The 72,089-nt window shown below is 34.7% G+C and overlaps 3 protein-coding genes, 1 long non-coding RNA gene and 1 pseudogene across 4 annotated transcripts; 2 read left to right on the plus strand and 3 right to left on the minus strand.

Annotated features, from left to right (window-relative positions):
• Positions 1-15,481: 15,481 nt before the first annotated feature.
• On the plus strand, positions 15,482-18,193 carry LOC145803093 (putative late blight resistance protein homolog R1C-3). The gene has a single exon (XM_082896461.1). The coding sequence runs from the start codon at positions 15,829-15,831 to the stop codon at positions 18,181-18,183; it is 2,355 nt and encodes a 784-aa protein (XP_082752587.1). The 5' UTR covers positions 15,482-15,828; the 3' UTR covers positions 18,184-18,193.
• Positions 18,194-28,962: 10,769 nt separating this feature from the next.
• Positions 28,963-42,301, minus strand: LOC145801894 (uncharacterized). The gene is made up of 3 exons (XR_014343697.1): positions 41,380-42,301; positions 29,373-29,628; positions 28,963-29,244 (listed from the first exon to the last, which is right to left on the minus strand). It is a non-coding gene; the product is annotated as an uncharacterized LOC145801894 (long non-coding RNA).
• A 9,698-nt stretch (positions 42,302-51,999) lies between these two features.
• LOC145802233 (secreted RxLR effector protein 161 pseudogene) lies at positions 52,000-52,503 on the minus strand (annotated as a pseudogene).
• Positions 52,504-54,830: 2,327 nt separating this feature from the next.
• On the plus strand, positions 54,831-59,551 carry LOC114272550 (pleiotropic drug resistance protein 3-like). Its single transcript, XM_082894915.1, has 8 exons — positions 54,831-54,917; positions 55,981-56,001; positions 56,832-56,983; positions 57,830-57,914; positions 58,280-58,439; positions 58,539-58,615; positions 58,691-58,744; positions 59,498-59,551. Exons 1-8 carry the CDS (start codon positions 54,831-54,833, stop codon positions 59,549-59,551), a joined length of 690 nt encoding a protein of 229 aa, XP_082751041.1.
• Positions 59,552-60,617: 1,066 nt separating this feature from the next.
• Positions 60,618-61,421, minus strand: LOC145802234 (uncharacterized). The gene has a single exon (XM_082894916.1). The coding sequence runs from the start codon at positions 61,419-61,421 to the stop codon at positions 60,618-60,620; it is 804 nt and encodes a 267-aa protein (XP_082751042.1).
• Positions 61,422-72,089: the final 10,668 nt, after the last annotated feature.

A 72,089-nucleotide genomic window follows, 5' to 3' on the forward strand; every position in this document is an offset into this window, starting at 1 on the left:
AGTTTCAATTCGCCTAATCCTCATGCAATTTCTACAACAATCATAGTTATCCTCCGCTAATAGCCCAAAATAGGTATTTCTAAACAGATATACAATCTTTACAACAGATAAATTATTCAAATTTCCATAGGTGAGGGGTAATATGTATCCAACTACACCATCTATATAAATAACCTTTCAATTTCACATTTTCAATTCCAATTTCATTATTTATATAAAATAATCGTTTAAGTCATTTTAGGGCAAAGCTCCTATTTTTCCCAATTTCATTCCTAACACCAAAATCAACTATTTTAACACAACACAAGGCCATATTCACTCCCATAACCATTTCTACCACATTCATTCGAAAGCCCGTCTTTTTATTCTAAACCAAAACCCTAGTTTTGTCTAAAATCACCTCAAATCCCAAGAGACCATTCAACACCAAATAACTAAGTTAAGAACCATATAAGAGTATAGAAAGTCCCTACTTCAAAGTTTGAGGATAAGCAAAGCAAGGAAGAAACTTGGAGTGCGCCGAAACCGACTTTTATTCGGATCAAAATGAAGCTATAGAGATGCTCTATCTTTTTTCTCAAGGAGGGTAAGGTAGGAAACCAATGGATCTAGGTGGAAATGTAGAGAGAATGTGAGTTTTAGAGAGAAAGGGGGTCGACTTAGGGTTTTTGAGAGAAAAGATGTAAAAAAGTGAAGTAAAAAGGTATTGCTACAAACTGATATACACGCAGTTCACCAGAGTGCAAAAGTTGTCGCTCGAGCGACCAGACACAATAAGTTACCTCGCTCGAGCAAGAGAATATTCACTTAAGCGCAAAATTCACATTCCTAGAAAATTTTACAGACAGAAGACAGTCGCTTGAACGCAGGAAACCTCGCTCGAGCGAAGAACACTACCCTCCTAGTATCTTTTCAGGCCTACAAAAGTACTGGGAGTTCGCAAAGCTCGCTCGAGCACAAGAAGCCTGGCTCGAGCGAAGAAGCCAAAATCTGGACAACAACAATTTGAACCAACTAACAACAAACCTGTTTCAAAAACAACCAAAGCACTCTAATACTCAATTTCAAAGAGAAATAAAGGGAAAAAGGTCAGAATAACATTGCAGAATCATGAAACCCGAGTCCACAATGCAAGGAGGGTCAGGTCTAACCCAGAATCGTTATATTGAGAGACAATGGCAAAGGAGAGTGGAGCTGTGAAAAGGTCGAGAAAAGATGAAGAAAACGGAGTCTCTATTTCTGTAGATATGGAGGACATCAATAACAATAATAACAGCAATAGAGAGACCAATTATATATCTTCTGTTATACGTGGGTGGTTATCTGAGATTAGCCCAATGTGGCCTGGTTTGTTTCTTTTGTATACATGGATTATATCTACTATATATTTTCTGTAGATTGAGATTGTTATTCAAGGTCTTTGCTTTTTGTGCTTGATTTGAGATTATAGTTTAGTTTCCTATATGGGTCTGTATGTACGTATGTATGTATGATTTTAGCTATGATTATTTGATTGTTTGTTAAAAATAAATAAATAAAAATAAAAAGAAGTTTATATATGTTACCATTTGTATTCAAATGACTGTTTTTTGGATTTGTTTTAGGGTTTTTAGGTTCCTTCTGTTTTCTAGTAATTACATCAACACTTTCGAAGATTCACAAGGTGAAAAAAATGAAAGGAAAGAAAATTATATGTTTTGTTGAAGCTAAATTCAGTTTGACTACAAGTGAATGATTGGGTTTGAGAGATTTGTTGGAAGTGAAAATTGAATATATTGTGAATAATATTTATTTTGGAAGGTGGGTTTTGTTTTGTGGGAATTTAAATTTTATTAGATACAAAATATACAAATATATAATGAAAAATATAATAGAATAGAGGGACTGATCCCTAATACCAAAACAAACTTACCAGCCAAAGAAAATGTTCAACAATGGGCTTTTGAAAGACTGCCATTGATGGCTTTGGAGACAGAATGGTTTGATTGAGAGAAAGAGAGAGAGAGAGAGAGAGAGAGAGAGAGAGAGAGAAGACCTTCCCCTGGTGGTTTTTGAAAAATCTAGAAATCTCCTAGATATTGATTTGTGATTATGTATCAATTTTAAGCAATAAATAACAATCCCAATCAAACAATCAAGACAAATCGACACAACGATTTCAACATAGAAAAACCGCAATTGGAGTGCCTCCAATTGTGATAAAAAAACCACACGCAAAAGCCATAAAACAATCCACTAAGAAGACATAAAGGAATTACACAAGTGTACTCTCAATTACCTAGTGAATCCACGCCTGAATCAAACCGACCCCTATGTGCCTTTTCCAGCCCCGTCTTCACCTCTGAATTGTCTTGCCCAAAGTTGAATCCACAACGCCGATGTCGAATCATGACGATGAGCCACTCCGAAATCCACCAAACTTTAGGCCCGAATTCCACGGAATTCACCGAAGAACAACTCTCTCTTTTGTATTAAACAAACAAACAATCCTTTGATGTATACTTCTTAAACCATGACTTAAATACTCAATTAAACATTAAAAAAAACTAGCAAAATAGCCTTAGATGTAAACCCTAATATCCAAGAAAAGATCTGGAAGCCGTACCCTAAAATCTGACCAAAACACATATTTATAGAAAATTGAATCACGATCTCCACTTGAGAGCAGGAAAGTTCGCTCGAGCGTAAAATCCCAATTTTCAGTACTTTTGCATTCAAGTCAAACTTCTGGAACCAAACATTCTCTACTCGAGCACACAAACGACCGCTTGACCGAACAAGCAACTTCGAATGCATTTTTGCATTTTGCTTCGGGGGCGCTGCCCCTCAACCCCGCCTAGGCGCTACCCCCTGGACCCCCGCGAGCTGACCGGACAGCTCGATTCCCGACATAGTCAGTGAAGTGGCAAACATGTAAGAATTATCTTTTGAAACTTCTCTGCAAGGTACAATTCGGGTTGAATTTGCATCTAAATACTTATAGCCTTACTAAAATAAAAAAAGCGAATAAAAGTACAACTGAAAGGAGTTTTGTCAAACAGGATTTCCAAGAATAAATACTTAACAGTTTCATTTACAGATTGACTGGTTTCATCCCGTACGTAAAAGGCATGCGAGGGTTTTCGTCCAAAAAGTTAATGACTGTTAATTATTGGACCACATAGAGTCAAAAACCAATTTGTAGGGGCAAAATTGATGCAATTAGAGTACAGGGACCAAAATGAAACCACGGGTAAACTATAGGGACCATTACTGTAATTTGCCCGAAAAGAAATGATTGTGATTTCTCTCCTTCTTGTTTGGTTAGATTTCATAAGAGAAAATAAAAGAAACTGTTTTATGTTATATTATCAAAATAAACTTTTTATATTTTGTCAATCATTTTATTTCTTTTGTTTTTATATGGACAAAATTAGTATTATGAAAATAGAAGAATCTATTGTTTTTTTTCTCTCTCAATCTCTCCACTTTTAGGAAGATTGAAAATGAGGATTATAAGATAAATGAGTTTCTCTCAATTTCTCTCAATTTTTCTCCACTTAAGTTATCCAAACAAGTAAGAGAAATACATATCTCTCCATTTCTTTTCTTTTCTCTCCAAATCACTCAATCCAAACATAGGGTAAGAATAATGGACCATGTGCATTGGGTTTTCAAAGGTGAGTGTTCAATTTGGTTTTGTTAGGGTTGGGTTTTCAGCTGGTTTTGTCAGGGTGGGTATTTCATTTTAGTTTGTATTTACTATGGTAATTAAGGGTTATTTTTTGATAAATACCCTTTCTAAGTGTTTTATTCTGTCTAACTTATATATATATATATATATTTGGAGTATTCCATTAAGTCTTATTTAATGTAATATGACCAAATCATCCTTTCTAATTTTTTGCACATGTTTCTATTTCAAAACTAATACATAACAATAGTCCCTCATTTTATAGAGAAAATCTCTCTCATTCTAAATAGAAAATCTTTCCCTTATTCCATGGAGAAAATCTCTCTCTTATTCTAAGCAAAAAGTTTCTCCCACATTCTATGGAGAAAATCTCAAATTATGAATTTTGAACTTCTTTATAATTTGAAAATTTTAAAAATAAAGCAACAAAAAATCTGAATGAAAATCGAAATACAACGTGAATGTTCACAGTAAACAACAAACATACAACTAACTTTTGAAAAAATAAAACGCATACCAAAGTACAATGTGAATGTTCACAATAAATAACAAACATACAACTAACTTTTGAAAAAATAAAACACATACCAAAGTACAATGTGAATGTTCACAATAAATAATAAACATACAACTAACTTTCGAAAAAATAAAATTCATACCAAAATACAATGTGAATGTTCATAATTTCTAATTAACATATAACTAGCCTTAAAAAAAATAACTCATACCAATGTAAACATTTACACTACAACGTGAAAACATAAAATAAAATTAAAAAAAGTGAAAATATACTACAATTGTTCAATGGTAACAAAAATGATTGTTCAACTAACAAGTATAGTAACAAAAACAATAAACATACAATTAACTTTTGAAAAAATAAAACTTATACCAAAGTACAATGTGAATGTTCACAATTTACAATTAATATACAACTAGATTTTTTTTAAAAAAATAAATAAACTCAGACCAATGTGAACATTCACACTGTAACGTGAAAACATAAAATAAAATTGAAAAAGTGAAAATCAACAATTTTGATTGTTCAATGGTAACAAAAATGATTGTTCAACCAACAAGCATAGTAAAAAAAAATAACAAAATACAACTAACTTTCGAAAAAAAAAATTTTAAAAAAAACTCATACCAAAATTCAATATGAATGTTCACAATTTACAATTAACATACAACTAATCTGAGAAAACCAACTTCATACCAATGTGAACATTTACACTGTAACATGAAACAAAATTGAAAGAAAAAAAAATGACTATTTCAATTGTTTAATGGTAACAAAAAATAATTGTTCGAACAACAATTATAGTAATAAATAACCAATGATATGTAAATATTCACATCTTGCAAAATGTATAATTATGTCCATATCTATATTCCAACACTTATTTATCAGACTTTCAAACAATGTGAAATGTAAACATTCACACTGATTGACAAAAAAATAAAAATAATGGCAACAATAGAATTAGAAATCTAAAAAAAAACTCAATCACTCTAATAAAACAAAAAAAAATCACCCACATCCTCATTTTCATCATCATTTTTATTATTATTACTATCATTAACAATCTATGTAATTTCACCATTTCAACAATCCAATTCAAATCAAACCCACATTTGAAGAATATGTTTGTAACAAAATTAACTAGATATAAATAGAGTTTCGACTTACAACAATGGAGAAACATAGAGTTCCGAACACAGAGCAACAATGGATGAACACAGAACTTCAAACACAAAGTAACAATGGAGAAACACAAAGCTTCACCGCAACAATAGAGGATTATAATATTATTTCACCACCATGTGTACACTAGAGTTTCTAAACACTACCAAATAGAGAGTTTCAAAACCCTAACACAATGAAACAATACCATAAATGTGAATGAAACTGATCAAAAAGAAAAACGTGAATAATGGTAACTATCAAAATAGAGGTAGCAACAAAAAGGAAATGTGTATATTATTTTTCTATATAATATATAACAACAATAAATATAAGGGTATAATAGTCCAACAAACAATATGAATTCCAAAAAAAAGATCTCATGGAATAAAAGTATAAACACATGGGACTAACTAGGTTATAATTTTCCTTGGTGGACTTATTGGGTTAGAACACTTCTAAATGAAAATTATCAATAAAAAATCAAAATTTTTTTAATTGAGATTACAATTATCATTAAAAAAAAAAAAAGTCAAACGGCGAGAGCCTTGAGAATTTATTTTTTTTGAAAATTATCAGCGTCACTTGTCAAAAATACATGTTGTGAATGATTACCTCTGACATGAAAATAAAATTTTAAAAATAACGTATTTTTACATTAGAATTTTAATTTTTTTCATAAATTAAAAATAATTAAAAAGATTTTTTAATTGGTAAAAAAATCAAAAATAAAAATAAATTTTTATTTTTATTTTTAATTTAAAATAATTATAAATAATTCCATTATACTATCTAATGATAACTGTAATAATTTTTTTTAATTTAAAATAATTATAAATTTTTATTTTTATTTCATAGTCACTAAATTTATATTGAAAATTTTCCTTTCATGGCGAGGGTCAAAATACTTAATCTAGTATGTTGATGTGATGTAAACAAAAATTATATCAAATAAAAAAACTTCACAAGACATTGACAGTGCTTCTTAAAAAAATAAAGGACTTTGCTACAGACCCTCGCTGGGAGTCGACCCCCAGTGAGGTGGCAGCGTGCCATTCGTCCAAATCACAAAAAAAAAAAAAAACAATTTTTTTTTGACCAATGGAAAGCCTCCGTACATGACCCCCAGTGACCCCCACTGGGGGTCTTAGGCATTTTTGAAAAATAAAATAAAAATAAAAAATAAAAAATAATAATAATTGTATGAACACTCACTCCCAGTGGATTGCGACAAAAAAAAGTCATTCATATGGCACACAGTCGACTCCAGAGTTATGCGTATGATAGAGGTTGGTGCCATAAACAAATTCATATGAATAGTTTAAAGGGTTTTTTTTTTTTTTTTTTTTAAAGTTTTTGATATTAAGATTTTATAATATAAAAGATATTTAATATTTTTATAATGTCTAAAGTTTCTCAATATTAATTCAGAAAAATTTCAATTTAGAGAAATTCTTCTCAGAGAAATTCTTTCTAGAAAAATTCTGGACTTCCAAAAGAATTTCTCTAGGTTCAAATCAGAGAAAATTTAAATTTCTCTGAGTTCAAATCAGAGAAAATTAAACACGACAGAGAAAATTATCTAAAGAAAATTTAAATTTCTCTAGGTTCAAACCAAAGAAAATTCAAATTTCTCTAAATTCAAATCAGTGAAAATTGAACAACCTAGAGAAAATTGAACAACACAGAGCAAATTAAACAGAGCAAAGAAAATTATCCAGAGAAAATTGAAATTTCTCTGAGCTCAAACCATAGAAATTCAGAGAAAATTGAATAACACAGAGAAAACTAAACAGGGCAAAGAAAATTACCTAGAGAAAATTGATCAAAACAAAATACTAATAAGTTCTATAGCGATTCCAGTTTTGACCCGACCCTTGTTGTATTCTGGACTCGGGTTCCGTAGTTTGATATTGTTATTTATGTCTTTTTCCCTCATTTTCCCTTTGAGTTAGAGTATTGAAATGTCTTGGGCATGTTTGGAACATGTTGATTGCTCGTTGGTCAAATTGTTGTTGTCCAGAAATTTGCTTCTTCGCTCGAGTGAGGATTCTTGTGCTCGAGCGAGTATTGTGAACTCCCAGTATTTTTGCAGGCCTGCAAAGATTCTGGGAGGGTAGTGTTTTTTGCTCGAGCGAGGCTTCTTTGTGCTCGAGCAACGGTGTATGTCTGTAAAACTTCTGGGATTATGTATTCTACACTCGAGCGACTCTTCTTGCACTCGAGTGAGGCCACTTATTGTGTCTGGTTACTTGAGTGACAACTCTTGTGCTTGAGCGAGCCTCGAGTATATCAATTTGTAGCAGCTCATTTTTACATCACCTTTTGATATTGTTTCACTCAAAAACCCTAGACCAGCTCATTCTCTCTCTAAAATTCAACTTCTCTCTACAAATCTACTAGGAACGAAGGATCTCTCTACCCTACTCTCTTTGATAAAAATGTACATCATCTCAAGGGCTACCATTACATCCGAATAGAGTTTGGTTTCGACATCTTTGAAGTTTCTCTACTCCTCATTTGGGCTTCTACACTTGAGGTAGGGACTTTCTATGCTTTTCATATGGTTTTTAACTTAGTTATTTGGTCATTGTATAAGATTGGTGGGCTTTGAGTGTATTATGGACAAACCTAGTGTTTGGGTGTGAAATAAAAAGATGGGGTTTTCATGTTTATGTTGTGAAAATGGTTGTGGGATTGAATATGAGGTTGTATGGTGGCAAAGTGGTTGATTTTGGCACTTTGAGTTGATAGTTGAGAAAGAGGGAAGTTTGCCCTAATTTTTTATTCAAATAGTTATTTTGTTTAAATAAATGGAATTGACATTGTAAGTGTGAAATTGAATAGATGATGATATAAATAGTGGAGCTAGATATGTATTATGAACTCACACCAATGGAAACTTAGATGATTTATCTGTTTTGAGATTGAATATCTGTTTAGAAATATCTGTATTGGGCTATCGGTAGAGGATAGCCATGATTGTTGTAGAAATTGCATGAGGATTAGGTAAATTGAAACTAAACTTTTGTTGGTTGTCATTGAATATGACTAAGTTTAAATACATTGTATATGTATGATTGTTTGGGAGGAGAAAGTAGATGTACTCCATTGTTTAGAAGGAGATAGGGGATGGACTCCATTAAAATTAAGTTGGCCTATGTGTCTAGGGTGAAAGTCCCGAAACCGCGCATACACATGGGTATCGATCCCGCGGACGAAATTTCCGTAAAATGGCAGATTGAAGTGTTCGTGTTGTAATTGTGTTGACTTGATAGCCACTGAGTTGTAACCTCAGTTGGGTTGTTGAAAGATAATTAAATTGGTTCATGAATTGAAATGAATTGAAGGAAAATTGGAATAAGATAAGAACTTGGTATTTTATGGTTGTATACAAATGTGAATGTTTTGTCACAGGCATTGTATATATACATTGTACTTATACCTTTGTTAAATACCATATACTGTATTAGATTATTTCTACTGGGTTGTGGCTTACCCTATTTGGGGAAAACCATTTTCTGGTGTTAGTGACATGCCTCCACCAAGGCAATAGCGGGGAGGGACTTTTGGGAGCAATAGCTTCTTTCTTTTGGTGTATTCTTTGTATAGCCAATGGGCTTTAATTGTATTGAGCTAGGCTCACTTTTGTTGTAACCAAACAACGACTTGGAAAGATGTAAACCAATATGGCATATTATTACCTATTTAGTTCTTAATTCTCCTATCATTGTAACACATGTTGTAGATTCAGGATGAACATTTATGAATATATATCGCATGTGTTATCTTTTGTATACGAATTTTGATGTATGAAAGCACATTATTTCTATTATATTTCCATCCTTGGGATGTATTTATTGTATATTTTTTGGGCGTTACAAGTTCTTGCAATTTCCTCACCAAAATACTAAATTTTGTAAATTTATAGCCTAACTTCCCAACAATTTTTGTTTTATAATTTTTGATCAACCTTCAAAATCCAAACCCAAATCCCCATTTCACCAACTTAGCAAAATTATACACCAAAACTGTAATACAAAACCAGAACTCCAACCCATTTCTTAACCAAAATAGTACTAAAATTCGTGAATTCATCCACATTAAACCAATGTCCATTGACAAATGCTCCAATTCCAAAAGTTTCAACACCGAGAAAAAGAAGAAAGACATCATAAAGAGTTTTATAGGTATAATATATTTATCTACATATATACGTATAATGAGATAAATACATCATAAAATGCATAACAATCAGAGAAAAATCGATCTAAGAATTTTCCTGCAGAGAAATTGTGGGAAGGCTAGAGAAATTCTCTGGAATTCCAGAGAAAATTTACACAATTTCCACATCTAGAGAAAATTCTGATTTGCTCACAATTTTCTCTGTATTTTGACTAAGGAGCGTAGAATACACCTTAGCAAACAAGCTTCATCATCCTCTTCACAATCTCCTCCTCTACATCCACAATGTTAAGATCTCTATCATCATCATCATCATCATCTCTATGTATATGTATAAATCTTTCTTCTTCATTTTTGTTTAGATCATTCCAAAGACGAATCGCAGAGAGATCTCCAAACACCTCTTTCAAGGTCTTCACTTTTTTACTCTCCTCTTACTTTAATCTCTCTGCGTGTGTGTGTGTGTGTGTGTGTTTTTTTATGATTGTTGTTTGTGTATGTAAAGGGTGTGTTCTATGAAAAGAAAGATTACAACCTCGTGAAAAACCCAGATATAGATGTGCCCATCCTAAAGGTCATCATGTTCATGGAGAGCTTCAAATCGAACGAGTACATGCGAGAAACCTTCGCTTGGATGCACTATTACTGGTATTTGACCAACGATGGCATTGAATTTCTCAGAACTTATCTCAATTTGCCATCTGAGATGGTTCCTAATACCTTGAAGAGAGCGGCCAGTCCTATTCCAACCGGTGGTTGTTTTGGTGGCGATCCACCTGGTGATCGTTCGACATCCCAAATGAGAGTCTGATCATGAAAGTCGGTGAAGAGAAGGATAGTCCGATTAGGAAGGTCAGTCACGGCGGTGGAGGCGGAGGTGGCGACCATTAAAGGGAGTGAAAATGAGGTTTGGATTTAGAGAGAGAGAGAGAGAGATGAGGTTTGATTTAAGAGAGTCAAATTTCTCTGTGATATATGGATGTGGAGTTGAGGGACCTTAAATATCATAAAATAATATTGTAAATCTCTTTCATTACTAAAAATGAGAAAGAGACCTTAGACTAATTTTCCTTAGTTTAAATTCTCTTTTGCCCAGCTAAAAAAAAAATAATTTAATTCTCTTTTGAAAAAATTAGAAAAATAAATAAATTAATGTTTGAACTTTATAATAAAATAAATTTAATTTTTTTTAATTTTTATTTATTTTTAATCTAAATCGTAGTAAAACTATCAAAAAAATATATTTTAGTCATTAAATTTAATAACAATAGGTATTTTAGATATTTTCTGTATACCTATATTGAATTTAATGAGTAATATATATTTTTTTTCATCCATTTTACTTAATAAAAATAAGAATATATATATATATATATATGTATATATATATTTTTGTAATTTCCTAATTCTCTATCTCTACATGATATAGGCCCTATTTGGTAGAGCTGTGGGAAAGTGCTTATACCTTATGCCTAAACAGGTTATAGCTTATAACTATGAATATAAGCTGATTTCTGACTTATAAATTAAGCATCTCCTGCCCCACTCAAAGAATAAGCTGATTTCTGACTTCCAAAAAGCTATAAGCTATAAGTTATAAGCTAAACCAAACATATCAAAATAATTTAAATTAAGCTGAAAGCTGAAATAAGCAGCTTTTAAGCTGCACCAAACAGGCACATAGTTTAAAAATTTACGAAAATAATAAAAATTGATACCAACACTTAATAAATAGTCGGTGAATTATTATTGATCTTTATAATTACATTTATTTATGAACATTACTATTCGAGATTAAAAATTAGATTCAATTTTAACTCTTAAGGAATCATTAAAAATATTTAATTTATAATTAAGTTTCCTACTTTAACATCATTATTTCAATAAAGTTTTACGGTAAGAACCACATTTGATCATCATAGTGACAATCGATTAAAATATTAAATGGGGATAAATTACATGTAGATAGGAGAAGAGGAAAAAAAATTACAAACACATGGTGTGCAAGTGTATCTGTAGTGGGATGCAATTGAAAGGTTGTGGGGATGCAAGTGTCACTTGTGCCACTCTATTTGTTGGTAATTATTTTCTCCTTCTCCCACTTGCATATAGTTCCCCTGATATTAAAAGCAACACTCTTGTCCATATATTCTCTAATTATCAATCAATTATATCACTAATACATCATTAAATTTAAATATTGGCCTCGTTTGGGAAGTAGGTACTTTTAGGCTTTTTGATTATTTAGTTATTTTAGTTTTTTATGGCTTCGTTTGGGAAGCCAAAGGTTGGGCTTTTTTGGTTAAAATAACTATAAAAAAAAAAAAAACAAAATAGGCTTTTTAGCCCAATAAGACAAAATATCACATTCAACTTATAATCATTACATTATTTCTCTCACAAAAAAATCAAAAAAGCCTTCCCAAATGAGACCTTTTAGTCTCAGGCTAAAATATTTAAAAATTTAAAAAGTCAAAAAGTCAACTCACTTTCCAAACGAATCCTATATTTGGAAAGATATGTTAGATTATTATATTAAAAAATGTGTTTAAAATGATGTTGAAATAGTAAGTGCTTGTTTGGCTAAGATTTTGGAATTAAAAAAGTACAAAAAGACAAAATAAGCTACATAAGTCAATAAGATAAAATATTATTTTTTATTCATAATTATTACATTTTTTTCTTTCACAAAAATCAAGAAAATCCCAAAATAAAAACCAAACAAGATTAAAAAAATCCCAGACTAAAAAAATTGACTATATTAACTAATCCTTGTACTCTCTCCTTGCCTCCCTACTTGCAATGGTGGAGATCATTTTGAGTTCATCTAATGATCTAGATTTGAGCGAGAAAAGTAAATTTGAATTTATTTTATTATTTTATTATTTTTAAATAGTCAAATATGATCCATTAGATCAACTCAAAATGCATTTTCACCGTTGCAAGTAAGAATGCGAGAAAGGAGCTCAAGGAGAGGATCTCAACTCTCCTAAATAACCCCTAACATGTGCGGTTCCTTTCCAATAATAAAAAAAATTCCCTGCTCACGTGGCATTGGACAACTTTGACGTAGACTATTACCAATGGCTAAGTTTTAAATTTTTGTCCAAATTAAAACTAAAAAATATAAAAATATTGTTTCCAATTTTTATTTTTTTTAAACTTATCACACAGAACTATTAACAATTTTTTTTGGTAAGAATTTGACTGTTAATTATTAAAAATACGAATCAAAAAAATTAAAAATTTGTAAGAAATTTGACTTTTAATTTTGAAAATATTAAATTAAAAAATTTATAAATTTATAACAAATTTGACTTTTAATTCTAAATATTAAAAATTAAAATAAAAGCATAAAATAATATTCAAAGGGTTTGGACTCCTCGGATTTGTCAAATATCCAAAGAACAAAATCGTCATTTTGGCCTCTATCAAATACAGCTGTGAATCAGGTGCCAAAGTTGAGCAACAGTAGGCTATAGAAGGTGGTGTTTCAGTTTTATAAAAGTAAAGCTCTTTGCTTATCTTTACGGGGCTTTTTCTAAATTAAGTCAAATTAATAACTTAATTTTCAAACTATGTCTAGTTTAGACGGAATTTTTAAATTAGGGTAAAGTATTATTACAAATCACGTTTTCACTGTTTCTAGGACCCTTTCGCGGAAAATTTGTAAAATAGTAAAAGCGTGGTTACAAACCACGCTTTTAACATATATTTTTTTTTCTTCAGAAAACGTGGTTAGAAAGCACGCTTTTAAGCAAAATTTATTTTTTTCTTCAGAAAACGTGGTTTCAAACCACGCTTTTACTGTACTTATAATTAAATTTTGTTTTCTGAAGAAAACGTGGTTCCAAACCACGCTTTCACTGTGCATAATTGTTTTCTTAAGAAAACTTTTAAAATATATTAAAATGTGATCAAAATAAACTTGAGTTCTCTGTAGCTCAAATGGTAGTGCATTTGTTTTGCACTGCAGAGAACCCACGGCAACTCCAAACAGTTACTACCTTTCAAATTAAATTCAACTCTTTTTTTTTTTTTTTTTTTCCACTTCCACTCACTCTATACTTTAATATATTTATTATGTAATTTTTTTATCAAAAAAAAGTAAAACATTTGTTTGGTTAACTAAATTTTTTTTCTAAAAAATATAATTTTTTTTAAAATATCAACATAATTGTTTAAAAAGTATTCAGTGTATTTGGTTTGAGTTTTTTGGATTTAGTTATTTGAAAACTGAGTTTTTTTATTTTCATATTTTTTTGTTTTTAGTGAATATTTTTAAGATTTTAAGCATTTTTTTTTTTTACTTTTTTAGATGCACCTTAGTTAGATGTATCCAAAAAGTAAAAAATTTGTGAAAAAATATTTTAAAAAATTAATAAATACATAAAAATACAAAAAATGTATTGAAAAAAATATTTTTGTATTTTTAGTATTTTTTCAGCAAATTATCATTTTTTTTTTCAACAAAATGTACTCAAAAAATATGCACAGTGAAAGCGTACTCAAAAAATGTACTCAAAAAATATTTTTTCAGCAAAATGTACGCTTTTAAAATATACTAAAATATTTTAAAAGCATACATTTTTTGAGTATATTTTGCTGAAAAAATTAATATTTTGTATTAATTTTTTCAGTACATTTTTTTGTATTTTTGTATTTTTTGTATTTTTTCACTTACTTTATACTTTATATATTTATGAAAAAATTAAAAAATGTACGCTTTTAAAATGTTTTTAGTACATTTTAAAAGCGTACATTTTGCTGAAAAAATATTTTTTGAGTACGCTTTCACTGTGCATATTTTTTTGAGTACATTTTGCTGAAAAAATTAATATTTTGCTGAAAAATACTAAAAGTACAAAAATATTTTTTCAGTACATTTTTGTATTTTTATGTATTTATTAATTTTTTAAAATATTTTTTCACATATTTTTTATATTTTAGATACATCTAACTCAGGTGCATCTAAAAAAGTAAAAAAAAAATGTTTAAAATTTTAAAAATATTCACTAAAAACAAAAAAATACGAAAATAAAAAAACTCAGTTTTCAAATAACTAAATCCAAAATACTCAAACCAAATACACTGAATACTTCTTAAACAATTATGTTAACATTTTGAAAAAAAATTGTATTTTATAGAAAAAATTTTTAGTTAACCAAACAAACATTTTACTTTTTTTTGATAAAAAAATTACATAATAAATATATAAAGTATAGAGTGAGTAGAAGGGAAAAAAAAAAAAAAAGAATTAAATTTAATTTGAAAGGTAGCAACCGTTTGAAGTTGTCGTGGATTGAACCCGCACCTTAGCTAAGCAAAACAAATGAACTACCATTTGAGCTACAAAAAACTCAAGTTTTATTTTGATCACATTTTAATATATTTTAAAAGTTTTCTTAAGAAAACAGATATCCACAGTGAAAGCGTGGTTTGGAACAATGTTTTCTTCAGAAAACAAAATTTAATCATAAGTACAGTAAAAATGTGGTTTGAAATCACGTTTTGTGTAGAAAATAAATTTTGCTTAAAAGCGTGCTTTCTAACCACGTTTTTTGGCAAAAAAAAAAAAATTTGTTAAAAGCGTGGTTAAATCACGCTTTTACTATTTCACAAATTTTCCGCAGAAAGATCCTAAAAACAATAAAAGTGTGGTTTGTAATAACGCCCTATTCTAATTTAGAAATTCCATCCAAATTAAACCTAATTTGAAAATTAAGTTGCTAATCTGGCATAATTTGAGAAAAGCCCCTATCTTTACCTTTACTTTTGGCATTGCAAATGTTTCCTTTTGGATCCAAACTCAAGAAGCCACTTGCTCCTTCTGCTACTGCAAAACACCCACGAAGTCTTTTCTGATTGAACTCCGTCTTCAGTACGTATAATGGGTAGGTATGTTTTGAGAGGGAGTTGGAAGATGAGAGAGAGAGAGAGAGAGATGGAAACAGAGAGAGGGATTCGAGAGGGAGATGGGTGAAAATTATTATGCCTTGGAGAAACTGAAGCATCTAATGATCAGTAAGGCGTGCAATTTGACCGCAGATCAGATTGATCATTCCAAATCTTTTTACCATCGGCTAAGATTCCTAGCAATCATTCTCAAGGATATGGACGAGAAGCAGCAGCAGCATGATGAAGCTAAAATCCTGGCGATTCAAATTTTTAATGTGATCGACAAGACAAGACAAGACAACTCATCCGTTATTTTGATGTTGAAGTGCCAGGGCAGAGGGACAGCAACAACAACGGTGACAATTTTTTTGATATTTTAATTGGTATAATGGAAGAGATTAAGCCGATCGAGGCAAAAGTGGTGCAGTTTTATGACCAGATAAATCAGATCCAACTCCTACAAGATGATGAGTCTTTCAATGATGGAGTCCATTCGTCAGTGTCAATGTCAATGGAGAACAGAACCATGGTAGATGAAGAAATTACAGTGGGCTTTGATGATGAGGCGTTGACTATAAAAGAGCTACTTGCTGGAGGGAAGAAGCAGCTACAAATGATATCAATTTTTGGGATGCCTGGACTCGGTAAGACTACTTTAGCCAGAAAACTGTACAATGATCCTTACATCACACACTACCTTCATATTCGTGCATGGACCTATCAATTACCCAGCAAAACAGAAATGTTGTTGGACATTTTACGTTCTGTTAATGTTGTTTTTACCGATGAAATTGAAAACACGACCAATGAGAACCTAGGTGAAAAGTTGCGCAAGCAATTAAAAGGCAAGAGATATCTCATTGTCATTGACGATATATGGGATATTGGTGCCTGGAACGATCTTAAAATGTCTTTCCCCAATGACAACAATGGAAGTAGAGTTATGTTCACTAGTCGGCTCAAAGAGGCCTCACCTGATTGCCATCCTCATTATCTGCGTTTTCTCACTGAAGCAGAGAGTTGGGAGTTATTACAACAGAAGGTGTTTCAAAATGAAAGATGCCCTCTAGAACTGATTGGAATTGGGAAGCAAATAATGAAAAAATGTGATGGGCCTCCACTTGCAATTGTTGTAATAGCAGGACTTCTTGCAACGAAAATCAAGACACAAGAGTTGTGGAAACAAGTTGCCCAAAGTGTAAGCTCATACATTGTTAGTGATCCAAACCAGTTCTTGGACACACTAGCACTGAATTACAATCACTTGCCTCGCCACTTGAAACAATGCTTTCTCTATTTAGGAGCATTTCCAGAAGACCAAGAAATCCCGGTGCAGAAGTTAATTTGCTTATGGATAGCTGAGGGGTTTATACAAAAAATTGGGCAGAAAAGCTTGGAGGAAGTAGCAGAGGATTACTTAATGGATCTAATTCACAGAAGTCTGGTAATTGTTGCTCAAAAAAAGTTTGATGGTCGAATTAAAGAATGTCGTGTGCATGATTTGTTGCGGGATTTATGCTTGAAGAAAGCCAAGGAAATTAATTTCCTACAGTGGACTCACAATTATGAAGACAATTCTCATTCTCCTTCAAGTAATTACGAAACAAACAACCAATGCCGCCTGTGCATCCATTCTTACTTCGTACTAAGATTTGATCATGTGCTCTTAAAGTTTTGTTCCCCAACAGTTGTTCAATCATTATTTTGCTTCAGAAATGATTTTGAGAAAATAATTAGTTCCGATGACGATCTGTTTGGTGATGTGTGCTCGTCTATTTGTTGGACCTTCAAACTTCTTAGAGTGTTGGACATATGCTACATCAATGCCTTCTTTTCAAGAGAATTAACACAACTTGTTAATTTGAGGTATTTGGCAATTAATTTGAAAGATTCCTGTGAAGTACCGCCATCAATATCCAATCTCTCAAACCTAGAAACAATTATTATTATTTCTACACAATGGATAAAGGTTATTCTGCCATGTAATGTTTGGAAGATTCCAAAGTTGAGGCATCTTTTTGCTAAAGGAGGAGCAAAATATGATGCGCCTTTATGTTCTGAAGAAGCAGTAACAGATCACAACCAGCCCTCTATATTAGAAAACCTACTAACCATCGCAAAGTTAAACCTTGATGGACATGTTCAGGATTTATTGGCAAGAACTCCTTTTCTTACAAAGCTGGGAATTTGTAGACATCTGTTGGCAGATTCAGGGAATTTGATGTTTCCAAATCTAGAATTTTTAAGAGACCTTGAGACTTTGAAGCTACAGAATGTGTTCTTGCACCCAACCAATTTCCAAGGGGTCAAGTTTCCTACAAATGTTAAAAGGCTAACCTTGAAAGAAATGATGAAGTGGGAAGATATATCAATCCTTGGGATGTTGTTACCCAACCTTGAGGTTCTCAAATTAGAAAAATGTACTAGTCAGGGATGGCAATGGGCAACAACTGATGGTGTGTTTCCTCAACTCAAATTCTTGAAACTGAAGGAGCTACAAGTCCAGCGGTGGATCACCTGCTCTAGTCACTTTCCAAGGCTTCAACACTTATCGTTGGAAGGGTGTCGATGTCTCAAGGAAATACCATCTAGTTTGGGGGATATACCCACTCTGCAGATGATTGAGGTAAACAATTGTTGTTCCACTCTTGTGGAATCTGTCAGGAAAATTAAGGTAGAGCAAGAGAGCACTGGAAATAATTTGCTGAAAGTGCGGATTGGGAAATCCATGTGGGACCTTTGAGTTATAGTGTTATGATACAACTTCTAAAGGTATGTTCTATTTAATATTTGTGTTTTATCTTTTCTTTTCTCTATCATATTCTTTTCTCATTTTGGATTCAACCCTATATCAAATAAAAGAAATCTATCTTGTGTATATATATACTAACATAAAACTCGTACTATACACGCTCTTAAATAAATAATTAAAATTTTATCTTAAAAATTAAAGTAATATTTTTAAAATTTAAGAAGAAAAAATAGTAAAAATTATGTGAATGAGTTGTTTTCATTTAAATTTCGCTAAAGTCGTGTTTTAATTGTGTTGTTATCAATATTTTATTTTAAGTATTAACTAATAGATTTATATATATATATATATATATATGCTATGAAGCACGGACACGGACACGCGACACGACACGGACACGACACGAACACGTAAAAATGCAAATTTTCAAAAAATAGGGGACACAACACGCTAGGGACACGTTCAATATATCTAATTTTTTTATATGTTATATGTAAAATTAAAAAATATATACTATTTTTATATGTAAAATTAGGCATCAATTATATATTATATGTAATAATAGTAACAATATATACTATTCAAGTCTTTTTTATATATTATATGTAAAATTAAAATTTCATTTATTATATGTAAAATTAAAAAATATATACTAATTTTATTTTGTGAATTTTAAGTTTAACAAAAATAAAGATAAAAAAGAAAAAAGAAAAAAGAAAAAAAAAGAATGAAGGAAATAAAAAAAAATAAAAGAGGAGAGAGAGAAAAACGGGTGAAATAAAAAACAGAAGGGAAAGTGAAAGGGGGAAGTGAAATCAGAGAGGGAGAACAGGAGAAGTCGAAGTCGAAGAAGAGGAAGGAGAAGAAGATGGCGACGAAGAGGACGAGGCGAAGAAGAAGAAGAGAGCAGACAAATACCTCAGCTTCTTCGTTGATCTGAACAGGTTAGGCTCCTCTCTTCTCCTCCCTCTATCTCTTTCTCTATCTCTGTCTGTCTCCTCTCATCTCCTCCCTCGATCTCTGTCTTCTCTCCTCCCTTGATCTCTTTCTCTGTCTCCTCTTCTCCCTCGATCTCTTTCTCTCTCTCTTTCAGTTACGGTTCTCTCTTTCAGTTAGGGCTTCGATCCACCTCAGGCGTGTCCGGAAAGTGTCACAACGTGTCCATGGCATCTCCGACTGCAAAAATTCAAAAAAAAAAAGAAGACACGTTAGAGAGAGTGTCGGACACGTGTCCACCGCGTGTCCGACGCGTGTCCGTGTCCGACACGTGTCCGACACTCATACGCCAGCCCTGAGGACGTGTTGGTGCTTCATAGTATATATGTATGTCATTACGTGGATCAGTAATATTTTAGAGCAAAAAAATTGAATGAATCATAAAATTACATTTAGCATACAAGATAAATAATTTATAGTTTTATATTAGATTTTCTCAAATGAAATAACAACTAAAATTTTTAATTTACAATTACATAATAAAATTCATTTAAAATTTGTTAAAATCGAAAATACATTGGAGAATGAAATATATATATATTTTTTAATAGAAAGAGTAGCATTATCCCTTTCCCGAAGCCATCCAAAATGAAGTCATCTCTAACCCGCATCAAGCTCCACCTCTAAATCATTTCACTCCTCTTGTTAACCATTTTCAACTCTTGTTTTTTAGTGCCCTTCCTAGACACACTTTTTTATTTCCCTTCCCCCAATTATCCTTACAATTTTCAATCCTACCATCAACCTTTAACTGAACTTTGTTAGAATTTATACCGACCATATTCTATGGTATTTATCCTCGTTAACTAAACTAACCCCTCGTAAATAATCTCATCTAATGGATTTTTTTTCATGTGATTATAAAAGTATGGAATGGTTCGACAAGTAGTGCAAGGTTAAAATTATACTATTAAAAATATGAGGAAAAATATCAAATCAATTAGAAAATGGCTAAAAAAAATGTCATTTTCCTAGGGGTCAAGTCTGTCTCATGTTTGGTGCAAATCATTTCTTGTGTTTGATGCAAGTCTTTTATGTGTGACAGACTTTCATCCAAATGATTTGAATATATAGTGCAAATGTTTTTAGTTTGCCCCATTGTTATGCGGTTCTCTTAAATATAAGCCTAAGATCAGACGTAATTTTAGTTATTCACAAACTGAATATTACAACATTTGTACCAACTTGTCTTAACCCAATTCCATTTAATACCTTTTCTTTGTCCAATCCAACACTATAAACCAACATTTTTTACTTCTTAGTTTGAAAATTAATTAATTTAAATATTCTAGCTATAATTATATATATATATATAAGAGAAATCAATCTATACATAATTAAAAATATAAATCTATAAATATTGTCTAAATGTAAAGAGAATTTGTTTTGACATAAATCATTTTGTTAACCAGTGTCTATATCATGGATAAAAGTTCTAATTTGACCTTAATATCTTTGAATTGAATTGCTTAGACCAGTCTTAGACTGTTTTTTTTTTTTTTTTTGAAACAAAGTCTTAGACTTGTTGAACCATTCAATTTATAGTCAGTATTAAAAAATTACGTGTATTTAGAATTTACCTAAATGGTAATTTTGTAATCTACTTATGAATTTTGTATTTTCAATTAACTGTTCATAAATAAAAATTTTATTTGAAAAATAAGTGAAAACAGTAACTATTATAAGTTGGGTAAATTACACTCACCGCCCTTGAGGTTTTTGACAATTACATTGGCCTCTCCTCTTTTTTCCAAAAATTACACTAACCTTGCGTGAGGTTTATTTTTGATTTGCAGATTCTCCCTTTCTGTTAGTTGACAGTTAGTTTGACTATATATATATATATATATATTTTGGGGGGCGAAAGTCAATTATTGGTTGTTAGATTATCACAGTATTGTGAAAGGCGTGCCTAGGCGCAAGGCGCAGGTGCAGCGCTTGAAGCAACCCAAGGCGAGGCGAGTTGAAGAAGGCGTGCGCCTTTTGCATGAAGCGAACAAAGGCGCAAATCGTGCGACTGTTTGCGACTTGTTCTTTTTTGGTTTCTGATTGAATCTAACGGTTGATATTGTGTTTTTAAAGGCCTTAATCACAGAGGATTAGAACTCTGAGCTATACTACTCAATAGCCAGCCCCAAATCGATTCGAAATGCCCTAATCAATTCAAAAGAAAGAAGAAATCTTGCGGTGTCTCTTCTCTTCCCTTCGGCTCGTCTGGTCCCATCTCTGGCCCAGGTGAGTTCTTCTTTTGCTTCTTCTTCTTCTTCTCCTTCTCTTTTCTTCTTCGCTGCTTGGGTTCTTCTTCTTCGACTGTTTTTCCGAAGAAACCTTACGATGTCTGAGTGTCTCTTCCCTTCGGCTTGTCTCGTCTTGTCTGGACCAGGTAGTTCTTCTTCTTTGATGCCTTCTTTTTCTCCTTCTCTTCTTCTTTGTCTACTTCTTCTTCTTCTTTGCTGCCTCTATTTTTTTTCCATCTTTCTCATTTTTTTTTTTTTTTGCTTCTTCGCTGCTCTCTGTGGTTTTTTTTTTTTTCTTTTGCTTATTCGTTATGCTGGGCTGGGTTATTCTTCTTCTTATAATCAAATAGAGACAGTTGATTTTCTTTTTTACTTGAGAATGTCATCAGGTGTGACATTATCTTGCACTTGGAATTTTTAATTTGATGATATGACACCACTTTGTTTAATTTGGAAACACTAATTAGCTACATAAATTTAGTTATAGTTTCACTTACAAAAAGCTTCAAATGAACATCAACTTACCCAAAAAAAATTCCTTTAAGCATTATTTTTTTTAGCATTACTTCATTTCCAATTTTTTTTATTTTTTTATTTTTTATTTTTAAATAATAGTTTTAGTGTTTCACTTGCAAAAAGCTTCATATATATATATATATATTTTTTTGGTTGAATGTGGATTATTTTATCTTTGAAAATTGGAATGATATGTAATATGCACTTTTATGGTTAAATACGGAAAACAAAAAGCCGAATTTTCTGAAAAGTGAATGTTGAAAATCAAAACCAAACAGAGTGATTAGTATTTGTTGTATGTTTATGTTTTGGATGTTTGGTGTTTGTTTGTTTGTTTGTGTTTTTTTTGTTTTGTTTTGTTTTGTTTTGTGTGTGTGTGTGTGTGTGGGGTTAAATGTGAGTTATTTTACCTTTGGAAATTGAAGTGCTAGGTAATATGCATTTTTGTAACTTTGAGAATTATTTTATAATTTGCCTCAGTTATTTATTTATTTATTTATTTATAAATTGTCTTAGTACTAACATGCTATGAATCATTAGTCTATGTTAATTTATCTATTTTTTACGAAGACTGTGCGCCATACTTCAATAAAGCTCGCGCCTCGCCTTGCGCCTTGCACCTAGGCCCCAAGAAACCTTTGGCGCCTCGATGCGCCTTGAGCCTTTAAAAACAATTATCACATAGGGGGTTTTAGTTTGATTTTGTATACCATTTGAAGTGATTATCTATAAATTAAAAATAAAATTAATTAATTAATCATTTTTTATGCAAATAAATTTATATGAATTATTGAAGTCAAATGAAAAATACAAGAACTTGTATGTATGTAATGTAGAAAATTATATATATATATATATATATATTTATGGTCAGACCATGTGAGTATTTAAAAATATTATTTAATACTATCCAAATAAATACAAGTGGTGTCCCAATTTTATTTTTATTAATTTAGATAGTAAGACTCGTCAATTTTATCTTATTTTTTTGAAGACAACTAAACTGTATAATGTCAAATATTGATTAAAAACTACCAAATAACTTCTCTTATACTTATATAATTAATTTTTTAATTTGTTTCATCATCACCGTTGTCATAACAATAGGTTATTCTAGAACACACACAATTTTATATGTACCATTACAAGTTATAACATTTGTGGAATTGATTACCACAAATATTATAACTAAACTTTTTTCAGTCATAATTAAAAAAAAATGAGTCATAACCAAATACCACATAAGGTCTAACCAAAATAATAATTGCACATTCAATGGTTATTAACAAAAAAATCTCTAATGTTAAAATTACTAAACTATCCCTCTCATTAACGCAGTTAGTTGCAGGGGAGGTCAATGTAATTTTAGAAAAAGGAGAGGTCAGTGTAATTGTATGAAACCTCAAGCAAGGTGACTTTAATTTACCCTCATATGTTTTATTTACGTATGTTTAAGATAATTGCATAAAAAGCTTGATATTAAATTTTTGAAAAATATTTATGCTACATTTGGATAATGATTATAGGGAAAACAAAATAGAATTAATTAAACAAAAATGGTTATTTTTGTACTATTATCTAATTCATTTTTTTCATATTCTTAACCTAACCAAGACAAAAAATAGTTTCTTTCACTTCATTTTCATTTTTTTTTATTTTTTATTTTTTAATTTAACTGGGCATATAGCATTTTATGTTTTTCATATTTCATTTTCATTTTTTTTTTTAATTTTTGTAAACATTTTTGGAATATGTGATATATAAGTATTGAATAACAACATTCATGTGGTCTAATAAGTATAGAAAAGTAATTCAAAAAATAAAGTGTATGGAGTATGTGTGCGCTAAAATTTGACCACAAAACCAATACTCTAATCTTCCTCCTGGAATTCTAGGAACACAGCCATAGAACACGCAGCTTAGATCCACGTCTGCACAATTAAAAGAATAACTAACTCGGTTGCTCATCAACCGGGAGCGCACTCCGATGATAAAGTTAGTAAACTAATATCTCAAGAAATTTCGACATATTAACGGTAACTCAAATTAACGCACATAAACCCATGTACCTCTCACACATGGGGGTGCTTGCCTTTATATAGAGGTGTTCTCCTCCTAGAAGTAGTGATCAAGTCAAACACTTGTTCCTTTCACTAGGATTTTTTTGACATGGATCATTTTCATACCTCGGCCAATCACACTCTGCCATGTGGCACTTCAGGCTGAGGTCATGCCATGTGGACATGTTAAAAATTATGTCCCCACAACTAGCTCCTAGATACTGTCACCTCAGGAACCATAACCACAACTAAGGGTACTAAAGACAGAGCTGCAATGACAACTATAACACACCTAGAAAACTATCATAATGATGTAGGATAGTAGTACACAATCCTCTCCTCTATAACAAACCTAGTTAGAATCCATAACTAATCTAGAGATAGTTTGTTTTGTATCTATGTATACATTGATCAAAGACTTGTATGTGTAGTTGAGTTCGTAATGAAATAATAGAAAATATCTTCTCTCTCTCTCTCTCTCTCTCTCTCTCTCTCTCTATTTTCTTCATGGTGTCAGAGTGAATTAAAGCAAGAGGAACATTGGAATTAGTATTAGTCAATACAAAAGGAAGTTTGTGACTCTTTGAGACACAACAATGACTGCAAAAAGAACAGTCTTCGTGAGAAATGGAAAAACCACAAGTTTTAGCTATATGATGAAAAATATCTGAAGAAGGATGCCCTAGTCTCTTATGCCAAGTAGGAGCTGGAGAACTAATACTAGTAAAAGCCTTTGAAAAGTGATCAAAATTAGAGGGAAGGAAACTGATTGAGACCATTTTGATGATGACCTCTACATAGAACTTGGTTGCTATGTTTGTCCTAAATAACAAATGATTTATCAACAAATGTAATGGTACAAACATTATCAGATGTGAGTTGATGAACAAATAGATGAAATTTGTGGAACATGCCACACATTATTAAGTTTGAATTTGAAGGAGGGAGTAGATAATGTTGTTGTTTCTTCTCCTAGTCCTATTTCTGTTTCTCCTAATCCTAGTCCTCTTGCTAATGATCATGCCCTGTCTCCTCTCCTACTTCTTCCTCTGTTCCTCTTTCTTCCTGTCCACCAGGTATTAGTCTAACTATTCCTATTTTACCTCCTCCTTTGCCTCTTAATTCTCATACAATGATATAACTACAGCTAAAGATGTTGCTCCTACCTCTTCTTTGTGTCTAGCAGCTTCTTTACTTACCAAGATGCAATTGCAATTTGAATTTTACTGTTTTGGTTCTACCTGTATTCCTTTTATTCATAATAAGTATGCTTCGATACATGTTAAAAAACATATAAGAAAAAACAGAAGTTTGTGTTTTTAAGATGCTATCAAAATGTGTCGTAGGGTCATCATTTGACCAGTGACCCGGTCAAGTCCATATTCTTGGGTAGGCCAGCAAAGCCCGAAAAGGGCTAGGCTTGGTACAATTGAAAAGCCCAGCCCACACTTCTCTTTAAAACCCATGTATTAAGGAGAGGGAAACTGGAGCTTTATAACCAGCACAGATGGGGCAACTCCAGGTGATGTGAGACACATTCCAACACACTCTCCTGGACCACAACATACAGTAGCTGGACAAACGGCACACCAATCACAGGCCCAACCAAGTTTTAATACCAATTGAAAAGTCCAGCCCACACTTTTCATTAAAACCCAAGTATTAAGGAGAGAGAAACTGGATCTTTATAACCAGCACAGATGGGGCAACTCCAGGCAATGTGAAACACATTCCTACAGGTACTAGGTGTAGGTCTAGGTGTTGTAGGCTGACTAGTTGGCCCTTGAGAGGTGATCAATCAGCCCACTGGCTCGACCTACAAGCAAATAATAGGAAAAATGTTCTAAAAAAAAAAAAAGGATTGTTAGGGTTAGATAGTCCACCCCACTAGCTCATCAGGGCTTGGGCCTAAATTTTTTGGCTCAAGCATGGCGTGGCCCACTAGAAAAAAAAACTACCGAGCTTAGCCATAGAAGAGATTGAGCATCAATTTCACGAATTGAGTCGGCCTTGCCTAAGTGTACACACAATGCAAATTGTCAAGTCATGACCTACCATCTTCAGAACTAATCAGTAAGTTTCCTCCTATGATGGATATACTGATTTGAATATATCAAGTGAGCATAGGACTAGGATAACTGTGCTCAAATGGAGTCGATGTTTAAAAAACTTATTGAATCTCTTCTTCTAATGCATCTACTAAAATATAAAATAAGTAGTACCCCTTTATCAATTTTTTGTTGGCTATTTGTATTAAGAACAATACCCTTTTTTTTTCATCGTATAATTTTGTAAAATTTCAAAATTATTTCCGTTTTTTTGAAACAAAAATGAGACACTAAACAAGTTTTTGTTTCCCGTTTTCAAAATGTTTGTGAAACATAAACAAAAGATTCAAACATAAACATTACCAAATAGGAGTTTAAGCGGTCAACCTTAAGAAAAACCGAGAAACAATGGGTGGGGATGTTGATCCTTGGCTTGTTACTAATCTTTGTTGAGAAGTGTTGATTTGATAAGTATTGAATATTAACCATTCGACCATAGATCCAACTATGAATACATAGTTCTCTGTATATTGGTTGTATTTTTTCTAATCATTGCACAACCACAATGATCGTGGATGTATGCCTAATTTTGGTTGAACCACCTTCAATCTTATGTTCTTGTGTGTACGTATGATTTATAATTCCTATTTTGTTCCTTTCTATTTTCACGTCTCACCCATCCTGATTAGGTATTCCACGTGGACAACAACTTGCCAAAGATCTTGATCTAACTAGTGGAAAACTTTGGACTAACCTGTGAGCTAGTGCATTAAAACTTCTTATAATGTTATGTCTATTGTGATGTTTCTATTTTTTGTCATGTTCTTTTTCTTTTTCTTTTGTGAAACTTTTTTTTTTTTCTTCTCCTTTTAAGATTTCACACAGGAAGATTAATGAGGAATGCAACTTCACAGTGAATTTTAATTTTCTCAAGTGGAATTTCATTGTTTTTGGTAGTACTTGTATATCCTTTGGCTAAAAATGTAAAACCAATTTGATAACATGTTTCAGGATGAAGATTGTCTTGCTATGGCTTCCCGCCATTGTTCTGAATCAAACAAAAATGGTGTTTTCAAAGGTGCTATCAGAGAAAATGTACCAATTAGAGATTGAGTGTTTGATTGTGCTAGAAATTGTTAGTTAAGTGTGCTTGTATGTAATATTACTGTTTGTGAGTGCTTGTATGTAATATATAACTACTGTTGTGAGGAAGTTGTTGGAGTATTATTCTATGTGTTGTTTACTGTCAAAATATAAAAATGGAGTGGAGTTTGTGACTCAAAATTTACGTAGTTTAAGCAGATTTAGGTGTTTGGTATGGCCAGCCACATCAACTAGGAGGAACAGAGCATTTGAGTCAACAATATATCCTTTATTTTTCATGTAGGTTGCATACATGATACATCATTTATTCACCATGCATTAATAGTTTTGAGTGGTAATATATAGACAGAAAAATTGTACAAATTTTTTGTATAGAGTGATGTGGCACATTGTGGTCTCTCGATTTAAAAACAGATTTTTCATGATTGTGACCTTGATTCACAAATGAGTAATGTTATACAAACAGATAAATTAGAGGTATAGTAGAAATATTTCTATGGCTTTGAAACTTGACATAAGTAAGGCCTATTAATAGAGTTGAATGGCCGTTTTTGGAGACTATTATGAGGAAGTTGGGATTTGAAACATTGTAGATCCGTTTGATTATGGAATTTGTCTCTATTGTATCTCATTCCTTGCTGATTAACAGGCACAAACATGGGTTCATTGTTCCATCTCAAGGGTTGAGACAAGTGGATTTGTTATCACCATTTCTCTCTTCTTTTTTCTTTTTTTTTTTTTCTTTCTTTTTTTTCCTATTTATTTTTTATACTTGTGATGAAGGTTTGTTGACTATGTTCAAGAAGGCAGAGACCAGGAAGGAGATTCCTGGGATTTGGGTGTGAGGAGGGAGCCCCTCTATAAGCCATCTTCAGGTCTACTTATTAATCTTCAGAAATCAATTATGGCAAAAGATTAGCTTGGTTTTGTCAATTCCTGTCAGTGCGTCTTTTGGTAAAAATTTGGGGTTGCCTTTGGATATGGATTGGTCAAAGACGGAGTTCTTTAAATTTGTCACAGATAGGGTTAAATAGAGGTGTGCAAATTGGAAAGATAAATTTTTACCTTTGGCAGGGAAGGAGGTGTTTCTATTGTGTACACTTTTTACCGACTTTTGCAATGTCGTGCTATAAGCTGTCTAATATCATTGTGAGCATACCTATCTCAATTACAAATGCAACGTATTGGACTTGGCACTCATCAACAAAAGGTGAGTATAATGTTGGTTCAGGTTATGAGGTTATGGTTGGAACTATAGAGGAAAACAGTTTGTTGAGATTATGGAAAGCAATTTGAGCAATCAAAGTTCTTGCGAAAATTCTGATATTTATGTAGAAATGTTCTCTTAAATATTCTACTAATTAAGACCGATTTTGCACAGGAAAATGGTTGCAGACAAAATGAATAATGCTATACAAGAAAATTATACAAAATTTCAGTTAATGAAATGCATTAATATCCTGTTACTAAAATTTCTACCACCTACAAAAAACCACAGAGCATTTGGTACAAAAGAAAAATAAAGTCAAAAGGGAGAATACCTTCAGGTTAAACTATTATTTATTTATTCTTTTTGTCAACATTCTATGTAGTTGGATCTATTAGTTTGTTAGTAAAGTTAGTGCACCACTTAAAAGAACTGCCATTGATCCATTAACTCGCCACCACCACCACCAATACAACTACTAATACATTAGTTTCAAAGTTGCAACCAAATATTAAAATTAAAAAAAAAAAAAAAAAAAAAAAAAAAGAAGAAGGAAAAAACATAGACATTTTGATTGAAAAAATTGTAATATCTATTACTAAAAGTACATGACACAGTATAAAATTTAGCAAAATAATAAAAATTGATATCGACCTTGAAAATAGTTGATTGACAACTTAGATTACATTGATCTTTAAAGCCACTAAACACATTAGAATGTGCTTTATATTCATTCAACAAGGATATACAAAGTGTAACAGCCATTCCAGATATCAATGAGGTTAATTGGACTACAGTACTTTTTATTGCTGAGTTGCTGCCATTGTTCATTTCTGCCAGCACTCTGGCAACTGCAATGTACACGAACCCGCCTGCGGTGAATCCTTGGAAACAAAAACAAAAACAAAAATAAAAACAACAAAAACATATTTGAATTATTACTAATGCATGCATATGATACCCTCAGCGCCAAAATGCGCTTGCTTGGATCATTTCTTGAAGATTCTTTTACCTCAATCAAAGATGATTGTCCTGGATCTTGGCCCATGACTAAAGCATGTGTGACAATAACAGTAAAACATGATTTTTAATTCTTCAATTGTTTTGGGATTGAAAAATAAATAAAAAAAACAGGATTCAACATGCCATGCTGAGACGATACTAGCCAATGCTTTTCCTGCTAGTGCCACCAGTGCTGAGAAGAAATTGAAAAAGAGAGCTTTCGAGACACTGAAACCGGATCTTACCAAGATTCCAAAATCACCTATCTGCACAAGCAGGTTTAACAAAAAGATATAGCACCGAAAGGGAAGTTTAATCACATTTATAATTAAAAAATGAAAAGTTTTTAAGAATGAGATATAAGATTTAGTGTTGCCTAAAGTATGATTATATTCTAATGTGGTGTTGATAACGACAAAAAATAACTACGCCAACATGGCAAATCCTTGATGACAAACAACAAAAATATGTTAAACAAAATTTAGATCAAATATTTCCTTTGAGATAAATTATGTTAACATGTGGACTAATAATATGAAGTGTCTAATATCATGCTAATCACACTATGAATGTCCTGGGTAAAGATCACGAACTGCACACATGTACCAAGTCCAACTTTGTGAGTTACACTTGGGTGCCTCTAAATGCACCCCAAATTTGTTGTTGGACATCTCATTTCTTTCAAATTTTGTTCTTTTTCTTTGAGCACCCTAGTTAACACCAACTTTACCCCCATCCATCCCAACCGCTCCACCTTCGGCGCCGCCACCACCGTCGCACCATCATCTCTGGCAACATCTCCCCATCCCTCCCCACAGTGCGCAGCGGCCTCCCCTTCCCTCCCTGCAACCCGACGCTAGCTCCCTTCTTTACCCGTCAAACCATACCCCTGAACCTCACCTCCCCAATCATGATCTTCCCCACCTCCCCTCTCAATTTTAGTGGTATACGTCTGAAATTGAATCTTGCTTGTGTGTGTTTTTCTTATTATGTATAGCATTTTATCATGCGGCTATTTGCTTAAGTGATACATCTCTATGAATGCCCATGAATGGAGGTTGTGTCGTTCAATTTGAAATAATATCAATTTTCATATTTGTGAATTCAATTTCTTGTGAGTTGTGCATTATTCAAAACTCTTCCAAAAATACATGAAATCAAATTTTTCTAAAATGAATGACATAGTCTATACTTGATTGCTTCATATAGTAATTTTTAGCATTATTAATAATTGGAATATGAACATATAAAGTCAATAAAACTCATATCATGGTTTAGTAGAGGCCAATCTTTTGATCGGGGTGAGAGGGGGTGCTTAATTAATGACCTTCCCCCTTCATACCTAAGGTTCCGAACCGAGGCATCTTTGGTTATGACGAACAGTGGACTTGGCACAAGTCATGGGTTTCCTAGTTTTCCCAAAAGATTAGGTGGCAATTCTGAAATTTGGTGATGTAATCCATTTCTGGCAAAGGTTTTACAATAAGATGGATTTTTTTATAAAAGTTGTTGGATTTGGAATGTTATCTATGTTTCACATTGCACTCGTGAGACTAGATCAAAAAGATCAAGGGTCCAAACTGTTTAGCGCGCTCAAGTATCCGCCGGACATGCAACAGTTTCTGGTAACTCTGCTGGGAACACTAAGAAACCTTGACTCAAACTCCATGATATGAGTTTTATTTTTAATTATATATTCATTGCATTCCATGCATTGGTGCACTTAAGTCCCTATGTTTGCTATCTGATATCCTAGATGGCTTGCTGGACATGGGCTTTGTCATGGTGGGAACCCCACACCTTGGATCTGGATCACCAACATACTGCTTGATCCTCTCTTCACTTATAGGTGTCGGGAAGGGTGGGTATATCCGTGTTTTACTGAGGTACCCTTTTTTTACCAGACTAACCCAGTACATATAGTAAGCTATAGCAACTTCTAACTTAGGACATGATGCTCTCCCATTTTTAGGATGTGATGATACCGCTTGTTTGAATAGTGAAACCCTAGATCATTTCAAAGCTTGGATAGGGTAACCTTACCCCCCATAGGGGTGTTTGTTCTCTGCTATATGCTATGTATGGGATCTAGACAGGGGTTCTCAAAATCAGATCAGTGGTTCAGGCATATCAGTTTGTGGGAGTTGAGTTCAATTTTTCAGCATGGCATACAATGATTTAGCAGTAATCAGTTGAGCTAGAATGTTCCTGAAATTCTAATTGGGGGTCTCGTGTTTGTTTTTGCTAGGTAGTTGTAGCACTATAGCTTCAGAACGGTCCAATATCCCCCAAGTTCTATGGACTCGCGCTAGTAGACTGTGTAAAATCGCAGATTTGGTTCACGGGTAGGTGGTGTTAGTTTCTCTGTCGCCAATTGTAAGAAGGGTTAGATGATCACAGTTCAGAGCACCCCTCAGTCATCTCCCAGATCATCCCCACTCAATTTGCCAGAATTTGTGATGGCCCAACCTCCAATAGATATAGCATACATGCTTTCGTCTCTTCAACGGAGTATGGACGCTATTAACAACACAGTTGCCACCCATGGTGAAGCTCTCGCCGGATTGCAATGGCCATCTGGGGCATCTACTACTCACCCACCTCCAGTTGCTCATCCAATTCCAAATCCACCTCCACCAATGGAGGAACTTCAAGACCCTAACTTGCAAGAAGATCTCAAGTTCCTGCATAGCCAGCAGAAGGACTTTTCCCCTTGGACATCAATGAATTTGATCCGGCTATGCTAAAGATAGCCAAATTGGAGAAAATGTTCAAGAAGTCACAAGGGATCAATTCCATTCCAGACATTGAGGATGGGCACACGGAGACGGCCGTAAGATTGCCAGAGCAATTCAAGATGCTGCACATAGGTAGATTTGGTGGGGCCGACGACCTTATGGTTCACATTCGTCTCTTCTCGGACATCCTGAAACCCAAGAGTTCTCTATGTTGGGAGAACTTTGTCGGGTGTAGTTGCCATCTGGTATGCCAAGCTGAAGGATTCAGTGAAACAAAGTTGGGAGGAGTTAGCTGAGGCTTTCATTACTCAGTACTCCTACAACACCCAGGTTGAAGTAACCACTCGGGAGTTGGAGAAAACCTGCCAAGAGCCGAATGAGAGCTTTGTGGCATTCATTACAAGATGAAGGGCGAAAATAGCCATGATGACAAACCGACCCCTGGAGAAAGATCAAGTCTGTATGGTTGTTAGAAATCTACATGGAAGATCATTGCTGAATATGATAGTTCTCCTCTCTTCAACTTCAAAGACCTCCATGAGATTAGGGTTCAAATTGAAGATGTTAGGGGTGTGCACAGGTTGGTTCGGCCCGGGTTCATCCTTAATCCGGCAACTGAACCGACCCCATCGGTTTTGAAACTCATTCATCCGTCTTTGACCGAACTACAGTTCGAAATCGACCGACTCAAACCATTCGATTTTTTGGTCGGCTAGGTCGGTTTCGAAAATGTTGAAATTTCAAAAAAAAATTCTCAAACTCATACATGTATTATATATACTGATTTTCAGAGGAAAAAAATTTAGAAAAACTTGAGGATAGAACAGAGTGGCCACCATGCCACCAACTCATCACCGCCACTCATCACCACCGCCACTTATGGCAATTGGTATCGTAGATCTACATCACCCTTCATAGTAATAACTCCTTGATTGTCCAGCACATTAAACAGAGGAAGGTCGAAGAAAGGAGAAAAAAGGAGTTTTGTTGCATTAATTTGATCTATGAAAGAAGAGGTAGGGCTTACCGTGTGTGATAGACATGAGAAAGATAATGAGAGCAGAGAGGGATGGTTATGGAGAGAGATGCAGAACAAATAGAGCTAGAGAGAAAAAAAAATAGAGAATATGTAGAGAAGAGAGATGTATTAGACTTTTTTTTAATACTTCGAAAAATGTATTCACAGTAAAGAGAGAGAGAGAGAGAGATGTCTAGATATTTTTTTATACTTCGAAAATTGTATGGACAGTAGAGAGGGAGAGTAAGTGGGAAAAATTGTAGAGACTTTTGGAAAATTGTGAGACCATTTCTCTTCTTTTCTTGATAAGTGAGATTGCTTTGATAAGGCTCCAGAATTGATTTGATAAGGCTCAGAATTGGGAAGGTGAGTGTAGTTGGAAAGATAAGTATTAACTCTCAAAGTTCACTATAACGCCACACGTGGCTATCATATTTAAATTTGAATATAATTGGTCGGGCCAGTTTCGAAGGATTCAACATATTTAGACCCGTCATCCGAACTGAAAATCGAAAAACTGACTCTTCAAAATCTGCAGCCTACCGTGGACATTTTCAAAACCGCCCGTATCTCTCTCAGGTGGGTCGGGTCAGTCAGGTGGGTCGGGTTACGCGGATCTGTGCACACCCCTAGAAGATGCTATAAAACAAGGAATCATTGTGGAAGGAAATGAGACCGTGAGAAAGATGTTTACTCGCAGTTCCAATGCTACTCCCAGTAGTAGCATAGTTGCCAATTCCATACCCTCAGAAATCAACATAGTCATCAGCACCACTGCCAAAACAGCTGATCCCTTAGCCAATGCTAGCCCACAAACAGTCAACTCAACCCAACCTCCAAATAAAATCCTTCATCCTCTCCATATGTCCCCAAGCCATGCCACAAAAATCTTAGTAGAAAAGGGGCACCTCAAGCTCCTTGACCCCCAACCTCTTCCTAATCCTCTCCTAGCCAGACAGGACCCTACCAAATACTACGCCTTTCACCAACAGCACAGTCATGACATCGATTGTTGCTTTCGCCTAAGTCATGAAATTCAAGACCTCATTGACAACAAAGCCATAGCTCCACCTTGACCACAAAAGCCCAATGTCACCACCAATCCATTGCCACCCCATGATCGTGCACCACCACCTCCCAACCTCAACCTTATCCATACATTGCCATTTACCTACATACCCAGTGTATATATCACACCTTCTCATCTACCCAAGCCTGTAGTGTTCATCCCGGAAAGCACTAACTTGTGCATGATGAATGCACTTGAAACCCAACCAAAACCCTAAACCCTGTGGTGGCAGTTAGAAAAGATGATCTGGAGCCAAATCTGGATATTTTGGATGATATTCTCTTAGGCATGGATTTTCCTTTTTATGGCTTTTTATTTGCCATGGATTGATCAACTGGCAAAGAAGAGGTTTCCCAGGTTTGAGGTATTTTTCGACCATCAACTTTTTTATAGTGATGAAGAGTGGGTAGATCGTAATATTGATCTTAGCCGAGGCAGAGATGGCAACTTGGAGGACAGCACGAAAGAAGTTCTGGGTCTGACACAAGCTGACTTTGTGACAGATTTTGAGACTAGTGGTGGACCAGTGAACTTGGGAGCTAATGTGACCATTTTTGTGATCGAGGAATAATCACCTGTTGATTGCATGAATTTCATTCTAGACGTCGTGGATGGCCCGTACTTCAACTAGCAATTTGAGAATGGTTTCATTTTAAGTTCTAAGTCGGATGTTAAGTCCGAGTCTAAGTCCATTGAGTCCATGGAGTAGGAATGAGGCTCGAGTCAGTCTAGCGAGTCGAAGTCTGGTGATTTCAGGGGTGATAACCTGGACACCACTATCCTGTCTGGGTCTACCTTTTCATTTTCTTTGGAGTCTGTTGTAACCATTGAGCCAGAAGTTTTGAATGAAGATGCAGTAGTTTCTGCTTAATTCTCTATGCCTTTAATTCATTGCATTGACCAAAATTTGCACAATTTTAATGAAGACGAAGAGGAAGAAATTCTTCGAGTTTTGAAAAATTTAATTGACCGAGAGGAAGAAAGGCGTGCTAAGCCCTTAATGGATGAAATTGTTTCAGTTAATGTGGGTACTGAGAAGAATCCTCGCTTGGTTCAGATTGATTCCATATTGTCTTTAGAGGAGTGTGAGCAATTAGTTGCTTTATTAAAAGATTTCAAAAATATTTTTTTTACGTGGTCCTACGAAAACATACCTGGAATTGATCCTAAGATTGTACACCATATGATCCCTCTCGACCATGAGCCTAACCTATTAGCTTTCAAACTTTGATTCAGAGTGTCCAATAATCAACTAGAGTATGAGGCTTGCATAGCCGGATTGGAAGTGACCTTAGAACTAAGGGCAATAAGGTTGAATGTGATTGGAGATTTAAACTTGGTCGTTTCTCCAGCTAATGGAGACTGGAAAGCAAGGAAGCAATGATGAAAGTGTACCACCAGACTTTGGAGACTCTGATCCCGAGGTTCGAGAAATTGACATTCACCTACCTAGTCAAAGAGAATAACCGGTTCGCCGATGCTTTGGCAACCCTGACTTTAATGGTGGATATACCGATCGGGGTCAGGATGCGTCCAATCCTCATAAAGTAGAGGTATGCGCCTGCGTACGAAATGATAGCCGCAACAGAAGATGTTTAAGATGAAAACCCCTAGGTATCATGACATTTGGAACCTTTTGTTGGAAAGTGACCTATGCCCATAGGGGGTAAATGCTAAGGACAAGGTATTAGCGCAAGATTGCCAGGGCATTCAACAAGAAGTCAAATCCCGGAATTTGAGAGAAGAAGACTTAGCGCTAAAGGACACTCGAGCTCTTATCTACAACCCTAGGGGCAAATTCAGATCCCTACATCATCAAATCTATCTGGTCAGGCAAAACAGTCATTCTCATAGATTTCGATGGCTTGGAATTCTTACAACTAATCAATATGGACAAGCTGGAAAAATACTATCCTTGAGAAGCTTATTGGGCTAAAAACCCAAAAAGGCAACCCAAGAAAAAGCTAGTGCAACCAAGAAAAAAAAGAAAAAAAATTTAAAAAGGAAAATGAAAGAAAAGAAAGCTCGCAACGTCGAAAACCTAAAAAGATGGTTTTGGCAAAAGTTAGAGCACAAAATGAGTGTTAATATCCGAGTAAGCCTTACCCGTGAACTACGTAAGGCCTGATTCCTATTTTTGGGATACGTAGGCAATTTCATTCAAAAGTTCGGCCCCCAACCATTTTCAACTTGCTTGTCTCATTCATGATTGATTGGTGTATCTTTATTTGATTCGGCTGTCCTATAAATGTTTGATTGGTTTATCTTCATTTGGTTCGGTTGTCTTATTCTTCTTCATGATAAATTCAATTGCAAGACAGATCAAGTGTTAATTCAGTGTATCCTACTTAGGTTATTTGATTTGAGGTTGTGCATCTCAAGGGTTGATTTCATGTTGGTCGGGTAGTGACCATTTGCGAAAACAAGTTTTGATGATTTTTAATAAAGTTGACTGATTTTCTCGAAAATTATTCCATTTTTGCAAAGCTCAAACCATTCATTAAATCCAAAAAGGGAAAATTTTCAATACTCATAGCTTGGCTTACGTGATTCCAAAACAGAGAGTCAAACAAGCATACTAATCTAACTCTCATGTTGATTAAAACCTCTTTACCAGAAAACCAAGAGAAAAAGTTAAAGTGATGAACTAGGGACACATTTGAGTCAGGTCTCCTGTCTTTTTCCCGCACTCTCGGAAGTCTTTGTTACCAAGGTTACATTTTACCTTGGTCATACAATTTTTCAGTCATCCGTACAATTCTTTAGCCGACCGGTTGATATATAGTTGCCTCCAGGTGTGTTGCCTAATCTTTCAACCGGCCGGCCAATTGTTCATCCAACCGTACAAAATTTCATTTGGCTTGCTAAAATGTGATCTCTCAAGAGCAAAAAACTGCAGAATTTGTGTAGGCTCAACAGTGAGTCTTGTTTTTAGTTGTTTTCATTCTAGCAAATGTAAATAGGTGTGTTTATGTTACTTTTGCTTTGTTTTCCTTTCATTGAGTCATTTTTTGAGTTTTGGTCAGTTGTAGGCTCAATGTCCAATTCAGAACTCATTCAAAATCAATCATTCTCAGTTTCAAATTCAGAAACAAAGTGTTTTCATGCTCAAGCGCTGTGCTATTCACGCCATGATGTGCAAAACAAAACACATTTTATTGAAACTTCAGGGAAAAAACCTCGATAAAAGCATTACAGAAGAAAAAAGATATTTTCACAAAAAAAAAAAAAAAGAAAAAAAATTCCATCTAAAGCTATAAATTGGTGCTCAATTCCTAAGCAGAAACAAAAACAAAAAAATTAAAAGAAAAAAAGAAAAGAAAAGAAGATGTTCATTCAGGGGGAGGCCCTAGAAGACCTTGCTTCGGCATTTACAGGGTTTCCGAAGGAAATCATCCCCTATTGGCTATCGAATGAGGAACACTAGGGGCTATTGATCTGGCCATATTCGTTGCTCACCGCTTCAATTCTTTGTTCTGCTTCTTCAGCTGACTAATCTTGCATCGAGCGTCTTAGTACATATGCTGGTAAAGGGAGAGTTGTGCACTTAGCTGCTACAGCTCATTCGTTCTACTCTACAACCGGTGCGACAAATTGGATATCGTAGTCACGATCTCCACACACCATTTCAGTGTGTGGGAGTTGGCATCAATGTCGGATTTTGTTGCCAACAATTGCTCGACTGACATTGTAGGGAAGTTGAAAATAGTGACAAGGGTACTCTAAGTAGGCTTTGGTATCTCCACTGGAGTGTCATTAAGGTCAGGGAAAAGGGTGAGAGCATAGGCGGAGGCCATGTCAAAGAAAAGCTTGAGCTGCCACAGATTGATTTTGCAGACTTTTTGCTATGTGTCTCTCCCAGGCCTCGGTTAAGAAGAAGACGAAGGAGAGGAAGAAAAAAAAGGAAATGGGTCAAGACAAATGACAAAAGAATCGAGGCCAGCTGTGTCACTTAGGCGTCAGGTTATTGAAATCGCGGGAGCCAGACAGAGTGCTCGATAGAAGAAGAAGAGGAAGAAGAGAGAAAAAGAGAGGCGCTTGATACCTCAGTGGCGGAACAAAGGAGAAGGGAAAAAAAATAGAAAAATAAAAAGGGAAGAGAAGAAAAGAAAAGAAAAGGAAAGGAAAGGAAAAACGAAAAAAGAAAAAAGAAAACAGAAAAAAGAAAAAGGAAAAATAAAAATAAATTGTTGTGTTTATTTGTGTTTAGGTTCTAACCCACTTCAACTGCAATCTCATGAACTCAATAACACAAGTTTGGGAACCGAGTATTTTTCCCCCATGTGGTGTTTTCCAGAACACCGCTTCTTGAGATATTTTCTATAAAAAAAATTGCTTCCTGGGAATGAAATGAACCCATGCATTCAATTCCAATTTTTTTTTCAATATTTGGTGTTCGAAAGAACATCACCCTATTTAGAAAAAAATAAAAATAAATAAATTTGCCCTGGCTCCATTTACAAACCGCTTTTGTGCATCCATCACACCGCTATTGTGCATCCATTACACCGCTTTTGTGCGTTTATCACACTGCATGTTGCATCTATCACATCACACCCTTTATGTTATTGCATTCACCATCACATTTGCACCATTTGTTACATCAGTCATGCATGGTTACAACTATCATACTGTCGCATCACTTGGCTACAATCTATTCACATCACTTGGTTACAATTGTTCAATCATTTGGTTACAACCTTTTCTCCTTCACTCGATTGACGCCAGCCTCTTATTTCGTATTGAGGTACGGTCTAGGTTTTGCTTATTGGTTAAAACCCTTTCCTCTTTTATCCTGTTAAAACCAGCCCCCCTATTTCGTATCAAGGCAAAGTCTAGGTTTTGCTTCTTGGTCAAAAACCCTTTCCTCTTTTGCCCGGTTGAAACCAGCCCCCTATTTTGTATCGAGGTACAGTCTAGATTTTGCTGCTTGGTCAAAACCCTTTCCTCTTTTGCCCGGTTGAAACAAGCCCCCTATTTCGTATCGAGGATACGGTCTAGGTTCTACTTGTTGGTCAAAACCCTTTCCTCATTTCCCCAATTGAAACCAGTCCCTCATTTCGTATCGAGGTACAGTTTAGGTTTTGCTTGTTGGTCAAAATCCTTTCCTTCTTTACCTGGTTGAAACCAGCCCCTATTTCGTATCAAGGTACGGTCTAAGTTTTGCTTGTTGCTCAAAACCCTTTCCTCTTTTGCCAGGTTGAAACCAGCCGACACCTCATTTATTTGACTAACACTATTATTGACTTAGCATTTGCAATTAGTGTTGTGAGTCAATTCATGCATGCACCTCGTACAGAGCACCTTGACGCAGTTTATCACATTTTAAGGTATTTGAAGACTTCTCATGGTTTGGAATTTGTTCTTCATAGCTGGTCTTTAATCTGGGCTCTCCTGTTTTACCGATCTGACTATGCAGGATCTAGGACTGATCGGTGTTTCACTTCTGGCTTTTGTACTTTCTATGATGATCATCTTATATCATGGAAAAGTAAGAAGCAGGCAGTTATTTCTAGGTCTTCTACAGAGGATGAGTATCGGGCCATAGCACATGGGATATGTGAGATTCTTTGGTTTCCGTTTATTTTGGCAGAGTTGGGTTTTGAGGATACAGTTCCTTCCTCTTTGTGATAACAAATCTGCCATTATGTTATCCTCTGATTATGTGCTTCATGAGCGTACTAAACCTATCAAGGTTGACATATATTTCATTAGAGAAAAGGTTCAGATTGGCATTATGCATCCATCCTTTGTCTCTTCTTCTCAACAGTTAGTAGACATGTTTACAAAGTTTGTGGGACCAATGTTGCTCCAGTCTTTCATTGACCAGCTGCGTTTGTTGAATATTTTTACACCAGCTTGAGAGGGAGTGTTGAATATAGAAATTAGAATATTATATTGAATATAGGAATTAGAATATTTTTATTTTGATTGTAGGAATCTCTCCTTATTTATATTGTTTCCTAAATTGTATCATGAATATATTATATATACATGGCCTCAACCTCATTCAAAGTTAAGCCAAATCATTATTTTCATCCCTTTGACTATTGCACACAAAATTCACCTACAGTTTGACCAAGTGAAACCAACATTTGACAATCAAGGATCAACCGATTCATACTCTCAAATAAATGCAACAAAGTCCCTCATGCTCCTCGTGACTTCATCCCCCTTTGGCATTTGAGAAACTACTTTGATTACATTAAAGTAGCTACCAACACATTTGAATATCAAAACCCAAACAAACTAGACAACTCCCAAAATGATCCCCTAAGCTTTGGGCTATTGAATCCATAGACTCCCGTAAGCCACCACTTACTATTATCAATATTCCTAAATCCTAAACCGACCAGACACTCCTCACTAATCACTCTCTCATCCCAAATCATCAAGACCTCTCCCCAAATGCTCTTAATCAACTTGCCATCGAATTTTTCTATTTCTGTTTCTTGAAGAATTATAATGTCTACATTATTCCTAATCAAAATCTCCTTTACCACACTTCTCCTTTTCTTTGATTGTTGTCCACACTCACATTCCAACTTATAATCTTCATTTTAGAACCACTTCTACCTGTAATCTGATTTGCTGGACCATCATATTAATTCTAGAAACCAAATTCCTCAATTCCTAATCCCATCTTCCTACAATTACCCTCAACTCTCATATTTCTCCCCCCTTCTGATATATACCCCCTTTTGATCCATCGTCTCACCAACTTCACTTAATCAACCATTTCACATTTTCATTAAGACTCCTACCCTTGGAAGACTTGACCCCCTCTCTTCCATGATCAGACGATTTACCTTTTGAAGCATTAAATTGGCGACATACTGCCATATTGTCAAACTCTGAAAAACAAGAAGTAATGGCCTTAAAATTCTCACCAGGCAACTCCAAGTAAATTATCTCTCTCAAAAATTTATACTAGGCAAGGGTTTAAAACAAGAGCACCACTCCTAAAAGGGGGAAAACATGGTACCTTCATCAATGAAATCAATCTTAGCCCAATAGAAACCATATATTTCCAAATTTTCTTCTGATATAAAAATAACCAAAGCTTTTTAGTGGTAATGATAGATAAAAGTCCAAGAATCAGAAGTACATATAAAACATTTAAATAAAATAAAAAATAAAAAACTAAGCATCATTGAAGTAACCAAAGAATGACATGAGACCTGTTGCATACCAAAAGCATGTGGCAATTGGTGAAGAAAAGCATCGCCTAACATAGCTCCTACCTGCAAATAGCAATAATTCATAGAAGGTAAGTATGTGGGTTTGTATCCAAGCATCAGACCTTCATAAATTTAAATCTTAGTCTTGGGATACATATCCAAAATTGTTATGGGTTTGGGAATGCGTCATATACACATATATTGCATATTATATAATACTCTCAGATGAAATATTGTAAATTATACAGAAATATACTTGAAATTGAATAGGATTTAGGAAAAATATGAAATTTCTATATTTAATTCAAGTAAGAGGCTAAAAATAGTATTTTACTAGTAAATGTGAGTTTCTTCTTCTCATAAATTGTAACAAATTAAAGGATCCGAGTGTCTAAATTGGGAATAAGTGTCGGATACATATCCCACACTCTTACCCATGTCATATTCGGTGGACACGGGTATTGTGGGGAAAATAGAAGAGTCTTTATAACATAGGTCTCATAATGAAGAAACTGAAGAAACAAAACCCTACAAAGGTACCATTTCATCCAAAGAAAGACAATGCAATCATTAGTCCTCCATTTGCTCAACAAACAACTAGTAACTAAATAAAAATTACATCAATTCGAAAAGTAAAGGACTTCAACAAGTCAAAGATATCTGAATTGCCATTGCATTGCCCCCCTGTCGCCAACAGAACTTTCTTGATGACTGAAATGCATCAATCCCAAGAGCAATTAAAATCAGCTCACGCATTCAATAATTCTACAGAAATCAGCCTTCCAAGAAAGTTCAGATTTCTTTTTTTCTTTTCTTTTTTTTTTTAAATTTGTTTATTGAAGGGAGGATAATTCAAGAACTTGACAGCTATAACGTTAAATACAGATGAAGATTCTGAGATAGATTACAAGAGCCAATTAATGTGCCAATAGAACAAATATAAATAATATAAAGGCCAAAAACAAAGGGAAAAAAAAAATCACATCTACAGAAACTAACTCATCTTGCAACCCCAACTCCATTGGAATACCAACATCTGAACTAATAAATAATGCATTATAATCCCCACAAGGTTACTTAAAACAAAATATAAAGATGTAAATCATAAGGATATTGATGTTCTTACTTGATGCAACTATTGTGCTATATCCATTGGAGTGCTATTCATATTACTTTCATCAAATCACTAGAGGAGATTCTTCTCTGGTTAATAGGTAGGTATTTTCCTTGCACGGTTCATATTCTAGATAGGGGTTTTCCTTGCAGTCAGGACAACCATCCACCTTGCATCTTTATCCAAGTATCAACCAATTCTAATGTATAAATATGTGCCAATTTAAGCAGGGTCCACTTTAGAAACAGTTAATAATTCAAGTAAAAGCAGTGCCTCAAAACCGTCATCTCAAGTACATGGCGACACCTATATATATATTGCATCTGTAACATATACACCATATTGCACAAATCCAAAAACATAGCTTGTGAAAACATTAAATATAAATAGAAACTGCTTTTCCAGTGAAAGTAAAATCCTATGATTCTCCCAATAAAATAAACAAAATAATAATAATAACAGAAATAGGATTCTGTGATAACAAAAAATTTTAAATAGATGAAATTGAAAGCTAACAATTGAACTGTGGAAGTCATCCAACCTTTTTTGGATTAGCTATGGACAAATTTTATTGCAACATTGAATACAAAATATCCAAAGCTTACATAGTAGTACAACTAATTGAAGCATTAGCACATGCAGTAATCCAAGTAGTTGTCACAAATTAGAAAGTAACCATCATCATAATTATTGAAGTGACAAAAAAATCAAGCAATTCATATAGAAAATAAATAAAAAAATAATAATAATAATAATCCATGTATTCAACAGATGTAACAGCCAAAAGCATAGAAGAAAATAATAATTCAAATCCATAAACTCAAAGAACATAAAATAAAAAGGAAGAATCAGACCCCAAATAAAGCCAACGAGTCGCCAACTGCCTTGGATGGTTTTCCTTGTAGTGAAACAAACCAGAAAAGTTAAAATTAGTATATGGAGAGAGACAGGCATCTTCAATACAAGACAATAATGAATTCAGCAAAAACAACTGCTCAAGTCCATAAAAATACATTAGTGTATACAGCTAACCAAATGAGGGAAGCCATGCTCACCAAACATGAAGGTTATGTTTGTTTGAGTGGACATGAGCTTGGGATTGGACTAATAGTCCAATAAAATTATTAATCCAATGTTTGGTTAAACAATTGAAGTACGGATTAATTATTTTAAACTTGACTATTAGTTAAGATAGGATACATAATCCAACGGATTCGTAATCCTAGGACTATTAGTCATGGGAATACTAATCCAGTCCGCCCAAACAAACATGGCCGAAATGTATTAAAAACAATCAAACAAAGAAACGTAACCTTGTTTTGAGATCTAGTCAATAACACACAGATCAATTGGAATTCGTCCAGTTAATTTAAGCAAAAAAATTTGTGCTATTAGGTAGGGTTTTTTTTGTTGATTCTTTGTTTCTGAATTTGTAGGATAAGAAGGAAACCCTAATTCCAGTGGTAGTAGATGAGAGCAGAGACACAAGAAACAGGGGATGTATGGATTTGTGCCAAAATGAGGTTGAATGCAACACTGACTTCTGGCCGGTTGAGCATCCCCGATTGAGCCGCCGGATGAAGATCAACCTGTGAAATGCCCAATGCCAGACTCCTCAGTCATGAATGTAAGTGAATAAATTAAAGTTTTATTAAATTGACATTGATTTATTATTATTGTTATGGAAACACACTAACTTTATATATATACATATATATATTTGAGTTATAATTTAAAAAAATTCTAAACTAAACATAACATAAACCTAACTAAAAATTTTATTAGTTATAATTAAAATAATATCATAATAAAAGAAAAAAATAACGTAATTAATTATGCATATGATATACCCTTTTAAAAGGTGTGTATATTAAAATTTTTCTATATATATATATATGCTTGCTTTCTAGTGTTGTTTGTATCTCACAATTTATGATTTCATATTATTTAGACAAATATTATAATAGACATCCGATTTTATATGTTCCAATTATGACGTTTGTGGTATTTGATTATGACCAATTATAATGTTAGTTATGATTTGATTATAACTTATGTGGTTTTTTTGGATATGACTTTTTTTTTTTAGTTGTGAGGGAAAAGGATTTAGTTATGATATTTGTAACAACTAACACCACAAATGTCATAACTTGTAAATGATTCATACCTTTTTGAGGGCATGTAATCTAGTGCAACCCTATTTTTAGAGGTAAATTGATACATATCTTTAATATGTATCTAAAATTAAATGTATCTTATGATATACAATACGATACGATATATGTGATACATACAATAAATAAATTATTTTTTCTTTTATTTTTGTCTATCTTTTTTGGGGGGCATTTACTCTAACTTTAAATGGGACCCTCGTAAGCGGGTGATGGAATTGATCCCCAGAATTAATCGAGGTGCTCATAAATTGATCAAGACGGTTTTGCTATTGATTTTTGCCAACTTACACTGGTTGAAGCTCTCAAACTATTAGAAAACTTAACAATTGTAAATTAAATATTAAAACTTAAATGGGGAGTGAAAACAATATAAGAAACATATTACACAATTATTGAGAATGAGAGTAATTTTGTTTTGAGGATGTAATAATGTATTGAAGTGCTACATCTTTTCGTATATATATAATAACTTTGTTATGGGTTTTATATACATTAAGTACTAGCCTATCACCCGTACTATGTACGGGATAATTATAGATATTTATATTTGTTTTAGATATTTTTTAATATATAAATTATGTTTTTTAAGATTTTTTATAAAAATAATTTAACAATCTTATCACCAACCATAGTGTATCGGAGAAGTTAAAAAGGGTACTGCAGTAACTATACACAGATTATATTTATAATTATTTGTATGAAGGGATTTTAAATGCTAATCAGGAGATTTTGACCAAATCAATAAATGTAGGCATGTGGAAAGATAGGTAGATTGAAAAAATTTAATAAATGTTGATCAAAGGATTTTGACCAAATCAATAAATACTGAGATTTTTTTTTAAATAAAAAATAAAAAATTTAGAAAATTCAGATGAGGATATTGAAGGTCCCACATGCCTTGGGGTTAAAAACCCCCTTTTACTTATTATATAGTAAGTATAGATAATTGGTACACTATGTGACCCTAATGACTACAATCCATTTTGTTTTTCAAAAAACATAGTGAGTTAAAAATAAAATCACAAATTAAGTGAATTGATAGTTAAAAAAAACACAATAATTTTTTTTCAAAAAACACAATGAGTTAAAAAAATCAATTACAATTTTTTTTTTATCAAAATGCAATCTAATCATTATCAATAATTGGTACTTTAAAAATCAAATCAGAAAAAAATCAAATCAAATCACAAATATTTTTATGCTATCTAACTACAATCATATTTTTTTCATAAATAATTGTAAAGAAAAATTATTAAAACAGTAAATAAAAGATTAAATCACATTAAAAAAAAAAGAACCATTGAACAAACTACAATCATACCACATTTTTCCCATAATAAAAAAAATAAATGAATGAAAAAAAAAACCATTGACTAACTACAATCACATTAAAAAAAAAAACCATTGAACTAATTACAATCACATTTTTTTCCTTTATGAGTGTTTATGTTTATCTAACTTCAATCATATTAAAAATAAAATTAAAATAATAAATAAAAAGATTAAATAACATTTAAAAAAAAAAACATTGAACTAACTACAACAATCATATTAAAAAAAAAGAGCCATTGAACAAATTACAATCATATCACATTACAATCACATTTTTTTCTTTGTGAGTGTTTATGTTTATTTAACTTCAATCATATTAAAAATAAAATTAAAATAGTAAATAAAAAAAACCATTGAACTAACTACAACCATCATATTAAAAAAAAAAAACATTGAACAAATTACAATCACATCACATTTTTCCCATAATAAAATAAATAAATGAAAAAAGAACTATTAAACTAATTACAATCGCATTAAAAAAAAGGAATCATTCAACTAATTATAATTATATTTTTCTCTTTGTGAGGGTTTATATTTATCTAACTTCAATCATATTAAAAAATCAAATTATAATTTTTTATTCGCTAGACAAATCACAAATATTTTTATGCGTTATCTAACTACAATATTAAAACAGTAAACAAAAGGAAAAGTCCAGAAGGAGAAAACAAATGGAAGACTTACTGTTTACATACGGGGTCACTTAAGTTGAAAGTGTAGAAGTGAGAAGTCAAGAAGGAGAAAACAAAAAGGAGACTCACTGTTTGCAATAGGTATGTGAAAAGTTAAAAAGAGTTTGTGTATTGGAGAAGTTAAAAAGACTTGGAAGTATTTAATAAGTGCTAAATTTTTTTTTTCAAAAAAAATCAAAAAAATTAAGAAATTAAGGTTCAGATATTAGAACTCCCACAAAACTTGTGAGTTAGAGATAAATATAAATAAATAGATAGATATAGATATAGATATTTATATTTGTTTTAAATTTTTTTTAATATACAAATTATTTTTTTTGGAAAAGATACTGCAGTAATTATGAGAGAAGTCAAAAAGTCTTATGGGTTGAGAGAAATTAATAAATGCTGAGGTTAATTTTTTTTTTAAAAACAAAAAATTAGAAAATTAGGATTGGCATATTGGAACTCCGACAGGCTTTGAGGGTTAGAAACCCCATTTTGCTTAATATATAGTATAGATTGATACATGCATATCTTTAATTCACTAAATTAATTTTACAGTTTTAAGGATTATACATTATTTAGTGTTTTTCTCAAAAAATATTTGATTTTTTTATTGCTATATTTATTTTTCTATGTCTTTTTAAAGATATTAAAAACATCTTATGATAACATGATACATGCTTTGAAAAAAAAAAAAAAACCCAAAACCAACATGATTTGTATGGACATACCAATCTATATTTGGCCCATTCAAAGAAATTCTTCCAGAAAATGGAAGGATTGTAGAAAACTCTTAATATTTTGGCTCTTCATTCATCCATTTTCCATTTTTTCCTATTGAAATGTCAAAATTATATTCTTGTCTTGGTTCAGTTCTCCTTTTTTATTTTTCTCTATTGTTTCATGTTTTCCTCTCCAATGTATGACTTGGAAATACGAGCAAAGCCGATTCAATTAACTTGGCCTCAACCAATGCCAATTGTTAAACAATGCCTTCTTCAATCTATAGTTGAATTTGTATTTTATCTTTTGTTGAAGTTTTTGCTCTCCTCTATTTGTCCATAACTTTATGGTGAATTAGTTTAAACCGGAAGTGAATCCAAAAGAGCAAGAAAAATGGGCGAGAATAAGAATGAGGATGCAATTGCAATTTGAATTTCATTGCTTTGGTTTTACCTTATATTAATTTTATTTGTATTAAGTATTTTGGACAGATGTTGAAAATCCATAACAAAAAAAATGGTAGATGTATGTGATTTTTTGGCAGATTTGTTTTTTGTTGTTTATAGTTCTTGTTAAATTGTTAGGTTGTTTGTTTAGCCATTTAGGGTCTTTTTTATTTTTATTTTTTTATCCGTATGTTTTTGGCTCTTATTTTAAAATATAACTGCTTTATATGTTCTCCCAAAAATAAAACAAAAAATGATATCGAAGTGTATAGTAGCACAAGCCCTAAAAGGACTTGGGTTGGGACTAGGCATAGGTGTTATACCTTCGCCTGTTGGCGCTTGAGAGATGGTTAATCATGTCGCCTCCCAATCCATGAGCAAAAAATATGAAAAACCTGTCGAGGTTAACCTACATATAAGCTTGGGCGTCAGTTTTGCGAGTTGAGCCAACCTAGCATGAGTGTACACATACAATGCATAGAAGGCAAAGTGTCAGCTCATGACCTACCATCTTTTGAACTAATCAGCAAGTTTTCTCCTATGATGGAAATATTGTTTTGAGTATATCAAGCAAACACATAGCTGGGAAACTGTGGTCAAACAAAGTTGATGTTTAAACAACTTAGTGAATCTTTTCTTCTAATGCATCTGCTAAAATATAATATTAGGAAAAATGAGTAGTACCCCTTTATCAATTTCGAGGATAAATTCGTTTTGACAATAGAATAATGTATTGAAGTGCTATATCTTTTGTTATATATATATATATATATATTTTTAACTCTGCTATAGGTTTTATATGCATTAAGTATTAATACGTGCATATATGTTTAATTCAATGAACCTTAATTTTGCAATGTTAAAAACTATACATTGTTTTGTGTGACAACCCCGACCTATGATTAACTAATAAAACATGATTAAGAACACCTAATGAGTAGTTAGAATGAAATCATGTGTTAATTACGCGTTACATGTGTTATTTGTGATTATATCTGTCTGAAGTAGGAGTATCTGTTTGAATTTTCGTTTCGACATGCGAATTGAAGGCCTTATTGGCATTCGAACATGAAATTGACTAGATCAAAGTGTGATTTAGAATTTTTGGACTACTATGGTAGGTTTAATTTGAATTCGATTCAGAATCAAATAATTAGAATAAATTGAATTAGATTAACTAACTAAAACTATAGTTAATTAAATCATACTAATTCCACCTATATAAGCTAAGACAATTCTAGAAATACTTATGTGGATGTAGAAATTGTCCTTATATATTAGTCGAGAGATTAACAAAGAATTGAGTCGCACCGTTTTGAATCTGTAAAAAGAATAAACATTCGGTGCCTCCCGATCGGTGGTTGCCGGACGAAGGGCACTTCGACGATCAAGTTAGATAGCATATATCTAAATCAAACTGAATAAGTAAATAGAATAGTTTAGGCATGCCTCTTCCCCGGAGATGAAGATTACATCTCTTTATATAGGCAAACCTGCAACTCATTTTGTCCAATGAGCTTAAACCACCAATTTGGTCAAATGACAATAAGCCACTTGTATGGCCCAAAACTTATTTGATACATGTATGTCAAACCAACTTGGCAAGTTGCATTGCAAGGGATTATTTTATTACCTTAATTCTATTTCCATGCAGGTATTGGGTGGGCCCACCTCACATGGGTTAATTTTTATCCTTCCACAATTCCCCCGAAGTTTTCACTTCAGTCGATCAAAGTGAGAAGAAGTGGAAACTTTTCTTATCTCTAGTAGACTCCACCTTTGTTGCTTTTATAATCAAAGGACTTTTATGTTCTGTACTTGTCATAAACTGGCTTTATTTGCCTTTATCTTGCAGAATGTGAATATTTTTCACGTGTCCTCCGATCTTTTCATGTGATACCTTTGATTTTGCAATCATTCTGACGTGGTCACTTATTTTCTGTATGTTCTCTTTCTTATTTTGCCGATCTACTACTTTTGACAATTACGTTGCTAAGACCGGCATAGATCTTTCCTTCTCCCGGTTAGATAAGATGATGACCTAGTCGCCGAACTGCTACCCTTAAGTAAACTTTAATAGTTGGCCCTCATAAGTTTTCCTTTGCCCTAGGCAAGATAAGCTGACGACCTAGTCGTCGAACTATACCTTTAGAGAGTAGACCCTTGTAGGCCTTTCCTTGCTTTTGGCAAGATCGCTTTTGTTTAGCAGTTGGCCTTGATGTGCTGTTTGGTTTCCTATCACCCTTGATATTGTAAAAGCATGGAATGTGTCGACAAGATTGATTTTTGTACGGGTTGATGGCTTTTTATGAGAGCCAAGCGCATTTCTTTAATCCTAGTGTTGATAACACTGCTTAATGTGTTTAGCCTGGCTAGGATCTTATTGTTTGATGCCTAGTAGGACCAGGGCTTACTTATTTTCGGATGCTTAGTTCGGCTAAAACTTACTCAATTTTTGATGCTTAGCTTGGCTAAGGCTTATTCAATTTATGATGCCTAATAAGACTAGGGCTTACTCATTTTCCGATGCATAGCTTGACTAAGGCTTAGTCAATTTCTAATGCTTAGCTTGGCTAAGGCTTATTCAATTTATGATGCTTAGCTCGGCTCTTCAAATGAGGTTCGACCGAGTTGCTGGATTTCTGAACAATCTTTATATTTGAAAAAGTTTGTTAAATGATTTTGACATTCATCTGCGAGTCATCCTATCGAGATGGGGCATGAAGAAGACGATCACCTACCACAAAGCTTTTGAGCTTCTCGTGATGAAGTTCCATGGACCACATTCTGTCAAATCAATAAAGTCATGGCTAGAAGGTATTCTCGAGCAACTCTTGCTTGCGATGGTTAGGTTGTTAATTATGGTTTATGATTCTGTCCGTTGGATAAGTCTGTCCTAACTCCATGATCATCCTGCTAAAATTTCATGTTGATCGGATACGATCTCACCGTTGATCCTATACTTGATGCTTCCAAATTTGTCAGATGTTGATGACTGTCTTGGACTCGGAATTTATAGAATCAGATCCCAAAAATGGATTCTGCATGTTGGAAAACCTAAAGGTGGTCATCCTTGAAGTCATCGGACCTCCTAAGTAACCTGGATGTACTAGGATGCACCATAGCACCAAAGACCGAGAAACACTAGATAAAATCCAGCTTTTTCTTCATCACAACCGGTGGGCAACCCACATTTTTTTTTCAGTTTTTTGTCTTTGCTTCAAGCAATCTTTCCGACTATATAACTTTCTCAATTCTTAATGGTTTCACTCCATTCTTTCGCCAATATCTTCATCTTGCTTTGTACTCCGTGCTATGCCACCTTGCCTTCTTACTCTCCCTTGAAATGGGTAGTTTCGATATGTCAAAAGTTGTCCAAAAACTAACTTTAAATATTACCTCCATATTTGTTTCTTTCTTTCTTTCTTCTTCTTCTTCACATATAGCACTCTGTGAAGATTGGTGTTTTTGCTACTACATCATTGCTCGGCAAACCATTGAGACCAGCAATCGAAGTGACATAGGCCATTTTGGTTGCCGGAATGCATGTGCATGGTCTCCAATGCTGAACAATTCTTTAGAGTTTGAAGAGAATTATTGAGTCTCTAAATGGCATTCTCAAAGCAATCAGCTAGGTTTGCATGGAAAGTGTTGTTGGAGATAAAAATGAATTAACACTGAAACAGATGCAAAAACAAAGAAAACAAAGGCAAAGAAATATAGAAAGTCTAAACTTTTGGGTCGTCTTATTCAATTCCAAAAATACTAAAGCAAATGTGCCTATATATAGGCTTACAACCAAAACAACCAAATAGAATTTTACGAACCACTAAGTCACTAACATAAACCCACTACAACCACTAGCATAATATTAGTGACAATATCAACTATCCAATTGACTAAACAAATTGAGAAAAATACGGACACTACTAACAACCCGAAGAGACCGAGTTAGACTTTGAATCATTTTTCAACACTCCCTCTTGATTCAAAGTTGTAAACGCCAAGGAAAGCTCTGAAATAGAAAAACTTTTGTTTCGACAAAGACTTTGTCAGTATATCAGCCAACTGCTCATGAGTGCTACAGTACTTCAAAGTTATCTCCTTCTTCGCAATCAAATCACGAATGAAATGGAAACGCATATCTATATGCTTTGTTCTACTATGAAATGATGGATTTTTTTGTCATAAAGATGGTTGCCTTGTTGTCACAAAAGATCTTTGTTGCTCCCTCTTGCCTTTGTTGAAGTTCAACTAGCATTCTTCTTAACCATATGGCTTGACAAGCTACTGAAGTGACTACAACGTACTCTGCTTTTGAGGACGACGATGCTACTGTGGCTTGCTTCTTTGAGCTCCAAGTGATTACTCCTGATCCAAGAGTAAAAACATTTGCCGAAATACTCCGCCTATCATCCAACGAACTTGCCCAATCACTGTCCATGAACCCACATAATTTGAAATTGAAAACTTTTGAGTACCAAATCCCATAATCCGTAGTTCCAGCGATGTAATGCAAGACCCGCTTCGCTGCTCCAAAATGAAGCTTTGAAGGATGTTGCATAAACCTGGAAATCATACCAACAGAAAATGAAATATCGGGTCGAGTGTGGGTTAGATAAATTAAACCACCAACCAAGCTTCTAAAGTTGCTAGCATCAGCCATTTTTGCCCCATCTTCACACTATAATTTTTCATTGATATTCATGGGTGTAGTTGCTGGTTTACAATTAAGCATGCCAAATTTATTAAGAAGATCCTTGGCATATTTTCTTTGGGAAATAAAAATCCCATCTTCTACTTGTTGGACCTCAAGGCCAAGAAAATAATGCAGTAAACCCATATCAGACATTTCAAACTCATGCATCATACGTGATTTAAACTCAACCACAAGAGAACTATAGGAGCTTGTATAAATGATATCATCAATATAAAGACATATAATGATGAAATCATTTTTACCTTCCTTCTTCCCGTAGAGATTGGGCTCATTCTTACTTCTCAAGAATCCATTTTGCTGAAAGTATCCATCAATTTTGGAATACCATGCCCGAGGAGCCTGCTTCAATCCGTATAACACCTTTCTCAACTTGTACACCTTTGTCTCTTTGCCTTCAATCATGAAACTTTATGGTTGAGTTACATAAACTTCCTCTTATAGATCTCCATTTAGAAATGCTGACTTCACATCAAGTTGATAAACATGCCATTGTAATTGTGTAGCCAATGCTAAAACAATCCTCACAGTTTTAAAATGAGCTACTAGAGAAAAGGTTTCTTCGAAGTCAATACCATGTTACTGTGCATATCCCTTCGCCACAAGCCGAGCTTTGTGCTTTTGTATACTTCTATCTGCACCAAATTTTGTCTTAAATACCCACTTCAAACCACATGCATTTTTGCCTTTCGGCAAGTCCATCATCACCCATGTTCTGTTCTTTTCAATTGCTGTCAATTCTTCAATCATCGCTCTTTGCCATTCCTTTATTGCAGCTGCTTCTCCATAAGTTATAGGATCTGAAATAGTAAGAGCAAATTGGCAAGACTCATAAATTTCTCTCAAGGATCTAAACTTTCTGGGTGGTGTTTCATTAGAAGACTCTTCAAGAGTGGACGAAGAGTCTCTCCTTGGTGAACTTGATGATGCCACAGAGGAACCTGATGAACTTGTCGGAGTTGGCTCTTGACTTTCATTTGGAGAGATTCCAATGGACATAGGAACCTGTTAGTGCATCTTCTCATCACTTCCACGCCAATCCCAACTTGCATTTTCATCAAATACTACGTCCTTTCTAATTAAAAACTTGCCACTAAGAGAGTTATATAATCTATATGCTTTGGATTGTGTACAGTAACCAATGAAAATACATTTTTCAGATTTTTCATCAAGTTTATGACAAAATTGAGAATTTACCAAAGCATAAGCAATACACCCAAAAACTCTTAAGTGACTTACAGATGGTTTTGTGCCGCGCCAAGCTTCAATCGGAGTTCGATTCATGACTGCCCTTGTGGGAGAGAGATTCAATAAATAAACTGATGTTGCCACAGCTTCAACCCAAAATTCGTTCGAAAGTCCGTTTGCTTGTAACATGCTTCTTGCCATCTCCACAATAGTTCGATTCTTCCGCTCAGTGACGCCATTTTTCTCTAGAGTGTAAGGAGTTGTCAACTCCCTTTGAACGCCATTTTCTTCACAAAAAAGATCTTTGGATAAGAATTCTCCACCTCTATCAATGCGAAGAACTTTGATGCAAAATCCACTTTGCTTTTCAACTTTAGCTTTGAAATGCCTAAATTTCTCAAAGGCTTCTGATTTGTTTTCCAAAAAATAAACCTAACTCATGTGACTATAATCATCAGTAAATAGCAAGAAATAACGACTTCCACCAAAAGATTTAGTTTGCATAGGTCCACATAAATCAACATGAATTAATTCGAGACACGTTGAAGCTCTCCAAGTCTTTCCAACTGGAAATGACTTTCTGGTTTGTTTCCCATAGATGCACCCTTCACATAATTCCACTACTAAAATAGTGACTTTTTGCGTCTAATTATTCGCGACTGACTATTTAGCGGTTGCAAAAAATCAATATCTGCAGCCACAAAAAAATAAATGAATTGAAATATATTCAAAACAACATGATTTTCCTTCCTCAATTTATTACTCCTATTTCTTTTATTTATTTTATATGCCAATGCCCTAGCCCCTTTCACTCTCACGACATTCACAAACTCTCTCTCTCTCTCTCTTGCTCACCATAGTCGCAGCTTCAGTGGTTTGAATCTCTGTCTCTCGGTCTCTCACTTTCTTCATCATGCTCTATTTCTCTGATCTTCAATTTCATTTTCCGACTTGAAATTCGATTTTCCACTTTGAATTTTCTCGAGAAAGTTGCAGCCACTGCGAGATTTGATCGACGATGAAGCAGAAAATTGTTGAGTGAAATTAGGTTAATTGTTTGATCGAGCAAAGAGTAAAAAAAAACAGAGATGAGAAGCGTGAACAACAACGCTCTAGATACGATAAGCGCTGCTGCGACTGCGATTGCTTCAGCTCGGACTCAAGCTTCAATTCAGGTAAACAATTTGATTCGAATTTTAACTATAATTTACGTTGCCTGTTGTGGTTGATGATTTGATTATCTCAATTAGATACATGATTCTCTCGAGTTTCGATTTCTAATTCTAAGCTCTGTATAATCTGAACATTTAGGTTCAAGATCTGTTGATTATCTATGTTACGTTGATCATTTCACTTTGTTTGATGTAGTTTTTGGAAATTATATTTGTTTAATGCTTTTTAATTTTTTTTTTTTTTTTTTTTGGTTGCAAGTCATCCTGATCATCTTGAAATTGAGAAGGCAAAGAAGATGCTGAGGGTAAAAACCTGAGATATATCCTACAAAATATATATATGTATATATCACTTTGTTAATGTTATTTTTTTTTTAAGTGCTTGAATGAACAAGCACTGATCATCCCTTTTGAGAATATGTGAGGTCTTTCATTCATCTTATTTGCTGTCTATTTTGCACTTCTTATTGCATTTCCTTAATAATCATCAAATAATATATGTCTCTGCTAATAAGCTTTAACAAAAGTAGTCACAAAAGAAATGTTCATGTATGTATAATTTCTCTCTTTTTCTCAAATTGTATGTATATCTTTTTTAGTGTAATTGGAAAACTAATGCTTGTGAAATTCAGGTCTGCCATCAAACCTGCTCAGTGCATTTAACTATCTGCTGAATTTATTCTTTCTACTCCTTTACGCAGAGAGAAACTGCTCCACTTGTTTATTTGTAAAGGATATAGCATAGATTGATTTGTAGTTGAACTCGTGGGGTCCTTAATTGAGCAGGTTGACAAAATAGGATTCTTGTAACCCACCCCAAGTAGTCAGGGCAAGGCTTTGTTTGTTGAATTAAGTTGAATTGAGTTGATTTCTAGATCGATATAGATATGAGGTTCTTTGAAATCTCATTGTGACCCATTCTTTTGAAATTTTTTTTGTAATCAAGATATAGCCCAAGAATTTGACCTTTTGAATCAATGACATAGACATTGTTGTCTAGCCCGCATATCTTGCTGAGTATGTTGTTTGTGCTGCTGATGCCTGATTTAACAATATTGCTGTGTAGACTAATTCTCGCCAAATTCAGGTTTGCGGATGCGCTTGCTCAGTGGATTCAATAATATGGTGAGCTTATTCTTTGAGCTCTCATCACTGATGCTAGCAGTTAGTTGAAATTGATTGATTGCTTAAAATCTTAAATGTGAATATATACTCTCTAGGAATTTTTATCCCTTGATTGCAAGGTTCCATCGGTTAAGTTTTCATTCATATAGTATATATATATAATGCAATGTATTTTGTGGTCACTGCTTTCCAATTCTACAAAATAGCAGAATGAGAATGGCCTCAAGGGACTCAAAAACATTCTATGAATATGCTGACAAGTACATTTTCTTTCTTTCTTAAGCAAGAGAAATGTGCAGTTAGTTTATGATTAATTTTTTAATTACCTTTTGTCAGCACTAGTTAGTTCTGCTAAATCATTTCATCTCTGGGATTTTTGTTATAATTATGATTTTGTCAGACTTTGAGAAGTGGTGTCATCGCTTGATTTATTTATTTTTTCAATTCTATGAAAAATGTGTTGTAGAATCAAGTCAGAAAACATTTTGAACTGTATCTAATCAAACATAACAACCATTTCTCTTCAGTTCCATTTGATTTTTTTTTAGCCCAGTGAATAGTTGAACCACCTACTAGGGTGTGCTTGGTTAGTGGAAATAAAGGTCGGACTGGTCACTTTGTTTTCATTCCATCCAATTGTGGGTTGTTTACTAAAAATGGGATTATGTGGATGCGTGTATTTCCTTATTTGTAAATGACTTTTTTGTGATGCATTTGTGACTCAGAATTGAATCTTGTTGAAATGAGAAGTTACAGAAAAGATTTTAAACTATTATTCGTTTGTTTTCTCAGGGAATTGTTGCATCTGCTCTTAACTATGGACTCCTGACATGGTCCAATAAGATCCTCGGACCTGCTTTGGTTGCACTTTATAATCCGCTTCAACCTGCTGCTTCTGCACTCCTGTCAAGAATTTTCCTTGGAAGCCCTATTTATTTGGGAAGGTTTACTCTTGAACACTTGGCTCCATTTGCATTTCTTTATTTACATGTTAGTTGGAGTTACCTGGAACATAATTTACTTTTCTGAATCAAATAATGTGGTAATTATTTGCATCATGTTTCTTGGTCCTTTTGTATGTTATTGAATTGCCCCGCTCTCTGATTTTTCTCTACAAATCCTTAATATGGATCCTGACGACCTTATGGTGACTGATTTTAACTAGATAGAAATTGTCACCAATTCACCAGTATGTTTGCATTGAATATTTATTGTTTAGCGCCTGAGCTCTACATTTGAGGCATCCTGGATAATGAGCTATTCTATAGAAATTTTGATTTTGTTAGTGATGACTTGGTAATGGTGATTCACTACTAGAAAAGAATATCATAACACATAGTGATGGCCTGACAAAATACCAATATTACAATTTTTGGAAACAGTCATTAGGTTGATGAACTAGCAAATTCCTTCATTAATAGCTAGTTTTGGCATAGCTTTGGTAACCTTTTGTTTGTATAACACAGTGAAACTATCCCTTCCCTTCCCTTCCCTTCCCTTCCCTTCCCTGTGTCTGTGTGTGTGTGTGTGTGAAAAAATGACACAAAAACAAAAACAAAAACAAGAAGAAAAAATGACAGTTCTTTAATATACTTAAAATTTTTGTGTAGCAGGGGAAGACAGAAAAGTTAGGCTGTCTTATGGATCCAATTCAACCAAGTTGTGTAATATTAGCAAGATGATGAGCATAAAATTGTTGAAAAAAATAGTATGAACAGGAGAAGATTTCATATTTATGTGAGAAGAGAGAGTCCATCATTGATGTTCATGGACGATTTTGTTGGATGCAGGCTCACTCTTCTTCTTGGGCCTGTAGGCTGTGGGAAAACCACCTTATTATTGGCTCTAGCAGGAAAACTAAACCAGTCTGTCAAGGTTAGTTTTCCCAGCATATCACATCACATCACATGATTTTAAAAGGAAAAAAAAAAAAAAACCTTTTTGAATTTTATGGGCTCTATAGACAAACACCAAACAATTGCATTCATATGACACCACTACTGTGCTAATGCATAGATATAAATGGTGGCAATTTCTGCCAACCAATCTAATTATGAAGAGAGTTAGTAATATGAAACGACAAAGAAACATTATTATCAAAAATCGTATCATTACAATCTTTTCAACATATTCAAATTAATAAGGATTCTATAGACAAAAATCTCAATCATGAATTTGAAAAAGCCAATCATTACAATGTTTGTAATGTATTTCATTTGCAATCCTTTTAATTTCTTCAGGTTGCGGGGGAAGTCTTTTACAACAGCTACAGGCTCGATGAATTTGTACCTCAGAAAACATCAGCTTACATAAGCCAATATGACCTGCACAAACCTGAGATGACTGTGAGGGAAATAATAGATTTTTCTGCACGCTGTCAAGGTGTTGGAAGTAGAGCAGGTAGGGTTCCTTCACTCTTTCATAATTTATATATATCCCATGTTAGTGTAAACTTGCCCTCATAACAAGTTGATTTAACTTACATATCTGGAAATGAAGAAATTATGAAGGAAGTTAGCAAAAGGGAGAAAGAAGCAGGAATTGTCCCTGACATAGACATTGACACCTTCATGAAGGTAACCATAACTATAAATTGATTATTTTACTTCAAAAGATCTGTTGAAAATCCTAAAGAGAATGGTATTTAACAGGCGACTTCAATTGAGGGGCAAAAAAGAACTCTTCAGACAGATTATATTCTGAAGGTAAATTATTTTCAATCAGAGCAGGGTCAATGTCGGTTGTAAAGCAAATTATTTTTAATAATGATATTAATTTAGCAAATTTATTGAAGTACCGATTATATTATTGTGCAGTTTTTGCTGAAAATGAGATTATGGATAGCTTCAAGATTTAAGATTGGCTTTGTTGCTAAAATCCGTCAAATGGATTTGTCAATTTGTTTGAAATTTGGTGATGTTACTAAATTCACAATAATCTCCATGAATTTGAATTGTATTCTAACATCACAATAATCTCCATGAATTTAGAAATACATAATTGAAAAGTACTTTGTTGCTAATCTTTCTAAGGATTATTTCTTCATTTTTGATACTCATGGAGGATGCTATATATGCAGTGGGGCTAACCTGCTCCTTCGGTAACTTTGTCTGATCATATATTTCAAATGCAGAGTTTTGATGAAAGTAGTCAGCCGACTGATGCTGGTATGCTTTTCTTTTCCCACGATGTCTATTTCTTTTTGTCACATCCTATAGGATTTTGACAATACAAAATTAACATTTTGTCAGTGTTATTGTGGTTAAGTTTTGTTGACTTTTATATAGTGGCACCTAACTTTTTGTTTTAGCTAGTTTACAGCCTCTCTTTACTCTGATTACTATTTTACAAATGTATACTTATGTGTTTTATGTATAAAAATAATTTGTATAATCATGGATAGATAAGCAAAAAATACAACTTCACCTATTAATCCTTTTTATTATTAATTATTGCAGATTGAGAAGTGGAATGAGCAGTGGGAGAATGAGATTTTAACTTGGCCTCTTTAGTTGAACATCTTCACTTGGCATGGAGTTTTTCAAATAGTATTTTGTGCTTTGTTTGAAACTAGTTATTTGGTTTTATTTGAAGCTTAATGGATTAATAAGGCTCCTGAGACTCCTCATGAATAGTGACAATTGTTGTTTGTGAACGTTACATTGTTATGTTTCTTGTTGGTGCTTAATAGATTGTGTTTGGGCCATTGCTATTGCTTAACGCCACATTTTTATGTTTTTTTTTTTTTTTTCAAATTTTTTGCGACAGTAACAAGATGGTTGCTAATATATTGTAGGAATTTTTTAAACTTTTTTGCGACTGCAAAATATCAGTCGCCATAAGTAAGTTAGGTGGTCGCAAATAGTTTGCGACTGCTATTTTGCGGTCGCAAAAAGTATTTGCCACCCCCACATTCGCGACCCCCATTTGCCGTCGCATGGGCAGTTGCAAAAGGTCTTTTGCGACTGTATTTTTATTATTTGCGACGGTTTATAGCGGTCGCAAAAAGTACTTTTTTTAGTAGTGTTCAATGGAACCAATTTTCGGTAGTCCAAAAACCATGCCTCTTTCATTTAGCAATTTTAGACCCTTGATGTTGAGATGCCCGTATCGTAAATGCCATAGCTTCGAGTCATCTTTCCCACTAGCAGTAAAGACAAAATTCTCCATGCTTGAAACTTCCAATGGGAACATTTTGTTTTGAGTCATGTTAATATTACTCAACGTATGGCCTGAGTGCTTGTCTTTAATAACACATGCATCATTTTCAAATAAGATGGAATATCCCGCAGCCATTAATTACCCAACACTTAGCAAATTATATCCCAAATCAGGTACAAAATGAACATTATGTAAGAGCTTTACGTTACCATGGGTAGTTTTAATGCCCACTGTACTTTTCCTTTTAACTTGCATTTCTTTGGCATTTCCAAGCTACACCTTCAACTTCTGCGTCTCATCAAGCTCTTTGAACAAGGATTTCATCCCTGTCATATGATTCGAACAACCGCTGTCTACGAACCACACATCGCTTGACTTATTGTTAGGATCAAAATGAGTCATAAAAAGCTTACTACTTTATTCTCCATTTTCTGCTGCATAATTCACTTGCTGATCTTTGTACCAACAATCAGCTTTTATATGACCATACTTCTTACAATGATAGCATTGAACACCATTCTTGTTATTTCTTTGCTCACCGGACTGCCGTTGCCTGTCGAAGCGACCTCTGCCTCTTCCGTTACCATGACCACAACCACGACCACAGAATCCTCCTCTTCCACAACCTCTGCTTGTCGAACTATCATTTTCTGTAGCTTTGGTGACTATGTTCTTCACTTGAAATGCCTTTTCTTCATTCTTTTCAAGTGATCGATTAATTCTTGTCTCATGTGCTTGCAAGGATCCCATCAGCTCATCAAAGGAAAAAACTAACAAATCCTTAGATTCTTCTATAGCAGCAACAACGTGATCAAATTTTGGAGTCAAGCTTCTCAGTACCTTTGCAACAACCATTTCATCAGAAATCTTCTCGTTGTACAATCGCATTTGACTGACTATTGTCATTACCTGAGACAGTAAATCAGCAATTGATTCTCCACTCTTCATGTACAAGGTTTCAAAGTCACGTCGTAGTGATTTCATTTTCACCACGATAACTTTTGCATCAACTTGAAACTCCTTCTGCAGAGTTGACCAAGCTTGCTTTGATGTAGTTGCGGCTGTAATTCGTGAGAAAATGCTGCCATGAACAGCCTGCTGAATAATCACCAACGCCTTCGAATCTTTCTTCTTATTCTCCTTCAATCTTGTTTCTTCATCAGGATCTGCGTAGCCTTGTTCTACCAAATCCCAAAGATCTTGAGATTTGAATAGAGTCATCATTCAGATACTCTAGAATCCATAGCCTTCTCCCATAATGATAGGAATGAGTGGTTGTGCAGCAATCATTGCATTGTTGTTGCTGGCCATTGGTTTTCCTCTTAGGTGTTTTACTCGACTCACGTGTTTACCCTCTCTTCTCACTCTCTCAACTAAGCTTTGATATCAAATTTGTTGGAGATAAAAATGAATTAACACTAAAATAGAGGCAAAAACAAAGAAAATAGAGGCAAAGAAATATAAAAAGTCTAAACTTTTGGGTCATCTTATTCAATTCCAAAAATACTGAAGCAAATGTGCCTATATATAGGCTTACAACCAAAACAATCAAACAGAATTTTACGGACCACTAAGTCACTATCGAAACCCACTACAACCACTAGCATAATATTAGCAACAATAGCAACTACCCAATTGACTAAACAAACTGAGAAAAATACGGACACTACTAACAACCCGAAGAGACTGAGTTAGACTTTGAATCATTCTTCAACAAGTGTTATTGAATGAGAGAAATATGTTGTTGCTCCTTTCATGGAAATGGTATAAATTTAGCATGCATCATGTTGGTTGGTCCAAGCAAAAGCTTTGTTCAAAATTTGTTTTACAAAAGTTCTTCGGAATTAACAATGATGTTGATCATAGGTGATTGCTCTGTCACAGATTGTAAAGTTGATTCATGTCATCTTCTTCATTGAATTAACCGCTCCCCAAAGTTAGATCGTCGGGGCATATAAAGCTTTGTTCGACTTTCAGCTTGCCGAAACACTTGGAAGGTAATTCATCTTGTCGGCAAGGGAGGCTGCTAAGGAGTTGTCAAGTTGCTTTCAAGCCGCAATATGTATTCCCATGCTTATAGTAGTGGCGATCTTCGACATTTGTTCGGCATGGCCGTGATTTCTTTCTTCGGATAAATGTGGTGGCATGCGTTTCACTATTGAGTAACTCCATTTGCTTTGCTTGGACCTGCTTTCTAAAGAGAGAAACTAGAGACCCATTTAAGAAAGAAACCAGAGACCCATTTATGGATTGTAAACAAGAAGCTGTTCCTTCTATAAAAAATAAAAAATAAAAATAAATAAAAGGTTGAAGGCGAGCAATATTATTAGCCTTTCGCTTATCTGTGATCGGCTTTGTTCTTTCTAGAGGACCTGCAAAACAATAATCTAGAGAGAGAGATAGTTGACCTGGGCTATTAGTGTACCAAGACATTTTCAAGCTATCTCATGCAAAAACTTCACAAGTTTCACAAGTTTTGTATATAAATATTAAAATGTAATAAAATGAATTAAGTTCCCTGAAGAACCTCACTGTGGGTGTTGATTTCTGACCACACAACCAAACAAGGAATACTCAGTAGGAGAGCACCGGCAAAATAGATTAAGCCTGAACAACCTGTCACAGAAAGATAAGAGTCTGGCAGTGGTTCGTCCACCCGGGGGCACTCCGACGATCAAGTCAGTGGTCACTATCTCTCAAAGATAACAAATAGTGCTTAACTCACTAGACAAAGCATAAAAACACATACCTTAGACCCATGAAGGTGCCTTACTTTTATAGTCAGCACTAACCTGATCCCTGTAGAAGCCTAGCTTCAATGGACTTTGGCTCAATGCTCATCTTGGACTCTTAGCTAAATAGGGATAAACTTCCTAAGAGCTCTATCTTTATCCAGACTGAGATCCTCCTCTGTTCTAGGACTCTTGTCTTTTATTCGCTCATCTCGGATTTCGACATCCCCGCGGACAACCTCAGCCTAGCCGAGATCACCTCGGAATCATGACCACACCAAGTGGCACCTCGGCTGATACTTCGGCATCACCTTAGCCATGTGCTGTCACTCTCAAAATATGTCCCCACAACTGCCCCCTAAGTTCTATTACCTCGGCAACTTGAGGTGATGGAACCTACATCGTTTGTCCACATAGCACACCGGCTAAGGCTTACTCTATCCATCACGATCGAGATCATCACTCGTCGGCTTCATATGACCAAGACACTGTAGTCTACTTTATCAATGACCAAGAGCCAAGAACTAAGTTCTTCAAGTTCCTTAACCGAGATCGCTCCTCTAGCCGAGGTTTTTACTTCATTAAATCAAGAACTCCAAGAGTTTGATCTGCATATGAGCTGTCACGCACGGTTTACTCAACTGTTTTCTCCACGCGTCGCTCCCTCATTGGTTTGAACCTGACACGCGCTATCAGGTCGCGTCGCTTTTGCGTATGCTGCCTGACAGGCACGTCATCCAAGGCGTATTCATTATGGTTTGCCGTCTTTTCACAATTTCGACAAAACTTCTCCCTCTCTCTCCATCTCTTCACTTTTGAGTATTCATTTTGCCTCGAAATTTTCTCTCTTTAGCGCCTCTCTCTTAAACCGCCATTGTTCAAGCTTTCAAGCTCTGCTGCAACTGTTCTGATTACCTCATCCGGTGATCTTTTCATCATTTGTTTATGACCATTCACGTCATCTGACTCTGGTGATACTCATCCCGACGTTTGTTTCCTTGGTAAGCCACTAATTTCCTCCATTTTCAACCTTTCACTATTCCTTTGACATGTTTTAAATCTGTTATATGTTTACATGCTATTTGTTGCTATTGCAAATCAGTGTTTGTTCTTGAATCCCTATTGTATTTTGAATCTCATATCTGTCTGTGATTCATGCTGTTTAATATGTCCTTGTGTCTATTCACACGGTTCATGATTCTCGTACACACGTACGTAGTGTTCATAGGTTTGAAGCTATAATAATTTTTGTTACTGTTTTTGGCCTTTGCACATCCGCACACACCTACTCAGTGTTTCTTTGAAAAAATGTTGCTTTCTTGACTCTGAATCATGTTTTTTTTTTTCTTTTGTTTTTTGTTGACTTGGTTCTAGATTCTTGCCTTTGATTCTTGTTTCCGTATAGACTTAAGTTTTGGGTTTTGATAGAAATCACGATCTCTAGGATAATTGAAACAAATCCTCCCTAGATCTTCAAAAACATTTGCCCCAATTCCAATTTTGGTTTTAGCTGAGGTTATCAATCCCTACCATTTTCTTCTCTCTGATATTCATCCCAAAACACTCTAGGCCGAGATAATGGGTATGTTTTGGTGGAGGGTAGATACCCCAGAAGAACTTGAACACTTTAGAAGGGAGTTTTCCATTCCAGCCGATGTCCAGCTTAGGCTTGCTGGGGAGGAGGACTCTATTATGCCGAATAGAACTCCATGCCTTCCCAGTGGTTGCCTTTATCGAATGTGGACTTCAGTTTCCTCTCCATTATTACAAACTCAACCGAATGCAACTGGCCATAAACTCATATAGGGTTATCAATGGCATAACAGAACTAGCATACCGAGAAAAAGCTAGGATCACTCTAGCAGACATCCAATTCTGATATAGCATGTGTGGCCTTAAGTCCGAAAAAGGCTACATAAACTACCTTAAGCCCATATCCACCGCCTTCAAACTAATAACCGACCTCCCAGACTCCAACAAGGGTATTGGAGATGATTACTTTATCGTCTCGGGCAACTGGGAGTTTTCACCTAATGATGACCTCCATCTCTATCCTCTGAGCCGAACAGTTTTTAAAGAGGGTAATGGTAAGACTTAGTCATTCATATTAAAATTTCATTTTGATTAAGGCTTGCTAGTTTATTCGTCTCTTTTAATGTTTGCTCTTTGTTTTCTACAGTTCTTCCTCAGCTAGCGAAGGGATTTCGGCAATCATTCGTTCGCAGCCGAGATTTAAAGAAGCTCTTAGATCTCCCTGTGCAGAAACGAAAGACCCCTATTCTACTGAATTACATTCTAACATACAAGTCGGCCCTACCTAACATTCCACGCCAAAGTAAGACCCCTCATTCTGCCACAACTTCACCAACAACTTCATCTCTAAGGCCAGATCAGGCCTCCACCTTTAACCCAGTTGAGCAACTATCTACTTCAGCCCCTCAACTAATTCCTCCATCCCAGCGCCAACGCCGACGCCGACGCCGAGTTCCAATTTTTGCTCCTGTCGACAGAACTCGCAGCCGCAAACGCCAAGACCCTGAGGCATCGGCTTACGATCTAGCCAATCCTCCAATCGCACTTCTAGGAGTACATTTTGGCACCAAAGTAACAGTTGTTTCTGCTGCTGATGAGATGGGCCGCAAACTAGAAGTTGTTTAGGACCTTCTAGCCAACATCTTGGAGGTAATGACTGTGTAGTCCTCCTCTTCTCCTTCTCAATCCAAGCCTAAGCCAAAGAGGGTCAAAAAGGCTAAGGCTAAGGCTACAGTGACTCAGATTGATTTTGAGGACACTGTACCAATCTCCAAATTAGCCGAGGCTGGAAAGAGCACTTCTTCTGCCGATAAGAGGCCAGCCGAGGCCCCATCACCCAACACCCCACCGGCCAAGAAGCCGAGGTCCGACTATCCTGAAGGTAGCAGCTTTCCCTGTAACCCGAGGTCATGGTGGAGGACAGACCCTTGATGGCTGGTGATAGCGCGATCAAGGATGTGGAGGTCGGCACCGCCTTGTCAACGGCCGTTCTCCTTCCATAGGACATGAATTATATGGCCGATCTTCAAGAGTACGAAAACTTCGGCCTAATAATGCAATACTCAGTCTTGGTAATCCTTTTTATTTACTCTTTCATAGTCTTTTTATACTTAGTCAAATTTTACTAATCTGTTTTACTTCTTGCAGGCTATCCAACATGCTCATTCATACGCGATCAAGACTGAGATGAAAGGAAGGAGTTGGCAAAGAAGACTAACGAAGTTGCCAAACGCCTCACCTCATTTAATCATACTGAAGCTAACAATCGAGCTTTGCTGGATCAAACCAAGGCTTCCAAGGCTGCTTAGAACTTAGCTGAGGAAAAAGCAAAAATGGCCGATGTTAAAGCCGAGGCCGTTAGAGCCGATCTTGAGGCTGCCAAGGCCAAGACAGTTGATTTAGAAGATAAGCTTCAAAAAGCCCTTGGCTCAAAGGAAGCGGAGTTCAAGGCGGTCGATGAAAAGGCTTACGAAGAGGGGCAGGCCGCTGTCCGTGACCAGTACAAAGAGTAAGTCAACCTGGCTTGCAACCGAGGTTATTACCTTGGTTGGACGGCGGCGCTTAACAAGTTATCTATCTCAATGGACTCCGACCTTCGAGACATCAATCAACTTCAAGAGCCTTTCCCTCCAGAGCCCAAGTACTCTGGTGAAGAAACCGACGAGGATGATGCCGACGAAGAAGAGGAAGAGGCTGCCCCTAATGTCAAGTCCCCCATCCTAAATGAACATGTTCTTGACTTGACTCAAGATGAGGAGGATGACTAGGCTTCCAAGGGCACCTCTCCTAGACTAACCACTTCGGAGGCTGAGGTACAACCAAGAAGAGTTTGGATCAAACTCTACTCAAAATAGATGTCGAGATAGAGGCGGAGAAGAATGCAACACTGCCAACCGAGGCTGATGCAGTTCCAACAGCCGAAGTTGAGCAATCTAAGACTGATGCCCATGCCACCGGCACTTAGAATTTCCTTCTTTCAGTTGTACCTCTATTTTGTTTCAACAATGTTTAGTTTTATATTTGGCCGATGTGCCCCTTTTGTCTTTGTAGATGAACAAGTAATCTCTTATGTCAGGCCGAAGTGTCTTTTTGTATCTAAACAAAAATTTCTTCTCTGAATGCAAGTCTTATTTTTTCTTCCAAGTGTTGAAATGCATACCTTCTTCTCTTCTATGCAAGTTTACTACTTTCATACTTAGAATATTTTTGTATGCCTTAACTGCATAGTAACTTCAGGATGTGATATCTCGAATATAAACCTTGAATGTTTTCCTTGGCCAACCATTGGAATACCTCACCTAACACTTTAAAAATACCAAAATATTTTACAAGTGTTATTCAGTATTGCTTTTTTACTTTCATATGCTATCTTCTTTCAAGACTTCACCCTTTCCAAGCTTGGACAACCTAGTTGGTTACCTTGGGTAATATGTATCTCGGATACTTTTTGCAATATTACCTCGGCTAACTTCAACCTGTGAATTTTCCTAGAATTTCAACAAGTGTTAAGCCAATTCCAGCTTGAAATTTTTTTAAAAAAATTTAAACAAGTCCCAAGCTCTCAAACTTTTAACTTTTAAGTTTATTCATCATTCTCTAACTCTCTGCCCCCTAATGTGAACCTAAGTTTTACTTAAGTTCACATTAACCATATATGTTAGACTTATTTATTTTGATGATTTATTTAATTACTTATGTTCACATTAACCATATATGTTAGACTTATTTATTTTGATGATTTATTTAATTATATTTTAATTTATTTGAAAGAGAAAAATAGAATCCAAAATTTATTTTGATGATTTATTTAATTATATTTTAATTTATTTGAAAAAGAAAAATAGAATCAAAATTTATTTTGTCCCATTATTTCTCACCTAAACCTTTATCCTAAATATTGTTAGAATGTATTTAATATTTGATTAAATCAGGAGTTCAAACAGTCCAAAACAAAGGTTCAAACAGCCCAGCACAGCAGTAGGCCAAAAGGTTCAAAAGGTTCAAGTGGAAGATATTCAAATTTGTAATGATGGAGTGGAAGATATTCAAATTAGTAATGATGGAGTACAATGGCTATAAACGGCTATAAATTCAAATGAATACGACGGCTATAAACGGCTATAAGTTTCATTATATATATCAAAGCCTTTAATGTAAACAAGTTACAAAAAAAACCAAAAAATATTCTTTGATCTATAATCACTCACATCTATTCTCTGAAAAATTCTCTGAGAAGTGTTCTTCAATTTTTGTTTACATCCTCTCTCAGAAATTATACACTGAGCCTTATAGCATTAAGCTCATCTTTCTTGTGTGAGGTTTACAGAAAAACCAGAGTTTCATTTTTATATCTATTTTTGAGAGATAATTATTGTAGCTTTCTGTGAAAGCAAAAACACCTTCTTTTCAACCTTGTAAGAGTGTAGTACACTTAGTGTTCTTGACTTAGAAAGTCTGTGTAAAATCTGTGGAGGATTGCTCCATCTATGAAAAGGTTGCTAGCACCCTGTGAAGCTAGAAGATAGTGGAAAATCTCAAGTGAAGCTTGAGGAGTGGATGTAGGCTTGGTTGCAGTCGAACCACTATAAATCTGTTTGTCTCCTCTTCCCTAATCTCTTTACTTTCCTACTACTGCTATATTTATCTAATATTCATGTGCTAATCATTTGATTTACCCTGTATGTTAGTTATACTTCATTGTTATTTTGCTTGATCATTTACTGCTAAGTTCATCATTGTGCTTGTTAATAATTTGTTGTACTAGTAGTTAATTTTATTAGGGTATTATTAATTTTAATTTGTAAAAAGCTAATTCACTCCCTCTCTTAGGTTGTTTTTTGGGTAACAATTAGTATCAGAGCCTGGGGCTCTTGTTTAGATTTAACAATCTTGAGTTTTTGATCAATAACAACCATGTATTCTACTTACTCTGCTATAGGACAAGCTAGCAATAGGCCACCTCTCTTTGATGGTAATAATTACATTCATTGGAAAGAAAAAATGACTTTGTATCTTCAAGCTATCAATTATGCTTTGTGACTCATTATCACTAAAGGTCCTAAAATCCCTACCAAGGTAGTAGACCATATCAGTGTGCCTAAACTTAAGGATGAATTTGATGAGCGTGATTATAAACTCCTTCAAGGCAATGCTAAAGCCAAGCTTATTCTTGTGTGTGGACTAGATGCAGATAAGTACAATAGAATTTTTGGGTGTATTACTGCTAAAGAGATTTGGGATAAACTTGAAATCACCTATGAAAGAACTAGCCAAATAAAAGAGTCATGGATTGACATGCTTATTCATGATTATGAACTTTTTACTATGGAATCATTTGAATCTATTTTTGAGATGTTTTTATAAATTTACCAATATTATTAATACTCTAAAATCTCTTGGTAAATCTTATACTAATGATGAGCTTGTAAGAAAAATACTTAGATCTTTGCCAAATGAATGGGAAGCTAATGTTACAGCTATTCAAGAAGTAAAAGACCTGACAAAATTAGGCATTAAAGAACTCCTAGCCTCACTCATGGCTCATGAACTTTCAATTATGGACAGTAGCAAAAAGAAAGCCATTTGGGGAGAAAATGATGGAGTAGCCAACCTGTGTCTCATGGCTCTTGGAGAAGAAGAATCCACTCAAGATGAGGTAAGCCATGGCAAATGAAGTCTCCCCAGTTGATCTTCTCGACGTAGTCCAATATGCCCAGAGTACATTGAGCAACTCCTCCACACATTTTCCTTTCGTTGCTTCCAGCCTCTTTTTGATCCCATCCAAGATTGTCTTATTAGATGCTCCTGCCTGACCATTACTCTGAGGGAAACTTGGAGTAGAGTAATAGTTCTTGATTTTGTACTTTACACAGAGGCTTTTGATTAACTCACTGTCAAACTATGTGCCATTGTCTGCTATTATTGCCCTTAGAATCCCAAACCTGGTAATGATGTTCTTCCATATGAAGTTCTTCACATCAATATCTCGAATCTTTGCAAGGGGCTCAGCTTCTACCCATTTTGTGAAGTAATCCGTTGCTACTAGAAGAAACTTCATTTGCCCAGTTGCTTGGGGTAGTTGTCCAACAAGATCCATGCCCCACTAGACAAATGGCTAAGGGCTGGATACTGGGTTCAAATCTGCTGCTGGTTGATGTATCAAGGGTGCAAACCTTTGACACTTCTCGCACTTTCTAACGTAGGCTTCAGCATCTTTCTGCATGTAGGGCCACCAGTACCCCTGAGTAATGGCGCTATAAGCAAGTGATCTGCCCCCAGTATGGCTGCCACATACCCCTTCATGTATTTCATACAAGAAGTCTTCAACCTGGGAAGGATGCACACACCTCAAAAGGGGACTAGTAAAAGACCTTCTGTAGAGATGTTCTTCTGCTATTAGGCTAAACCTTGCCGACTTCTGTCTAGTCTTATGCGCCTCTTTGTGATCATCCGACAGTTTGCCGTCACTAAGAAACATCACTATTGCATCCATCCAACTTGGACCCATCTCAACACATATTGCTTTATACTCTGTAATTAGTGGTTCCACACTTAGGCCTGACAAATAATCAACCATTATTGTCCTTGCCTCCCATGATTTCATTATACTAGCCAGGTTAGCCAGGGCATTGGCATAGTTGTTGTTATCTCGGCTAACCTACTATAGTCAGCAATCCTGAAACAAGGCTAGCAGTCTAATAACTTCTTTGACATAGGCTATCATTCTTTCATCTCGGGCTGCATACTCGCCTCTTGCCTGGTTCACAATAAGTTAGGAGTCACAGAAGACTATCACCTCGTCGGCTTCCATTGTTGTTGCTAACTTTAACCCTGCAATTAGTGCCTCATATTCTGTTTCATTGTTTAAGGCTTTGAACCCCAAATGGATAGACTGTTCCAATATTCGCCCATCTAGTGACACCAACACGACTCATGCCCTCGCTCCTTGATGGTTTGAACTCCTATCAACAAACAGACGGAAGGAGTCATCGATGTAAATATCGCAGGGCTTGGGTTTCTCTTCTTTTTTTTTTACTCTGCTGTGGGGTTTTTCATAACTAGCTAGGTCTCTTTTTGTTCCCCTAGACACCCTAAGTTGCGGCTCACCAGAGCCTGACGCGGGATTTCATCATGTGTGAACTCGGCTACAAAGTCGGCCAGGACCTGGCTTTTGATTGCCGTTCTGGGCCTAAACTCTAAGTCATATTGGCCTAATACCATTGTCCATTTGGCTACCCTACCCATTAGATCTCCTTGCTACAACAGGGACTTCAAGGGATGTTCAGTCAATACCATAATGTTGTGGGCTTGGAAGTAATGATTCAACTTTTTGGAAGCCATCACTAAGGCCAGTGTCAATTTCTCCAAGGGCAAGTACCTGGTCTCTGCGCCTGCTAGGGTTTTACTCACATAGTATACTACCTTTTGTTCTCTCTTCTCTTCTCTGATTACCACTGCACTTACTACATGCTCTGAAACGGCCAAGTATAAGAATAACTCCTCTCCAGGTACTAGATTTAATAGAACTGGAGCTATTGTCAGGTACTTCTTTAAGTTGGCCAAGGCGACTTTGCACTTATCTGTCCACAAAAAATTTGTGGCCTTCTTCAATAAACTAAAAAATGGTTTACACTTATTTGAACTTCTGCTTATAAACCTATTCAGGGTTGCGGCCCTTCCTGGTAGCATATGTACTTATTTTGCCGATGTTGAGCTCTTCAAGTCAAGGATGGCCTTAATTTGATCTGGGCTTACCTCAATGCCCCTTCTAGTAACCAGGTATCCTAGAAACTTACCAAACCCTACTCCAGATGCGCATTTCGAAGCATTGAGTAGGAGCCGATATGTCCTCAAGATGTCAAAAATTGCCTTTAAATCGGCTAGGTGATTCTTAGGTTCTTTGGTCTTCACGACCATGTCATTAATGTACACTTCCACTGTTTTGCCAATCAGATGTCTGAACATCTTGGTCACTAACCTCTGGTAGGTTGCTCCTGCATTTTTCAACCCGAAAGGCACCACTCTATAGCAATACAACCCTTTTGGTTAATAAATACAGTATTCTCCTCATCCGGGGGGGGGGGGGGAGGGGTGCATTGCTATCTGATGGTACCCCCAATAAGCA

This window comes from Camellia sinensis, chromosome 11, assembly GCF_055761805.1.
Source record: "Camellia sinensis isolate YWXY chromosome 11, ASM5576180v1, whole genome shotgun sequence".
In the NCBI taxonomy this organism is placed as follows: domain Eukaryota; kingdom Viridiplantae; phylum Streptophyta; class Magnoliopsida; order Ericales; family Theaceae; genus Camellia; species Camellia sinensis.

Coding starts and splice junctions, on each gene's coding strand:
- LOC145803093 (XM_082896461.1), top strand. CDS start 15,829: ATGGAAGAGATTAAGCCGATCGAGGCAAAAGTGGTGCAGTTTTATGAC.
- LOC114272550 (XM_082894915.1), top strand. CDS start 54,831: ATGAGAAGCGTGAACAACAACGCTCTAGATACGATAAGCGCTGCTGCG. Junction 56,984..57,829: donor AGCCCTATTTATTTGGGAAG/GTTTACTCTTGA, acceptor TGTTGGATGCAG/GCTCACTCTTCTTCTTGGGC. Junction 58,440..58,538: donor AGGTGTTGGAAGTAGAGCAG/GTAGGGTTCCTT, acceptor CTGGAAATGAAG/AAATTATGAAGGAAGTTAGC.
- LOC145802234 (XM_082894916.1), bottom strand. CDS start 61,421: ATGACTCTATTCAAATCTCAAGATCTTTGGGATTTGGTAGAACAAGGC.